A 72,089-nucleotide genomic window follows, 5' to 3' on the forward strand; every position below is an offset into this window, starting at 1 on the left:
GGTGATGACAGTCACCATGCTGTACTCTACTCTTTTTTTCCTACCCAAAATGAGAATCCAAGTTTGTGAAATCCAACTGATGATGTCGTCTGAGTGAGCTTTATGAAGCAAAATGAAGTGATCACGCAAATTCTGCCTTCTTGAACTTGGAGAGTGAGTTACACATGTTCTGTCTCCCCCTGTCCCTCCTGGCTTCCCACACTGAGGCATTATGGACAAAGCTCTGAATGGTAGAAGGATTGTCTATGGTCATACCCCATGGTAGTTTACAGGGACAAACATTGAAAAATACAACTCCAGAATAAGTGTAAGAGATGTCTTTGTGTCTACTGAGAGCAGGTAGTGAGACTCAAAGCTCGGGATATATTAATGGAGGCCTCTGGAACTGCAAGGTATTCATCTGTGTGACATCTAGTGGGTACTCCACATGTGCTAGAAGCTTGGGGGCTACAGCTCAGTAGGAGAGTATGAGCCCTTCTGAACCCTTGACCCATATTGTTTCTTTTAGTCCTCATGAGTCAACATGCTATTATCATTCCATTTTTCAGAGAGAACCCAAAGCTTAGAGAGGTTAAGCAATTTGACCAAAATTACACAGGAAATTGGAGAGTGGAGGTTCAATCCCATGCTTGTAGATATTAAAATGGCCAAACCCTCAGAGAACTATGAAGCTTTAGATGCCACAAGGTCCTTTTCAACCTGTGGAAAACTCTTGTCTGTGTAAGACTGGTCTTGTCTTACAAGCGGTTCCAAAGGGGAGACTGTTGATCTAGGGTTGATGTGGCCGGGCACAGCCCAGCCTGGGTCCACGGCCCATGGAACGGGGTCAGTCCTCGTCCAGGCGTGTGTGGTAGATTTTTGGCTTCCTTAGACTCGAGCCAAGTGGCCCCATCCTGTTAGGATAATGGAGGTTTTGCCTACTAAGTGGCGCCTGTGCTCTGTGCGTCCTCGGGAATCCAGCACCCCTGGCATGAATTGTGCACTTGGCAGCTGCCTCTATTTAGATACCAATCAGCTTTCATCTTTTGGACCGGGTCTGCTCCCTTTCTACAGATTTCTCAGCAAGCTACAGATCTTCTTTGTATCACTCAGCAGGCGGACATTTATCTAATTCTGTATTCTTCTTTGTTTAATAGCTGCCTTCTCTGCTGAATTTCTTGAAGGCAAAGATCACATTTTTTACTCTATTTATTTATTTTTTTTTCATTTGCATCCAAGTTACTTAGAAACTAGCGCAATAATGATTTCGGGACTAGGATCCAGGGATTCATCCCCTACGTATGACACCCGGTGCGCATCCCAACAAGTGTCCTTCTCAATGTCCTTTGCCCATTTAGCCCATCCCTCCACCCAGAACCCCTCCAGCAATCCTGTTTGTTCTCTATGTTTGAGTCTCATGTTTTGTCCCCCTCCCTGTTTTCATATTACTTTTGCTTCCCTTCCCTTATGTTCATCTGTTTTGTATCTTAAATTCCACACATGAGCGAAGCCATATGATACTTGTCTTTCTCTGACTGGCTGATTTCGCTTAGCACGGTACCCTCCAGTTCCATCCACGTAGTTGCAAATGGCAAGATTTCATTCTTTTTGATTGCTGAGTAATACTCCATGGTGTATACATACCACCTCTTCTTTATCCGTTCATCCATCAGTGGACCTTTGGGCTCTTTCCATGTTTTGGCTATTGTCGATAGTGCTGCTATAAACACAGGGGTGCATGTGTCCCCTGGAAACAGCACACCTGTATCCTGTGGATGAATGCCTAGTAGTGCAATTGCTGGGTCGTAGGGTAGTTCTACTTTTAAATTTTGCCAAACCTCCGTGTTGTTTTCCAAAGTGGCCGCACCGGTTTGCTTTCCCACCAACAATGCAAGAGGGTTCCCCTTTCTCCACATCCTCGCCAACATCTGTTGTTGCCTGGGTTGTTAATTTTAGCCGTTCTGACTGGTGTGAGGTGGTGTCTCATTGTGGTTTTGATTTGTATTTCCCTGATGATGAGTGAAGTTGAACATCTTTTCATGGGTCAGTTGGCCATCTGGATGGCTTCTTTGGAAAAGTGTCTACTCATGTCTTTTGCCCATTTCTTTACTGGATTATTTGTTCTTTGGGTACTGAGTTTGAGAAGTTCTTTATAGATTTTGGATACTAACCCTTTATCTGATATGTCATTTGCAAATATCTTCTCCCATTCTGTCGGTTGCCTTTGCTTTTGCTGTTTGTTTCCTTTGCCGTGCAGAAGGTTTTTATGTTGATGAGGTCCCAATAGTTCATTTTTGCTTTTGTTTCCCTTGCCTCCGGAGACATGTGGAGTAAGACGTTGCTGTGGCATAGATCAAAGAGGCTTTTGCCTGCTTTCTCCTCTAAGATTTAATGGCTTCCTGTTTTATGTTTAGGTCTTTCATCCATTTTGAGTTTATTTTTGTGTGTGGCGTAAGAAAGGTTCATTCTTCTGCATGTCGCTGTCCAGTTTTCCCAACACCATTTGCTGAAGAGGCTGTCTATTCCATCGGATATTCTTTCCTGCTTTGTCAAAGATGAGTTGGCCATACATTTGCGGGCCCATTTCTGGGTTCTCTATTCTGTTCCACTGATCGAAGTGTCTGTTTTTGTGCCAGTACCACACTGTCTTGATGATTACAAGATAATACATCTTGAAGTCACATTTTTTTTATATTACTGGCTAATCAGGGTGGTAGGCACAGATACCAGTGAATAAAAGCCAACATGGTCCTCAACTCTGATGGAATTTACAGGATAGTGGAAAACATAAATATTAATCAAATAATCACACTAGGAATATAAAATTTTAGCTGTGACAAGGGAGCTGCGGGGGTTTCTTCTAGGTCTATGGTGAACGAGATACTCTGAAAGCCTCTATCGTCACATTATAGTTAGATGGCCAGGAGTTACAGCAAACATAACTTTAAAGATTGCTAAGCCAGAAATAAAACGAAGGAACGCTGCCAAGGGCAATGCAAATTTGGAAAGCTGTGTTGCTCAAAAAAATTTTTTTCTATTTAGTTAATTGATCAAATCTTGTTGTGGGAAATTTCTTTGATTTTTCTCCACTTGTTTGAAAGGTATACTCTTAAAAATGATGTTGGGGGTTCTGATCCATTTCTGCCTTATATGTTTTGAGGTTTTTTTACTTGGTGCATTTAAATTGTAAAATCCTTCTGGTGGGCTGGCTCTTTCCTCATTATGAAATGCTCCCTCTTTATTTCTAATCATGCTTTCTGCCTTAAAGTCTACTTGGTCTGATATTAATATAGCTATGAGAGCATCTCGTGGATTAGTATTTGCATGCCATATCTTTTTATATCTTTTACTTTCAACCTTCTGTATCTGTATTTTAAAGCCTCTTATAAGCAGCACATAACTGGGTTTAAAAAAAAAACTAGTCTGGAAATATTTGTCTTTTAAAAAAAATAGATTTTCTTTTTTAGAGCAGTTTTGGGTTCACAGCAAAATTGAGCGGAAAGTACAGAGATTTTGCCGGGTACCCCCTGCTCCTGCCCGCCACAGCCTTCCCCCGATCAACATCCCCCACCACAGGGCATGTTTGTTACAAATGACGAACATACATGGACACGTCATTATCGCCCAAGTCCATGGCTTACACTAGGGTTCCCTCGCAGTGTTGTGCATTCTGTGGCTTTGGACAAATGTATAATGACATGCGTCCACTATTACAGTATCACAGGGAGCAGTTTTCCCTAAAAACCCTCTGTGCTCCCCTACTCATTCTCCACTCCCCTCAACCCCCCCCTTTACTGATTCCTGTAAAGCCGGAGGGGGTGGGGCGGGAAGCCAACAATAAAAATACATAGCCAGATGAGAAAATAATAGTAAAAATAAAAAAAAAATGATCAAGCCACAGAAAGACATGCATGAACCTTAAACGGACATTATTGAGCGAAAGAAGCCAGTCTGAAAAGACTCCACGTGTATGTTTCCAATTACGTAACATCTAGAAAAGGCAAAAAGAAAGCAGTAATAAAGGTCAGTACACAAGACAGCTGCAAAAATCAGGAAACTTACATTACAGGAAATAGCCATTCCTACGATCTAATCATCAGACTCCGTATGGTTCCATCAATTATCCCAATTAGGTCCCTTATAAGAAAACGTTCCAGTCCAGAATTATCCTTATGTTTCGTAACGTTTGCCACAGCTCTTTAGATTTCTGTGCAGCGGTTCCTCAGTCCCTCTCGACAAATTTGCATTCACTTCAAGTTTCCTCATTAGACTCAGGTTGTGCATTTTTGATAAGGTTGTGGGAATAGCGATGCTGTGCTCATTTCACCGCATCCTATCAGGCGGTACCCCATTTGAACCTGTCCGTTTACGGATTATGTTTACTTGAGTCGCTTAATGAAGGCGGCGTCTGCTGCAACTTTAGACCAGACGGAAAAGTTAGTCTTTTCCTCTCTGTGATGCCTAAGTGTCTTGAGGGGTGGTCCTCGGCAGCCATGTTTCCTTCCTTAGCAAACTCAGTTCATTCAGTGACTCATTTATATCCGTGTGGGCTCACGGTTTCCTGTTTTATTTCAAAACTTTTATTTTCTTCGTTACTCTCATTGCTTATTTTGACGGCAAAATGCTGTCCTTTTGGGGGCAGTGGGAGCCCCTGCAAGCTGACTTCTGTGTCCCTTTGACATGTCCCCATTATTCTGTGAGCACTTCCTTATCGTCCAGCATTAAGGACATGCTGTGGGCTCCTGGTATGTTTCCTGCCTCCGTCATGAAATCTGTCGTTTCTCCAAGGAGCCTTTGCTATTGGGGTTTCTGCTAGGGGATAGATAGATACAGATACATATACAGATACAGATGCAGATACGGATACAGATACAGATGGAGATCTCCAGAAACGTTTCCATTTATAGTTATTTCTCTGCCTATTTATGTACAGTGAAAAGCACGAGTTCACACCGGTACCTTCAATCCCAACCCCACACGGCATGACAGGATTTATTCTAGTTTCGCTCTTTTTCCGTCTTATTTACTTGCTTCTTTATTTATGCAAAGTACAGCTGACACCCAGTGTTGCCCATCACAGGTTCTCTCCTTTCGTACTTACGGATTCCTTTCCTGCTGTGAGCAACGGGGCTCCCATCACCCTCGACACATCGACTTGTTTGAGGACTGGCTCTGCGTGCAACTGACCATCCCCATCATCACCCCTTCCCTGCCGGGCTCTTCCCTTTGCTTCTGGCCCTCGTGTGCTGGCCTCTCCACGCTGGGAGCTCCTTGCCCTGCTTGTGTTCCGCCGTGGACGTTCTCCTTGCGCCTTCGATGGGGTTGTGTCTTGTTTTGAAGGCTGATGTTGAGAAGGGGGTTTAGGTTCAGTTTGCTCTCGTTTGTGTTGTTCGCACTCTCTTGTGCGGTGAATGGTCTTGGCGTACGTCTTCTGCCCTCCGTGGCCCCGGGTCCCCGGCCCCCCGCCTCTGGGCTCCTGGTGTGATGCTATCTCATTCTGGCTCCGAGGCTCTGGCTCAGTTGTGTCACCATGGACACCACAGCCCCAGACACACAGCCCGAGGTGTCTGCCCCCATTCATTGTGCCCAGACCCCCACAGCCCCACCACTTCCCACAAAACGAAGGCTTTTGGAGAAAAGCCACTTGCCATTTTTTCCAGTCTCCTGTGCAGTGCGGTGGGAAGCCCTTCCTTTCACACAATCCCCTGACTCTCTCTTATCTCATTAAAAAAAAATTATTTTAGAGAGTTGGTGGGGGGGAGGCTGGGGGGCAAGAGAACTTTTTTTTAAATTTAAATGTTTATTTATTTTGGGGGCAGAGAGAGGCGGGGGGAGGATCCCAAGCAGGCTCTGAGCTGTCAGCACAGAGCCCGATGCGGGGCTCAAGCCCATGAGCCATGAGATCGTGACCTGAGCCAAAATCAAGAGTGGGATACTCAACTGACTGAGCCACCCAGGCGCCCCTGTTATATCATTCCTTACGGAAACTTCTTATTCCTGTCACCCCCGCCGTAGGCTGAGCTCCCAGACACCTCCTTCTTCCTTTGGATTCCAAACTGAGCAGTTCCTGTGACCCAGTTCATGACTTTGGGGTTCTGTTGCAGAGTTGTGTTTCCCTTTGACCTGCGTGTCCTCGTCTGGCTCACCTATTTCTCTTTATCACCACGCTTTATCACCACGAGGTGTTTGGAGTAGAGCAAGCATGTTGAGGTACTTCTCCAGCACTAGTCACTGTTAGCCTGGCCCTGAGTCCTTATGTTGGTTTCTATTCATACTTGACCTTCCATTGATTTAAAAAATGTATCCCTACTCCACCCTTAAAGAATAATCATTTCTGGGAAACGAGCCAACCATTTGGACGGTGACAGCGGTCTGCGTCACAGGATTACCGTGGAGGTTCAAGTCGCCAGAGGGAGGCTAGCTTTTAAATTCTCTCCACGGCAAGCCTGCAGGGCAGAGCGAAATGTGCAGATGGGGCTTACGGGGCCTCAGCTGTGGGAAGAAAAAAATGAGTATCGAAATTGGACCTGTGTCTCCTGTTGTCTTGGAGGAGAAGTTGGGAACCATGGCTTGTCTGAGAAAGTGGCGATAATCAGACCTCGCCTTGTTCTGGCCTTCCTCATCTTCCCTTTCATTCCTCTTCGCTTCCAAATTTATTGTGTTTTGAAACCTGTGGGCTGGGGGATTGCTTTTCAGAAATATGCATTCCTCCCATGGCCGCCCCGTCTCCATGTATGAAATGTGCTTCCCTGCCCTTTCATGTTGGGTGTGGCCGTCACTTTCCCGGGCCAGTGGGCATTGCTGTGCCAAAATCTTAAAATGTACTTCTGCAGTTGGGCTTGCTTCTTGGTATGTCTCTTTCCCTATGAAGAGAACATGCCCGGGCTAGCCCACTGGTGCAGGGGGATGGGGACATGTGGAGAAGAACAACACCAGCCCAACACCCAAGCAGAGCCCAGTCCATGTGAGTAATCCCCAGCTGATCTGCACCTGTGTGAAGGGCCTCCGCAAACCCGGGAGAGCCACCCAGCCCAGACCAGCTGACATCAGTTGACTTTTGGTCGGTCTGTGTGTGTGTGTGTGTGTGTTACATAAATGCGTGCTTTTCTATGCTGCTGAGTTTTTTTGTTGTTTCTTACACAAAAAATAGCTGCAGTATTTAAGGCAGATGAAGGGTAGCACACAAGCCACCCCACTTTGGCAGAAGGATTCTTTTGAGCTGAAGGTAACCGAGAAGAAGCACACACAAGAAAAGCTCCCTGTCCTTTTCCTGTTTTCCTGGAAGCAAAGCTGTCGCTCTTCCCCTCTCTCTCAGGGAAGATAAAAGCTCATCACTGGAGACAACTTCAGACCTTGTCAACCTGGAGATGGGATCCACGTAACAAATTTCTCCCAGCAGCCTTTATCTCCATACTCGGAAGCCTAAAACTGCTTTCCTTTGTCCTGTTGTTCCTCCACAAATTTAAAGTTCTTGGTTGAAGACATTATACAAGCCAGAGTTCTAAGCTGCTGCTTTGAGTTACTTCTTTGTCTTTGGGTGTCTCCCATGAGCATGTGAGGCATACATGTCAATAGACTCCTGTTTCCTTCTCTCTTGTTAATATTTTATTACAGGGATCGCCGCCAAGAATTCAGATGGGTAGGGAGGAAATTATTTTTCCTTTCCTACACAAATGACACACTTTCCATTACCCGCCAGAACATGGCATCCCGTTTTGGGTCCCCAGTCTTTCCCTTGTCTTATCTTAGTTCTCATCAGCACTACTTTCTCTCAATATCTTTTTCTGTTTTCTATTCAGGACCCCTGCCTTGCATCTCTGTGTCTAATTAGAACTGGGGTCTTGCCTTGTCTCCTTCAATTTTCCTCCTCTGGATTAAGGCTATGCCCAACCCTAAGCCCATTGGCTGAAACCTTGTCTGTTGATATTAGATTTTGCATTAACTTGAACATCTTTTGGGATATCTTGCTTTTGGGCTCCACCCATCTGTCATCATCGAGTTTTTCTTCCTGTGCCACTACATGCCAAACCCTTTCTTTTTTTTTTTTTTTTCAACGTTTTTTTTTTTATTTATTTTTGGGACAGAGAGAGACAGAGCATGAACGGGGGAGGGGCAGAGAGAGAGGGAGACACAGAATCGGAAACAGGCTCCAGGCTCCGAGCCATCAGCCCAGAGCCTGACGCGGGGCTCGAACTCACAGACCGCGAGATCGTGACCTGGCTGAAGTCGGACGCTTTAACCGACTGCGCCACCCAGGCGCCCCCATGCCAAACCCTTTCTAAACAGCTTCCTGGACCTTTATTTTATTGGCTTTTTGCTTGCCATGCTTTTAAACACTGTGAGTTTTTTTTTTTTTTTTAAACTGAGTGTCACAGTAATGCTTGGAATGTGCAGAAAACAATCAGAGTCGTGCATGGGATTACTGCTGTTAATATTGTGATGTATTGTATCCCAGGGCCACGGTGGGTCTAGACCTTGGCCGTGCCTCTGCTTTTCTTCTCCGTTCCGTTGTGAGTATTTGGCCAAGATGCATCCCATCGTGAGTCGTATCTCCAGAATGACATAATGTGGATTTACGACAGTGGATTGGGTGAGGTGGGTGGGCAGGAGCTCTAGAGGGAAAAGAAGAGCCATCACTTCTCAGAGATGAGGCAGAGAAGCAAGAGGAATGAGACTGAGTTATGTGGCTGTCCAGACCTGTGCCAGTAACGCGGCACATCTCTTTGCTGGGGTTTGTGTGAGTGGATTCTCGTCCATTGGTCTCTCAACCCGGAAGCCAGGATGTGTGGTCTTGGACCAACCCACACCTTGCTGTTCTTGGGCCCCCTTTTCATCTGGATGCTGTCCACTCCCCTCCGTTCGCATGGTGTTTCTACAGCAGGAGACATTGCCAGCCTCCTTGGATATCAATTACCCCTGCCTCCCTGACAGCACCCTCCGGTGCCCTGCCTGGACTTGGGTTTTCTTGGTTGGCTTATCCACTACATCTTACAGACCGTCTCTTGTCTGTGAATTGCTCCTATTTGAGGCTGTATAAAAAGCACTGAGTCGGTTCTTCTAACGGTGGCCATCAGGGGTCACCTTCTTTCCAAGTCCTGTGGGCATCTCCTGTACCCCTCCGCATGTTGTCTACACAACCACCAAATCTGATTTATGCATTCACTTCCCTTCAGGGCTGTCTAACAGCCACTGGCCGGGTATTCGACGTGGCCAACACCGGGACGGAATGTGTGGCTATACGCAGGTAGTGATAAATGCCGTCCTCTCAATGGAAAATGTGAATTGGTGATGGGTCACCCAACGCTTCTTGCTTACTTTAAATTGAAACATTCTACCGAACTCACCCTAACTGCAGAATTCTTATAAATAAACAACCCTTCTTGGATTTTATGACTGTGGGCTCACCGCCTAGTGCAAACATCCCTAGTCTGCGGCATGAAGATCCAGTGAAATAGAACAGGAAAGGTAGCCGAGAGAGAGGGATAGGGAGAAGGGGGAGGGAGCGATGTGATAGAGGTCCTGTGTTGAAAGCCCTGTGGTTGATTTTGCAAAGTGCTGGACATCCAGAGGCGGGGGCGGGGGGGGGGGGGGGGGGGGCTCTGTTAAGCAGCTTGCCAACCGTGGCAGAAGCTGTTGTGAGAGGGAGGTCCCTGCCCGGCACAGCTGGTGTTGGATGCTGTCACTCACCCCTCTCTCACTGCCACTTTTGAAGAATAGTGACTTTATTTCTATTTTGAATATCAATGTGTGAAGTCAACTGTCCTCCAATCTATACCCACTGCTGGGACAGTTCCAGGGTTTTGGATTAAATACCCCAGCGCAAATCTCTTTAAACCTTTCCTAAATAAGAAATTATGCGAGGCTCTCTCCTGAAAGATTCCGGCTCCCAGGGAATTAAAACCGTCAGCTCTGTTTGCTCTGTGGAGAACAAAGTGGCTGGGGGAAGCCTTCTCCTAATTGGCTGATGTCCTTCCGTCCCGCTGAGAAGCTGCCAGCATGGCCTTACACCCTTTCTGCAGCTCTCGGTGGCTGCTGGCTTCCACACTGGGCTCAGGGGTTATTTATTTTTTTTTTTCTGTTTGCATTATTCATCTGGAGGGCTGCACCAAAATTATCACAAAATGAAAGCTTTACTCCAAGCAAAGTCAAATAGAATTATCGGACCCTTTGCTGCATTGCCTTCTGACAATCGTCCCTTGCCTGGCAGCGTTAAGTGTGTTTTTATTTGTTGGATTTCCCCTCTATTTTTGATTTGTTAGGCATTTTCTCTCACAGACCCAGTAAAGGTGAAATCATCTATGTTGGTGCCGTTACGGTTTGGGCTCGATATTAGAGATCGGATTTGCTCAGGCCTATGTCAAAGCACGAAATCACTGCAGAACGACTAGGAGACATTTAGGGAAACATCACCGCATGCGTGACACCTCACTGTGTCTCCAGGTGAGGGTAAATACGTGTTTAAAACTCTGGTAAGAACTCTCCCAGCTTCCCGCAGTCATTGCTTACAGTTTTCAAAGAGACTTGCCTTTTTACAGACCCCTGCAGAGACAGAAATTTCTGTCTTCTACCCCCAGCCCGTGGAGATGTTTTGCCCCAGGGGATTAAAATGGCCAGAGTGTCATTTTTGAAATACATCTTTGCTGACATGGGAGGGAGGGCTGCGGGTTGAGGCAGTGAGCCAAGGAGCTGTGTGAGAATAGGGGTTCGGAAGGGGGTCTGGGTCCGGGGGCCACGTCACTGAGGGGAAACGGCCTGGGCTTCCAGGTAGGGGAGGGAGCGTGAGGGGTCACGGGTCAAGGTCAGTCCTGGTTTCCCTGCCCTAAAGGAAATAGAGAATGGGGAGGTAGGTGCATCAGACATCATCGTGGTGGAACAGACACCCCACACACTGACCGGGGAGAGAAGACAAGGCAGGGAGGCTGTTTGGATGGTGTAGACAGAGACCCGGAGACCAAGAGCTGCCCTGGGGCTACATCAGAGGAGAAGTTACTGGAATCCAGGGAAGGTCTGCCTGAGGGCTTCCTGGCAGGGGCTGTGACCCTCCGTAGGGCTGTGACTCTCCATAGGGGGACACAGACAGCCCAGGCGGCCACAGCAGGAGGCCGCTGAGGAAACAATACCTTTCCCTCTCTGCTCTCTGGGGCTTTCTGCCAGGGCCTGCACTGGCCAAGCCCGGCTAGAAGCCAGAGGCTTGGGGCACAGGGCAGGGGGCCGGGGGAAGGGTCGTAGGGGGGTCTCGGTGGGCAGGAGGGGACTTCGTTGAGGTCTGCTTGGATCAGGACGGCCTCGCGGTGCCTGTCCCTGGGCTGGTCGAGGGCTCTGAAGGAGAGCCTGAGTCGGATTCACAGCTGGGAAAACATCAGCCAAAGCGCCCAGGGAGAACTTTGCACGGGGCCTGGCACAGGGGGGACGCTCAGGAGACGGTCACTGCTGCCGGGAGTGTGACCGATGGACACTGCCCAGAGAGGGGACGTCCGGGGTCAGAGCAGCCAGTGTGACACCTGCAGGGGGTGGAGGAGAGGAAGGGGGCCGAGAGGGGAGGCAGGGGAGTAGTGAGGGGAGGGCAGGGGTAAGGTTGAGGGAAGGCGTTGTTTCCCTGGGCGTGGGGCGTGACCCAGTGAATTCATGAGGACACTGAGGGCGTCACTAGAGAGTCAGCCAAAGATACAGGAAAGAGGGAGCAGGGTGCTGGTGGAGTGAGAGCTGAAAGGAGGAGGAAAGGGGAGGAGGGGGAGGGGAGAGGGGAGGAGGAATAGTAGGGGAAGAAGAGGAGGGAAGGAGGGGGAGAAAGGGAGGGGGAGGAGAGAGGGAGGAGGAGAAAGGGGGAGGAGAGGAAGGGGAAGGAGGAGAGGAGGAGGGGAGAAGGAAGGAGAGGAAGAGGGGGAGAGGGAGGGAGGAGAAGGGAGGAGAGGAGGGGGAGGGGAAGAAAGAGAGGAGGAGGGGGAGGGGGAGGGGAGGGAAGAAGGGGAAGGGAAGGAGGAAAGGAGGAAAGGAGGAGGAGGGAGGGAGGAGAGGGAGGGGAGAAAGGAGAGGAAGAGGGGGAGGAGGAGACATGGGGTGAGGGCACAGGGGAGGCTCACTGTTTTGTGACCCAAATGAAGATGGGAATAGGTGTTGCCCCAAAGGGGGAGGGGGAAGAAATTCAGGAGTTCTTATTAGACAGTCCCTTTTCCTGTCTAATACAGGGGAGAGGGGGTGATGGGAAGACGCGCCCTATTACTGTGCCCATTTTCCAGTGGGGACACTGAGGTGGGTAAGGGATTTACGGAATACCGGCAGAGGGGTGAGAGGAAACTCACGGTTCTGCTGGAGCAGAGAAGACGAGAAAGCGGTCCCTGTGCCAGCCGCCCCCTCTGCCCCCCAGCAGGTGCCACATCCCCACTGTGCCCGGGGAGGCACCGGGATCATTCCAGAAGCGCACTCTAGGCAGTCACCGGCTGGCGGGGGCTGGTGCCCTGAACTCCGGCCTGCCCCCCCCCCCGGGAGGAGGAGGTCCCCGAGGGACTGCGGGCAGCAGGTGGCTTAGGGGTGCGTGGGGCAGGCGTGGAGGGGGAGGGCGTTGGTCGCGCGCACCTCACCTTCCTCCTCTCTGGCTCGACCCGTCCCGTCCCTTCTCCTTCCCTCCTTGGATCACTGAGCGTGGTTCTCCTGTCGCCTCTCACGGGGCCGTTGAGGGCTCACTCAGACCCCTCAGTCGTCTTCAACTCCAAACACTTACCAAGACTTTTCCCCCGGGTGGGCGGTGGTGGGGGGGAGGCTGCCGTCTTCCTAAGGGGAATGCTGGAGCCCGACGTTACTTTGACACCCTCCCCGCCCCCACTTAAGGACACCTGTTTCTTCCTGTTCATTGGACGCGTGAGGATTAGACAGGTGACCTCTCGGGTCCTGGCCTTGCATCTGGGACCTGGACTCCCCCGTGTTGAACTGACAAGTCAGGCCCCCCCGGGCACGTGGGCAAAGGGTCCAGGCCAAGGCCTGTCTAGAAGGCCAGACTTCTAGCGGCGGGGGTCTGTCTCCTTTCTGGGACCTGCGTGTTGTGTACACCCCCCCGACGACAGCTGCTCAGTCTCCAGAATTCGCTCCAGCGTGGCAAAGGGGGGCACGGGCTTCCCCGTCACCTGCACATCTTCAAGCCGAGTTTACACCTCTCGCTTCTGCCATCGGTTTTCATTCTTCCCTGTGCGCCAACCTTCTCAACGGGGAGCCCGAGAGGCCCGCGGACGGCACATCAAGCTTTTTGTAACCCACGCCGTGCCACGGCTTGGGACGTGTTTCCTCAGTATGTTCCGATGATGGCAGGCGAGACGATTCTAGGCTGTACGTGGATGTGTGCTCTTTATTTTCATATTTACTTTCCATTTGAGAGAAATGATACCAGTTTGCATGCATGGCAGGAGGATGGTAAAGTGTCTTTTTCTTTATTTTTTTAATGTTTATTTATTTTTGAGAGAGAGCGAGAGACAGAGCGTGAGTGGGGAGGGGCAGAGAGAGAGGGAGACGCGGAATCCGAAGCGGGCTCCAGTCTCCGAGCTGTCAGCACAGAGCCCGACGCGGGGCTCGGACCCACGAACCGCGAGATCATGACCTGAGCTGAAGTCGGACGCTTAACCAACTGGGCCACACTGGCTTTCCTGGTCAGGGGTTTTCCTCAGTGATTCCCGAAGGACAACAGCTGTGGAAAGAACAAAAGCTCAGAGTTGGACATAGAAGGAGCGGTTCCGTTCCCTGCACCAAACACGGACGTGACCTGGACAAGCCGTGTAGCTTCTCCGGAGGTCAGCTCCCTCTCTAAAGAGTCAGGCTGACTGGGGGTCCGTGATCCCTGAGGCTCCCTGTCCCGCCTCCGTCCGACTTTACGTCCTTCCAGGCGCAACTGCTGTTCCGGGTCTGGGCAGACACAACCTGGAGGGGCGATGCGCTGGCTCCCATTTCCCTGCTCGAGGTGCCGTGCGCGGGGATGTCTTCCCGAGGAGGTGCCTTGCAGACTCTGGGGCTGGGTTGGGGCTATCGAAGACGACGAGATCGTTGGGGAGTAGAGAGCTGCAGTATTTATTTTTTGATGTCGTTGGGGTCCCCTTTGGTGCCCGAGATCTCGAACTGTCCTCCAAATTCCACTTTCCCTTTTCCCATAGTAACAGGTGCGTGGCTGGCCACGTGGCTGCCTCAGCGACCGCCACGCTCCCCCAGAGCCCCTCACGCCCAGGGGAGGCCCCTTTGCTCCGGTCCTCTCCCAAGGCATGTGAGCCGAGGCGCTGTCACACTTCTGGAAGGAGGGGCTAGGACAGCCGGAGCCTTGGGCCCGCTGGATCCTGGATGGGTCTACGCACCTTGGGCCAGGTGGGTGTGGAAAACACGCCTTTGAGGCGTGGCCGCTGGAGCAGGGGTGAGGGAAGTGCTCCCCGGCGGCCACGAGGGAGAGAGAACATAACTTTACTGTTCCCTACACCCACGGATTTGGGTGGGGGGGTCACCTTACTCCAGCAGCTGGCTCCCTCATACCTAATACCCTCTCTCAACGCCACGCAAATGTTGTGCTTTTCAGTTAGGCGCCCCTCTTCCGTGTCGTAGTTTTTAAACGTAAACATACGTTCAAGAGCTGCTTGAGATTCCCAGCGAAATCAAACAGAAAAGTGCAGAGATCTCCCACATCCACCCCTCCCCTGCCCCTCCAGAGAGGTGCTTCTGTTACAACTGACGAATCTCCGTTGGCACATCGTTACCACCCAAACTCCGCACCTTACGCCGAGGGGGGCTCACTCTTGCTGTTGAACGTTCTCGGAGTTTGGACGGGTCCACAGCGAAACGTGTCCAGGACCGTAGTATCATACGGAATAGTTTCCCTGCTGAAGTCTGCTGTGCTCTGTTCATGCCTCTCTCTCTCTCTCTCTCTCTCTGCCCCTTTTCACCGGAGATCTGTCTTTCCCGGAATGCCACGCAGGTGGAATCGTGCAGTGTGTACGTAGCCTTTTCAGACTGGCCCCTTCCAGTTATAATATGCATTTAAGTTTCTTTCTGCGGCTTGAGACCCATTTCTTTTTTTTTTGGTGCTGAATAATATTCCGTGGTCCGGATGGCCGCGGCGTATTTTATTTAGCGGCTCACCTACGGAAGGCCATCTTGCCGGCCCCCAAGTTTGGGCGATTATGAATTAAGCTGCTAGAAGCACCCGTGTGCAGGTTTTTGTGTGAACCCAAGTTTTCAGCTCCTTTGGGTCAAGACCCAGGAGCGTGACTGTCGATCGTCTGGCAAGGGGATGTTCAGTTTTGTAAAAACAAAACAAAACAAAAAAACAACAACCCGCCAAACTGCTTTCCAACGTGGCCGTGGTCGCACCGTTTCGCATTCCCACCATCGAGGAGCGAGGCTCCCTGCTGCTCCCTGTCCTCACTGGCACGGGGCGTGGCACCCTTCTCTTCGCACCTAGCAATTTCCACCTCAGTCTCTACCTCTTATCACAACCTCTTGCTGCAAGGTTATTGAAGGCAGAGTCCGTGAATGGTCCGCATTCTCATCGTCAGGAACACGCAGAGGTTGTCTGTAAACAGTGAAATGAGAGTAGGAATATGCATGTTGTCGGCCCGTCATTCAGCCTGCGTGGGGCCTGGGGGTGCGAACCCGGGAGGCTGAGACGGGAGCGTTGCGTTTCTAGTTGCGTTTCTAGTTTGAGGTCCCGGCTCTGCCGATTTCATGCAGGGCAATGCCTGCTGGAAACTTAGCCTTCCTACATTTAAAATGAAGACATCATGTTAACAGGTATCCCAGGTCCTGTCGGCCTCCGGATCTCTGTGGTTGGAGGCTCCCGCTGCCTGGAGCCCTCCACCTCCTCCCGGCCACTTAGCTGCGAGGGTAGGAGTTACTCTCCCTTCTGGGTTCGGCCTAGAGATCCCGGCCTCCACAGAACCTTCCTGCCTTTCCTCACTCCCCCTGGAAGATTGATGCCTCTTCTGAGGTCCTGTCTGAACTGCTTCCATTATCTCCCCTGTCCCTGTCTGGCCCAAAGTAGCAGCTTACTAAATATTTTTATCATGAATAATCAATGAGTGAATGAAGGAATAAATGGGTCAAGAATTTCCTTTTTTCTCTACTTAATAAAAACATCCTTCCCACACTGCGTATTTATTTTCTTAGTCTCTTGGACCTGAGCTGTATTTTCTTTATACTATTGTGGGGTAATTTGCATAGGCGCGGATAAAAATACAATATATGCAAAGCCGGGGTAAGTTTCTATTTTTCGGGCTGCATCTGTGTCTCCAACATCTAGAGGGCAAGTTTAGCCTTACCGCAGAGTTATCACAACACACCATGTGCCTCTAGGCAGTTGACGAGGAAGATAATACAAACTAATGATCATTAAAATTATCCAAAGACTATTTAGACTTATTCCTGAGTCCATGCTTCAGAGATTCGCTTAAAAGGCAGGAAATGAGAACTCAGCTGATATCTCAAATCCTTTCCTAAGAGAATTAACTCCCTAGACTCTCCATCAAGCCACTAGGCTCAGGCTTCTGCGCGCATGCAGATTTCACCGCTGTGTAGACAGGTCGAGTTACCGAGATGGAAACGGTAGGGAGGAGACACGTTTGAGCCCAAATCCACGTAACTGGGACGGTGTCGCGTTGGGAAACGCTTGTCGTCTGCTTTAAAAACCGGGGATGGCAAAGAGATGTCTCGAAAAGGTTTTCAAGTCAAAAGGAGGCTGATAAAGGAGCCCGATAAAGGTCTACGCGGGTGATGTCGACTGCGGGCCCTTTGCCTTCTTCCCGGGGGCATCGGGTAATGCCCGAAGGCACCTCATCGTGCTACTGGCATCTGCTGGGTGCGGGACAGGAATGGGGCGAAGCAGCCCACAGGGCTCGGGGCAGACCCCACCACAAAGAATTATCTGGCCCCCGATAGCAGTAATGCTCCTCTGCTGAGAAGTCTGGTCTGCTGTGGCAGAAAAACAAAACCAAAGCCTCCAGCGTCTCCTTGGCACGTCTGTTCTGGAGCACAGACTTGCCGGTGGGTGGGTTCAGGCAGTCCGCAGGTGGAGTGAGACCCCGGCAAAGAGGCAGTCAGGAGGGAGTAACCCAGTCGTGGTCTGGGGCTGATGGCCCTGCCGTGATGCTGGTCCCCGTGTTGGTGATCAACTCTGTAGTGTGCAACATCCCGAGAACTCTGGTTAGTACCGGAAGGCTTACTGTCTGTCGGACAGGTTGGATTCAGTGGGTACCACATGGAAGAATGTTGTAGGAAGAATCGTGACTTTGGAATCTGATACGATTGGATTTGCATCCCACGTTCCCGCTAGCTGTGTGACCTAGAGTCTGCCCCCGTCCCAGTCCCCCATCCCCCAAATAAATAAACATCACCTATTTCATCATCTCTAAGACTTCCCCCCCCCCCCACGTTTCAGAATTTCCGACATTGGGATGTCTCTTAAAATTGAAGGCATCTCGTAGCTTAATGGGAAGTGATTTTTTTTTTTACCTTAAACTGATATAGAAAATAATGATACTTACTTCCAGCTGTAGTGTCTTATATTCTATGAAGTGTGGCTGTGCTAATGCTCAGCCGTGGGCAGCCCCCAATCAGAAGCTTAGCCAACCCAGGCTTCCCACCCCAGAGGAGGCAGAGTGGAGACCGCCTCTGCTCACGTCTCTTTAGAAAAATTACTTCATTTCTGGGGCGCCTGGGGGGCTCAGTCGGTTGAGCGTCCGACTCTTGATTTCAGCCCAGGTCATGATCTCAAGGTTCTTGGGGTCGCACCCTGCACTGGGTGTCCGTGTGGAACCTGCATGGGATTCTCTCTCTCTCTCTCTCTGCCCCTCCCCTGCTCACTCTCTCTCTCTCTCTCTCTCAAAATAAATAAATAAACATTTAAATGAATACATAAATAATTTAAAAACGAATTACCTCGTCCCTCCCATTCATCCCGGGGAAGGAAATGGTGCCCCATTTGGGTGTCCTACTCAATTCTCCATACATTCTGGCCCCAGTCCTCTGAAGTGCGGGTGCACACGGGTGCTCGCATGTCTCTACAGCCGGACAACTTGGCACGCCACCTCCAAGGAGACAGCCAGGCTCCCGGACACCATTGCCCTCAGTCGAGCCTGGCTCAGGGCACGGGCTGTACGGAAGCTGTCCGGGCAAAAGGCTTTCCGCCCCTATCTGGTTTGCAGCCGGGCAGGACGGCCTCGGCCAACAAACGCGGCCACGGCCAGCGCTGTGCACACGCCCCCGACAGGTGTTGCCCCCGGAAGACTGTTCTCTAGTTTAGCGCCCGAGACGGTCAAGGACGGAGTGAATGCTGGTTGCTGGGAGTTGAAAATTAATATGGAAGTGATTAAATGGTGTGTTTGCCTCTAAATTTTGATTCCATTTCTGGACAGACAGAGCCACAGAAGTTAATAATAGCTACGCTCTGCTGTTAAAATAGAGCTGTTGACAATGATCGTGAACGGGACACGGGAGGACCTGCCCTCTTCTGCCGTGTGCTTCTTCTCCTGTGACCACAGTGCACCCGGTGGTGGCTCCCGCACTGGGCAGCCCACGCCTGCACAGCCAGAAATAGCTCCTCTTGAGATGAATCGCTGACTAATTTTGTCTCTGTCCCCAGCAGGGCACGGGAATGGCATGTCTAAGGTTGGCGGGATCTGATCAGCGCTGGAGACAAGGCTCACCCCTGCAAGAGAATGAACCCAGCATGGTGGGGCTGGATGGGACAGAGGAGGGAGTCGGTCTCGCCCTAAGCCCAACTCTGTCAGCCCCCGGGTGACCTCGGGTCGTTTCTTTAACGACCCCAAGTTTCCGCAACTGTACCCCGGGGGGACACCTACCTTTCTCCCCACCGCCAGCCTCGTGAGAATCGGATAAGAGAAGATGAATAAAAGTATTTAATACAGATAAAAGTATCTAAGAAAACCCAGACGTGGCCTCTCCTCCATGTGGCATGCTAGAAATTCTACTTGTCATTGGTTCTTGCTTATAAAGATCTAGATTTTTTTCCCCACGTGGCCCTTCTGTCTCTTTTGGTCCACATCACACGTTAAGTCCGCCTTCCACAAAGCAACAACAGGTCCGTGATCGAATTGTCTAGACCGGTGTTGGGAGAGTTCGGCAGATCTCGCGGCGTGGGTGCGGCATTGGTGACTTTTTCCAGAGAGCGGCCTGTGGGAGCTCCCGTGTGTTTGCAGCCCACTCTCAGTGGACATTCCTATCTACAAACAAATACCCTTGACCTCAGAAGAACTCTAAGAGGGCTGTTGCATTTTCTCTGCTGGGAGCCTCATGTGTGGAGGGCTTGGTGCGACCGGGGGAAAATCAGGGCTTAGGGTTCACGGGCCTTATTCATTAGGCAGCCTGGATCGGAGCTCAGGAGGAAGGGGTGGGGTAGGAGAGGGGGATGGAAGACAGAGGGCTGGCTGGGGGCTCAAGCTGGGGACTGACAGCAGAATTGCCCCGTGGCCCTTCCAAATGAGATAGCCCGACGCTATTTCCAAATAGGAGAATCTAATGAGAAAGTGATTTTTTTTTTCCTGCCTGCCTATAATGTCATTTCCTTAAAAATAATTTCAGGAGGTCAGCTTTCTGGATTTATAGCCTTGATAGCATTATTAAAGTCTGAGAATGATAGTTGTTGCCCTGGAGGACGTCACTATGTGCCCCTAGGCCTCAGGTTCCCCACCTACAAAATGTCAGACTCAGGCAAGCGTGTGTTCAGTGTCGCCCCGGTTCCAAAAATTGCGTAATCTTGCCACTTCTTTGCTTTTCTCTCTACCCTTTCTGTTAGCAGCGGACTCATTCTCACGGGACAACCAGGCTCTATTTGTCTTTGCTGTTTTTCACAGCATCGCCACCATAGAAATCTCACCCCCAGTGAAGGCTCTCAGTTTTAATCTTCCTTCTTCTCTTGGGATACTGGTTTCTGTTATTCTCCTATGGAAATGGTTTTAACGCACTCGTTTATTCACTCAACAAACACGCGAGCGTCTACTACGTGCAAGGCACTGGGCTCCTTGCTGTGAAGGTTACAGATACATCAGAGAGGGCTCTGTCTTAAGGAGCCTACCCCCCCAGTAGTGGAGGGAAGACAGGTGTGTTCACACAGAGCACGAAAGGGCAAGGTAGAGGTGTTTAGGAAAGGCGAGGATGATGGGTTGCACGAGTCCAGAAGGAGAGGGAGTGCAAGGTCACATTGGAGGATGTAACGAGTACGTATCACCTTTCTACTGCCTTCCGCCGGTGTCTCCAAAGCGTGTTTGTTAGACCTTTCATCCTGTGGGATAGTCCTCGAGAAAAGGGTCCCGTTGTCAAACATGGTTGACCGAGGTTGTGTTCTATTACCCCCCGGGGAGATTCATAATGATTATTAGAGTAAAAAGTATCAGTACTATTAATATTAATTAATTGATTAATTATATAAATCATGACTAACTGTCAGTTAAGCAATAATACTCATAAATGTTCATTATTAATGATTACATAACTACTAATATATAATTAATAATTGATTAGTAGTTATGTAATAATAAATAAATATAATTGATTCTTAGTTATATAATGATGGATTGATTAATAATATTTTTTTGGTTGCAAATCTTTATTTATTTATTTACTTATATTTTTATATTAAATATAACTTATTGTCAAATTGGTTTCCATACCACACCCAGTGTTCATCCCAGCAGGTGCCCTCCTCCCTGCCCATCGCCCACTTTCCCCTCTCCCCCACCCCCTGCCTACCCTTAGTATGTTCTCAGTCCTTAGGGGTCTCCTAGGGTTTGCCTCCCTCCCTCTTTGTGACTTTGTTTCCCCCCTTCCCCTCCCCCCTTGTCTTCTGTTAAGTTTCTCAGGATCCACATATGAGTGAAAACATATGGTATCTGTTCTTCTCTGCCTGACTTATTTCACTCAGCACAATACCCGCCAGTTCCATCCACGTTGCTGCAAATGGCCAGATTTCATTCTTTCCCATCGCCACGTAGTATTCCATTGTGGACAGAAACCACATCTTCTTTATCCATTCGTCAGTTGATGGGCATTGAGGCTCTTTCCATCATTTGGCTATTGTTGAGAGTGCTGCTAGAAACATTGGGGTACGAGTGCCCCTGTGCATCAGCACTCTTGTATCCCTTGGGTAAATTCCTAGCAGTGCTATTGCTGGGTCATAGGGTAGATCTAGTTTTAATTTGGGGGGGAACCTCCACGCTGTTTTCCAGAGCGGCTGCACCAGTTTGCATTCCCACCAGCAGTGCAAGATTAATAGTATTATTCGGAGCAAAGGCCCTGATAAGACTTACAATAAAGGGGCCTGCTAAGCTGTAAGCCCCACCCACATCTCCTTGTCACATGTTGGCCAAATACTTATTAATGTCTTCTAGAAACAAGGACTACGAGAAATGCTACGGGGGTGGATAAAGCCTGAGCCTCAGGGTCACCAAACCTGGGTGTACCTCCCAGCCTTCTTAAGGCTCCTCCCTGGAGATTCCGCTTCCCATCCGTCTCCCCCTTGACGGGAATGTTCGTCCTATTAAACTCTGAGCAAGTATGGTAACGAGTCCTTACTCACCAGCAGTATGCTCTGAGGCGACTTCCTTCATTTTTCTTGTGCCTCAGTTTGGTCCTCAGTAAAGCAGGCAAAATAACAGTGGCTTCGTTGCAGGGCTGTCACCAGGCGCGAGAGAGTAAATATTTGCAAAGCGCTTAGAACAATGTCTGGCAATAGTAGATGCTCCCCAAATACTCGTTAAATGAAATCAACAGGGGGTCCTGCATCCAGTGGTGAAGCAAACCTCCCACCTGGACTTTGGGTCCAACCATGTCTTCTACCTACGTTTCTGAATCTGGGGCCCCACGGGGACACGCACTGCTGCTCCAGATGGCCGCCTCTGCCACGGAGTCTCTTTCGAAACTGCCCATTTACAGCCTCCATCAGCACAGCGTTGGTGCAGGTAGGACGTCAGAGAAGGAACACGCCTGGAGCTCGTGTAGACCAATCTTCCCGATTTACAGAACCCAGAAAGGGGAGGAATTTCCCCCAGGTTCGATCGCTCATGTCTGCAGAGCCAAGGAAGTAAGAGAAGGGGCCTCCGGCTGGAGTCATTTCCAACACATGGCTCTTGGTCCTTTGACAAGAGTGTGACACGAGTCTGCCTCGGGACTCTGGCAGGATCTGAGGTCGAAGCCTCCCAGGCGGGCTCTCCGGAGCCCCTGTCCACAAAGGTGAACAGGACCCCAAGCCAGGCCAGTCAGGAGCTCCGCCTGATTAAGCCTGACCCCCCTGGCTAAGCCCGTTCATGGCGCCCGTTCGCGGGCCTGAGGGACCTCGGCGTAAGCACGGTCGAGGGAATGATCTGGAGAGGCTGGTCCAGAGCTCCAACATTTGTTCAGACAAGGCACCTCATACACGCTAATTTAGTTACAACCCTGGGAGGAAAGGGAGGAGGGAGAGGAACGGGCAGGCTAAGTGGGGGAGGGAACTTTGCCCGTCCTTCTCTTCAATGAGCTCCTTCTCTGAGCACGTGGGATGAGAAACACGACTCGTCTGCCCTCTCTGCCCATCTAATCTCTGGGGGCTGGGACTTTGAGCATCTCAGCTCTCTGGGTGTGATTCTGGTGTTTGAAGATGTGTACTTTTTGGACAACGCGGACGAAAATACCAGCTAACGGTTACAACCAGGTCCCCGCTGGGGAGACTCCAGCCTGTTCCAACCCTAAGAAAACAAGTTGCACGTGTTAGATCTGTCCCGCCGAGACGGGCCGGGCGAACGTTGACGCTATGTGGTTTTTGCCTTTTGCGGTGACTCTGAAATCGAGTGAGCTGGGAGCCCCCTGTGCTGGCGGGGATTCTGGAGTTTGACAGCCCTGGAAGCTGGTTACGGAGCAGACGGGCACCCACTTCAGGGAAGGTCCTGGCATTCCGTCTGAGAATAAGGCCCCAGCCGGCTTATCTGTCCCTCCGGCCTCCTGGGTCCTTCGTCTCCCTTCCGGGAGAGCATGCGGTCCCTGGACCCCTTTCTCATAGCTGCCGAGCCGTGTGCATGGATGACCCCAAAACCTGTGGCTCGGACTCCTACACTCTTTTGGAAGACCTCCGCCATCACGCTCCTGGTCACAACGAGTAACACCTGTCAATATTCACTGCTTGTTTGACGGGCATTTCTCCCTCAGCCCTGTGGGCCGGGCCGGGCGGGTGGGATCGGCTCATTCATCTTGGGAAGCAGCTGGAGCTTCGCTGAGCAAAGGGCAGGGAGGTCTGAGCTCGGAGCCTGACCCTCTGATCCCACATCCTGGAACCCTCCCCAGACCCTCACTGCTCCTGGGGGGAAATTCTCTCCCGGGGCTGTCAGGTAGTGGCAGAAAGCCCACGCCCGGGCTGACCTCCAGAAGGCAGCTCTCCTGCAGAAGTTACAGTAAAAACGAGTCAGGCCCAGAGACACACACAGCTCCGAGGACTCACAAGGCAGGCGGACAGCTGGCCGTCAGCGGAGACTGGAAGCCACGCCTCCTCTCGCCCTCCTTCTGGCATCACTCACTGGCGGGATTTGGCTAAGTCACCTCCCATCTCTGGACCTCAGTTTCTTCCAGGCCCCGGTGTCCACGACTCGAGGGACCCGTTTGTGAAAGAGCCCACATGGAAGGCGGCCCTTCGTCTCTGTCCTTGGCTCTTTTCCACTCTTGTCTCTCACTTCTGAGAATAAACACCCATCCACATTCCTGAGATGTATTCGATTTTCTCATTTCTTTGCCTTTTTCCCTGACTCTCTTTCCCTCGTTTCTGTCCGTAGGGCCCTTCAGTCCGATCGCAGTTATCTACTCCTGAAAATAATTACCAAGTTTATGTAACCTCCTAGTAAGCAACTCCTAATTTATGTGGGGAGTCTGCCGTAGCCCTCTTCTGGAAATTACAGGGTGCTGTGGAATCATACTGAAAACACTGCATTAGCTGAGTAAACGGATGGCCCCGAAAACGAATTGGAGTGGCTAATGCAGAAGTGTATGTTTAAATGTGAGGCCTCGGAGCAAAGAGTCCTGCTCAGTGTCAAGTGCAAAGTGAACCACTCTTTGTAGGGAGGCCCCTCGCCCCCGCCCCCCCCCGGAGCTGCCTCTATTTGGGCCTGAGGCCGAAGGGATGCTTTTCTGACCAGCCAATGCCTGATAATGAGACTCTGAGATTTTCGCTCCCCCGGAAAAGCCAAGAGGAAAGCCCAGTTTGTTCTAAACTCCCTCCGGTCCTCCCCTTCCTCGAAGCCGTGTCAGGAAACCTGGATCCCTCCTCCCGGTCCGGTCTGGCCGCATGAAAACTAACAGCACAGAGAAGGGCTGACCTCACAGCCTGCCTGTCACGCTTCCAAATATCTCAGGAAAACTGGAGGAAAGGACCCTGAAGTCTGCAGTGCGGTGTTTTCTGTGAACTGCCTGAAAGATGCACTCCTGCTCCTGGCGATGCTCACGAGGGTGAGCGCGGTGTTGACCTTGCCCTTTGCGGGCTCTCGCCTCGGCAGGGGGCAGCCTTCCTGCAGGTGCCCGGATGGAGCAAAGGGCCCGCAGACGGCCTCCTTTGCTCGGAGAGGCCTGCGACGGGCCCCGCGGGCAGGGTCAGGACGCACCGTGCAGTGGGGGCCGCCAGCGCACGAGCCACAGAGGGACAAGGACAGGGCGGTTCTCTGCCCCTGGTTCTGGGGGCGGGGGACGGGGGTGGCCGGCTCAGGCTGAGAGCAGAAGAGAGAGCACCGTCCCGTGGAAGGATCCGGAACAAGCACCGCTTACAGAAAGGAGGTTTGCAGAGTGGCTTTGTGTCCTCGTGGGGGGGGGGGGGGGGGGGGGGGGGGGGGGGGCGGTGGGGAGGTGTGCGGGGGGGGGGGGGGGGGGGGGGGGGAGGTGGAGCCGTGTCACGTCTGGGTCCACATGGGGGCAGCCTAGAAAGGGCGCATGGAGCCCGAACCCAGGGGAGCAGGTGGCCCTCCTGGGCTTGCAGAGGACTGCTTGAGATTTCCCGCAAGCCTCTCGCTGTGAAGTTCTGTAACAATTTCTCCCGTGTTTTGAGGAAAGAGGAGCCCCCCTTGCATCTGGGCTGTACCCACCTCTGCTATGGTCCTGCTAAACTCTGGCAGGGGAGGATTGCTGACCAGCGCTAAGGTCTCGGCAGGGGGGTGACCCCCACTTACGGGCGTCTTTTCCCCAAAGCCACCCTTTCCGCCTCCAGCCTGAGGATGCCTGATGGCTGCCTTTCTCGGTGGCGGCTCCCCGGGGTTGGGCCCCCGGACCACGCGTGTCCTGCGTTCCTACCCGGCCACCTTGCCTGTTTGCACAGAGCGCAGTGCGTCCTGCACTGGGTGCTGGGGGTCCAAACAGAAAAAAAAAAAAGGCATGTTCTTGCCCTCCGGGAGCTCACGGTCCTTTGAGAAGGCTGGACACCAAAGTCAATCATTACAAGAAGGCACCCTGAGTTCTGAAAGAGACTTTTGCACAAGGTGCTGTCACAGGGGAACGAGAGACGCTTCTTCTGTGTGGGGGAGAATCGGCACGTCTTCACTTCCCTGCTGCTCGAAGGAGAAGGGTCCCTGGAGCTCACGTGCATTTGGCTCCGATGGAGGGCCACGCTTCTGTCACGTCCCCAGTGACAGAATGCTCTGTTCGCAGTGGTTGCTTCCTGCCTGCTTGGGGCCGACGTGGATGAAGTGTCCCGCAGCGTGAACGAGTGACCCGTAGACAAGTCGGCAGTGACAGAGCCTCTAACTAGAGGGGCATTTCCAGCTGGCGATCCCGGGGCCCGTTTCCTCCCTCTTCGCCTCCTTCCTGTTTTCTGTAACAGATGCGAGATGGAGGCCTGGGGCGGGAGTGGCTCGTGCACGGTCCCCTACTGCAGGCAGGGACCAGGGCCGGGCCTCCTGACGCCCAGGTCCCCGCAAGCAGTGAGCCAGCCTGGAGGAAAGAAGTTCGCCGCCCCAGACGCGCTGTGACTTACCTGTGCTCGCAGAGTCCTGGGGAAATGGCCCGCCGGCTGCAGAACATCAAGTTGAGACCCTGGACACTGAAAATTGAAACTTGAGCTAAGAAGCAAGGAAATGGAGAGAAAGGAAAAAAAAAAAAAGAAGGAAAAGGATAACAGAAAGAAAAAAGATCAAAATGTGTTTCGTGTCTTAGGGGCTTCAATGACGAGTCTAGGAATGCTTATTCTTAAGAGACTGGTAAGGAATCCTTTGAGAAGGGAAAAGATGTTGGACAGATGGCACTCTCCAAGGAGAGTTGGAGAGTGGAAAAAACAGGGCTTCCGGAACTGTGATGTGGAATCCCCAGATCTTCTGTCTCGTGCGGGCTTTCTCTGCGGAATACCGGTGCGGAGGTGGCTTAATGGATCGGCACTCTTTGCCTTTCGTCTTTGCCTGCAAGATGGCAGTCGGTGTCGGGAGTGGATTAGGGGGGTCACTCAGAGCCCTTGGTCTTGTCTCTGCCCTCGTGACTTGCACGGAACAGCCTTTCACGGGATGCAGGTACTTAGATCCGAATGTACACGACGTACCCAAGAGGATGTCATCATCGCGAATGCCTCCCGTAAATGAACCATTTTCAGCCTGGAAGGGATCGTTTTATTCGATCACTTCAGATGAGGAGACCGACCGGCCCAGAGGGGAAAAGTGATTTTTCCCAAGTCATGTAGGTAAATAGACTTAGAACGGGGGGCTAGTTCTCCTAACATCACCCGTGACCTTACTTGGAAATCTGCGACTCTTTTCTCATGGAGGTTTTATTTTTCAGAGGAGCCGAGGTATTTTACAAAAGTGGACTCTGTGCCTTGGGCTTATGAGCCTTTGTGCCCACCTAAACCTTACATGAATCCTCAACACGTCTTTAAGGGGCTCGAACTCCCCTACCGCATGACCGATTCAGAAATCGAACCCCCCGATCTCCTACCGTTGCACGTTGAAAATTTTCCACCCTTCCCCATTACAATAACTCTTGTGACAATCCTTTTAGTCCATTTCTAGGATGATGCCTTTTGCATAATTAACTCAGAAGCCAGAGTATCAATTGAATCCTAAGTCTTTGGGTACGTATTAACAAATTTATCTCTGCCAAAATCAGCCCAGATTATACTTTCCTCTTTAGGGGAAGATGACACAATGACTGTGCAGGTGAGTGGAGTCACACGAAGTGAAGCAGTCCTGCTGGAAAGACATCAAGGTAATGGTTTGGCCTTAGCCCCAAGCGCCCTGAAGTCCACGGTGAGTTCCCACCGCGCCCCTAAATGAGTATACTGCAGGCTAAAATAGTATGTGTATTATAGCCAAATTAAAAAAAAAAAAAATCTGTCCTTAGCAACTGCTGATATAAAGGACGTAGACTCTTCTGGACTGCTGGGGGAAGTGTAAAACCCCGGAAAGCCATCCAGCCGTTTCAGAAGACAGGCTTCAACTCTAGAGGGTCAGCATTGCTAACGTATATTGGGGATTAACGATACTGTTAAGTTTCACCAGCTGTGTAACGATAGAGCTCACCATTCCCTCTTTGCTGTGTGTGTGTGCGTGTGTGTGTGCGCGCGTGTGTGCCCTGCATGGGGACACTTGGATTTTGGTCTTGCTTTCATTTGGCTTTTGAGTTTGATCTACTGTATTCATGGTGCCATTATTTCCTTCTTTTCAGGAACGAAGGCACTTAAGGCTTTTGGCGTTGTGATTGCAATCTTAGCCGTGCTCACTGGCTTTGATATGCCCTGTGTCTCTACGCCACTGCTGATATTTTTTTTCCCTTTTTCCCTAAACAACATGTAATTGCAGTGTAGGTTTCTCTCAGGAATGGTTTTTAAATTTCCAAGGGGTTGCTTTCCAAATATTAATTGCTAATTTTGCTGCACTATGGGGAGAGAACGAATCCTGTATAGTTTTTTACTTTGGGGAATTTATTGTAGTTTTCATTGTGCCCGAGAAGGTAAATTTTTTTTTTTTTTTTTTTTTTTTTTTTGGTAAACGTCCCACATTGATTTGAAAGGGATGAATAGGGCACAAGTTATAAAGTTTATTATTCTCTGTGTATAATACTTTAAGTTTTTCTGTTTAATTTCTTTGTTTCTTGTGTTTTTATTCTCCGTTAAAGAGCAGTCTAGTTAGGGGCGCCTGGTTGAGCGTCTGACTTCGACTCAGGTCATGATCTCACGGTTCGTGGGTTCGAGCCCCGCATTGGGCTCTGTGCTGACAGCTCAGCGCCTGGGGCCTGCTTCCGATTCTGTGTCGCCTTCTCTCTCTCTGCCCCTCCCCCGCTCACTCTCTCTCTCTCTCTCTTAAAAATAAATAAATATTAAAAAACAGAAGTATATTTGGATTTCCCTTTGTGATTTTAGCTTTGCCAACTTCTCTCCATACTTTTGAGTTTTTAAGTTCCATATGCTTTAGGCTGTGATACTTAGTATAAAGTTTCAAGATAATTGTATATTAATTCTGCAAGATATCTTTCTTCCACACAAAATAACCTGTTTTATCCGGTTAAAAGTTTTTGCCAGGAATTATAATTTGTGTGCTGTTGTGACTCCCTTGTCTTTTGCTTGCTCTCTTGGCATTATCTCATGCCCTCCATTCTTTTAGGAAGATATGCATTTTACATCTATTTGTGTGTTTATTTGAAATTCAATTTAAATGAATAGTCAACAGACACACAGGTCAAAACACTCAAGAGGCACAAAATTATACAACGAACACTCTTTCTGTCCCCCTGGATCCTCCAATATCTCCTCTAGAGATAGTCCCTCTTACTAGTTTATTTTATATTCTGTTTCTGTGCTCATGTAAGTGAGCAAGTTCACACACACACACACACACACATTTTTCAAAACCAAAATGGTAGCCCACTATCTACTCCGTTCTATACTCCCCCCCCCCCCATTTGACTATATAGTTGGAGACTATCTCTCATATTTTCATATAGTGCCTTCTTTATAAACACTGCCCAATGCTCCCCTGGGAGGCTGTATCGTGACTTAGTCATTGATCACCAGTCTGATGGACACGGAAGCTTTTTTTTTTCCTTAAAAAAATTTTTTTTAATGTTTATTTATTTTTGAGGGAAAAAGAGAAAGCTGGAACGTGAGCAGGGGAGGAGCACTACCAAGCTGGGTAACGCTGACACGGTAGGATGTAGACGTCTCCGGGGGACCCTGGTTCTGCCTGCCAGACTTCATATTCAACACTCTCTGTTTCCGAAAGTGGGAGGTCAGCTTATGTTAGAAACGTTTTCACCCCCAAAGCCCTTCAAAATCTGGTCCGTAAGAACGGTTAGATGCATTTACCTGGAAGATTGTCTTTTGGGCGAATGGTGGTGTTGAAAATAAGGCAGCAAAGTGCCCTGACCCTGAAATTAAAAATCTCAGCTGTGCTCCCCGCCGCTCTGCTGGGATGGGGGGGCCCGTGCCTGGCGGGGGGTGTGGGGAGGAGGTCGCGGCTTCCTGGTGGCCTTGGGCGAGCTACCTCATCTTCCTGTGTCTCGGTAGGTCACTTCTGCGTAAAGTCAAGGGTTGACGCAGGCGAAACGAGCCCACTCTACGCGCTGGGATTCTGTAACTTGATGTGCAGCCACCTTTCCTTCCCAAACCCCCTTTGACTGCAAAGGCCAAAATATTAGCCTTCTGCAAAATAATCAACTGTTGAAATTATCTAACAGCTATACTCCATCAGATCAGAAGAAGTTTCATCGAAGCTTTTAGTTTTTATTTTAAAACTGTATTTATTTATTTTTGAGAGAGAGAGAGAGCGCGCACAAGGGGCAGAGAGAGAGGGAAAGAGAAAATCCCAAACAGGTGAGGAGCCAGATGTGGGCCTCGAGCCCACGAAACGTGAGATCATGACCTGAGCCAAAATCAAGAGTCAGATGTTTAACTGACTGACCCACCCAGGTGCCCCCATATTTATTATTCTAAATTAGTCTACACTGACCTAAAAGTTTTGTTTCTATTAAGAATCTCAATGATCTGACGGTCACATATCAATTGGAAGGTATACAGTTTTTGGTGTATAAAGAAACATGTCTTTTTTTTTTAATGCTTATTTATTTACTTTAGGGAGAGAGAGAGAGCATGCAAGCAGGTGGAGGTGAGCAGAGAGAGAGGGAGAGAAAATCCCAAGCAGGCTCTGTGCTGTCAGTGCAGAGTTCGATAAGGGGCTTGAATTCACGAACCGTGAGATCCTGACCTGGGCCGAAATCAAGGGTCGGACGCTTAACCGACTGAGCCACCCAGGTGCCCCTCATCAAAGTTTTTTTTAAAAAATTGCTCAACCCCGTCCCAATTCATTGCAAAGTGCAACTGTAGGAGCACAAAAGAGTCATATCACCAAGAGGGCCCCTGCTCCCCCATTACACACAGGGGGCACCAGCTCGGGCTCCCTCTATTTTCTTCCTTGCCGATGGAATCTGGTTTCACCTCTAAGTTGACTTTGTAAGCCATTGTCTCGGGTCACACAGCGCTGCCTTTTTTTGGTTTAAACCTGGACACTTTTTCATGACTACTGTTATGCTACGGAATAGTGATTTATAACTGGCAGGTTGTAACAATTACCAGAATCGGAAATGAAATTAGCCACGTCTGTTCTTTTGGCCGAATTAAAGACCATTTGAGAGACTCCGTGTGGACCGGGTTTCTCCCTTGGCGCAAACTGGTGTTATGATACATGGATGTGTTCACCGCATCTTCTGTTTGCCTCTCTGGCTGTAGCAATTTACTGACTTGCTGGGGTTTGGTAGGGTGACGAGCGTGCAGGGCAGAAGGCGGGGTCCCTTGACCACGATCGTAGGAGAACATCCACACTTGCTGCGTTTCACGTTCTGGAAATGGCTGGATCAAACTCATTTCAAAATAATTGAACATGAATTCGCAAGACATAACCTACCTAATTAAAAAGAAAGAAAAAAAGCCCGCCACAGAAGGCAATTTGCACGTGAGGCATGACGATTGTGTACTTTTGATTTTTATCTTTTCATCAGGGTAGGGGTGTAGGGGAGAGAATATCCAGTCTGCCTCCCGTGCTACTAAATATGCAGGAAAAAAATCGTGGAGAGGGCCTGAACCAATCTTTGCACAGCCGTGCTGTTGTCTCCGTCGGGGTCTTTTCCTTCTGTTTGGTTGATCTTCTGCAGGGTTCACACTGCCTGTGTCCTCTCCTGCAGTGGTCTCAGACTTTGGTGCGCACAGAGCCCCCAGGAGAGCTGTTACAACCCAGACGCCTCGGTTAATCACGAGAGGAGGTCATAGACAGGAAGTCTGGACCCAGGCCCTAGAATTCCCACCTTTAACAAGTTCCCCAGAAATGCTTTTGCTGATGGTCTGTGGACACCACAGCGCTGAGTAAACATTTAATGAATAAATTCAGGAATAAGGTATCGACCTCGCGGTCTTTGCAATTTCTATAGCCTTCTCTGTTTGCTGTTCGTTCTTTGGAGGTACTTTCTTTTGGGGCTGTTGTTCTCTTGAAAGAGGCAGGAACTTCCTGGTTGGAAGTGAATTTGAAGGAGCCAGGAGACATTCTCCAAAAGTGGAACAGGAAGCCCAGTGTATTTTCATATTTTCCGAGCCCCTGGAAGCCATGAATTCGGTGCTGCATGACTGTAGGGGAACCATGACGAGGAAGAGTCCCTGTCCGACAGACTCACTGTGTTGGAGAGCTTAGACTAGGCCACACGTGTGACATGTAAGTCTACCTCTCTCCAGGGGTCAGCAAACCCTCAGCCAGAGGCTGCTGTCATTCTCCTGGGAACTTTCCACTTCCTCACTCTCATTATCTCTGGGAAGCTTGGACTTTGTCCTTCAAAGTTACCCAGCGTCCTGGGGAAGTTCCAGAAGACAAAACGTCTGCATTCTGTTCCGGGTTTGCTGCGAGCTACCCCTATGACCTCTGGCTAGCCCATTCCCCCTTTTTGGGGCTTGGTTTTCTTATTTGTGTAGTGATGCCCCTCTGGTTCTAATAGCCATGATCGCGACTCACAATCAAGACTCTGCGGGTAGGCAAGGGTTCTGGGCCGGGTGGGCTGTGATTGCAAACAAACCAAAAATAAGTAAAGCGAAGCAAACCAGGAAGCAAGTGGCCAGGAGCAGGGCAGGCAGAGGGGAGGACTGGTCAACCTGCGGAACCACCCCCCCACCCCGCCCCTACTTACTGTGGCAAGGAGGGCCTGGATGATGGCCTGGATGCTGGTCAGCTGCTGTGGCCTGGTCCGTCGGAAGGCCTATTGTTTCTTGAGTAGCTTGACTCAACTCAAATGATTAACTGTCTTCCCTATGCTCGTATCATATGGGGAGATCCTTGATCTCCTCAGATCAATAGATAATATGAAAACGATCCCATTATTCATCAAACTTTCACCCACTAGTTTTAGCCTACGTTGATGGCTTTTGATGGAACCCACTATTAGGTAAGATTTGCCAAAGGATGCTTTTCTAGAATATAACTCTTAAGAGTTTAGTCTTTTGGATGAACTTACAACAATTTTATTAAATATTTACTAAGAAAAACACAAAACACAAAAAACCCTTATTGGGTGTATGAGTCAGCTTAGGCCACCATAACAGAATACCACGGACTGGCTGGCTTAAACACGGGTATTTATTTTCTCATGGTTGTGGGAGCTGGGAGTCCAAGATCAGGTCCAAAATGGTTGGTTTGGTGAGGACCCTCTTTCTGGCTTGCAGACAGGGGAGAGAGAGAGAGAGAGAGAGAGAGAGAGAGAGAGAGAGAATCTCTCTTCCTTGTTAAGGCTTCAACATAATGAATTTTTGGAGGAAACAATTTAGAGCATAGCATTGGGGTTATAACTGGAATTTTATTCCCTGTATCAACTGATCTAGGGAAGTTAATATCTTTGCAATATGGAAACTTCACAACCAGGGGTCTGGGATATGTCTTAATTTTTCAAGTGTTACTGTATGTTATTAAATAAAAATCTGAGGTTTTCTTCACTTGTGCACTGCATACGTATTGTTCTGTTTATTTCTAAGCATTTATATTTTTTCTTGCTTTTCCAAGGGGAATCTATGTTTCACTGTGTTTTCTAACTAAAATTTTCTGGAGTAGAAAAAGCTTTGTTGGATGTATTATTTATTTCATATTTGCCTACATGTTTCCAGTTGGTTATCCTGAATTTCCTAGAAAATTATTATTTCTTTAAATTTTCAAATAATGATAATTTGGTCAGCTTCCTTCCAGTATTTATACGTGTCTTTTTCATTTTTTTCTCATGTTATGTAGTAATTAGAGCTTTCGGATCGATATTGAATAGCCGTGGTGATCGTGACAATTTAGATGTGGTCCCAGGGCTGATGATAAATTCTGAATCTCACTATCGGTGAGCATAACAGGGAGGAGGCACAGAACTCATGGAGAGACAGACCTGGGAGCCAAACTACCTGTGTTCCAGTCCCAGCACATTTACCGATTAGCTGGGTGAACTCGGGCAAGTCACTTAACCTCTCTGTTCTTGGTTCCAGCACCTGTAAGTTGGGGATGATAATGGTAGGCTCTTCATGGAACTGTCAGAAAATCAAATGCATTTGTCTATGTACTTGAATAGAGACTGGCAGGTCATAGATTCTATCTAAGCACTTGGCACTATGCGTAAATAAGATGTCTGCTAGCTTGAAATAGTTTTAAAAAATCATTTTAACACAATATCACATTTTTCCTAGTTGACTAAGAGCTTTTTCAAGAGTGGATGCTTGATATTATCAAATGCCCTTTTTTCCCCTCCCTTTGATGCGATGATAAACTGTAGAAATAGATTTCTTAATATTGAACTATTTTTGAATGTGATGGGATCATTCTACTTTGACAAGGTGTGCAAGTCTGCTCAAAAATTCAGTTTATGGGGCGCCTGGGTGGCTCAGTTGTTTGCGCGTCTGACTCTTGATTTCGGCTCAGGTCATGATCTCCTAGTTCGTGGGTTTGAGCCCTGCGTCAGGGTCTGTGCTGACAGTGTGGAGCCTCCTTGAGATTCTCTCTCTCTTTCTTTCTCTGCCCCTTTCCTGCTCTCTCTTTCTTAAAAATAAATACTTTAGTATTTATTTAGATTTAAAACATTTTATTATGGGAATTTTCAAAAACGAACAAAAGTAGAAGGGCACGATGAACTCTGAGGTCTAACTTCAACAATTATCAATAGTTTGCCAGATCTTGGCATATCTTGTGTGTTCTTTTTAAATATACTTCTGGATTTTATTTGTTAATATTTTACTTAAAAATTTACATCCGGGGCACCTAGTGGCTCAATCAGTGAAATGTCTGACTCTTGATTTCAGCTCAGGTTGTGATCTCACGGAGTGTGGGAATCAAGCCACGTGCTGGGCTCTGTACTAAGCATGGAGCCTGCTTGGGATTCTCTCTCTCTCTCTCTCTCTCTCTCTCTGCCCCTCCTCTGCTCCCTCTCTCTTTATCTCTCAAAATAAATAAGCGAACATTAAAAAATACTTTACAAATTTTACACTCGTATTCTTAAGTGACATTGACCTAGCTTCCATGTCTGTGTGATGTAGTGGATAAAGTTATTTGGTTTTTTTGAAACAAAATTATATCTGCATCGCAGAACAAAAATTATGTTTTTGTATTGTCCATCTAAATTTTCTCTCAAATTTCCTTTTACCCTTGCCCTTCTGGGACTCAGTCCATTCATGGCTACGGCTTTAAAAGCCTGCAGCCTCAGGAAAGGGATAATACAGTAAAAGACAGAAAATGAAAGCGGCCCTGTTAGGCTGGAGGGTCCAAGCAAGAGTTTTGAAAGCATACGTAAAGAGCCAAGCTTCCAAAATAAATAGACTCTGAACTGGGGGTGGGGGAGGAGGGGGAGAAAATGGTAAAGTTAGTTTCAGTAAGTGTTGAGAAGAAAACATGTCCTTTGTCTTCTGCCCCGGGACCCCAGGGAGGCAGGGAGGGGAGACTGAGAACCCAGGTAATGAGGGGTGCTGGCCGGAGAGAGACCCCAGCTCTAGTCGCCAGGGAGGGCGCATAACAGTAGGAGCCCAGCCCAGGTGCTGGTGGTACATAAGGGGCTTCTTGCAATTAGAAAAAGGGTCATTTCAGAGTGGGGACCATGACTTCTTTAATACCAAGGCTATTTTTAAAAGTATTTTTAAATTCCCAAGTGTTTGGATTTCTCTGGATACGCCTTTGTTCTCAACTTCTTTGTACAAAGGGGTATTTCAAAAATTGCCACCAAAAACTGCCATGTGTAATTATTGTTTTTTGCAGTCGTTGAGTCTGTGCTCTGACACGAAATCGATTTTTGTGAATACGCTAGAAATATTTGCGAAGAACGTGTAATCTGTGTGGGAATGCCAGAGTTTAAACATTTGCGGCTATTGGAGAAGCTCATTGGTTTTATCACCAGAATGTTCTCTATCATCACCTAAGTCTGATCAACTTGACCTTCAAATATGAGAGATTTGGATTAAACTCCTGCACCGTGGTCGTCATTCTGTAGGCTTATTCCTCTATTTCTAATAGGTTGGCTTTATCTATTTTCATGATAATTAGAGCATCAAATGTTTTCATCGTTATACATTCATTGTGGTTTCCATCGATCATTGTGAAATGTTCTTTGTTTAGGATTTTTCTTAGTTTGATCTAATATTGCTTTCCTTTTTAAATTTTCCCTGGTATCTATTCACTAATCCTTTTACTTTTACCCAATGTATGTTATTTTAGATAAGATTGTCTTTTCCAAACAGCAGTGTTGAACTTTATTATTTGACTCAATATTAGAGACGTTGACTTCAAAAAAAAATATATTTTTTTTACATTTATTTATTTTTGAGAGAGAGAGAGAGAAAGAGTGCGCACACAAGCAGGGGAGGGGCAGAGAGAGAAGGAGACACAGAATCCGAAGCGGGCTCCAGGCTCTGAGCTGTCAGCACGCAGCCGAAGGCGGGGCTTGAACTCACAAACCAGGAGATCATGACCTGCGCCCAAGTTGGACACTCCACCGACTGAGCCACCCAGGCACCCCGAGACGTTGACTTTTTAATTGCACTCAGTGTGTTCCTCTTTACTTTGGTCATAGACGTGCTTGATTTTAGTTATTTTGCATTTTTTAATTTTTGTTTCCTTCATTTCTTTATTATGCTTTTTCCTACCTCTTGCACTGGCATTTTGTTCAAATGTTATTAATCTTTTTTCTTTCTAGATTTCAGAAAATATACAATCGTTTTTACTCTACTCTAGTTGCTTTAAGATAAAAATATATTGAACTGATATCTTTCTATCAAAAACAAGAAAAACAATGGGGCGCCTGGGTGGCTCAGTCGGTTGAGCGTCCGACTTCGGCTCAGGTCACAATCTCGCAGTCCGTGAGTTCGAGCCCCGCGTCGGGCTCTGGGCTGACGGCTCAGAGCCTGGAGCCTGCTTCCGATTCTGTGTCTTCCTCTCTCTGCCCCTCCCCCGTTCATGCTCTGTCTCTCTCTGTCTCAAAAATAAATAAACATTAAAAAAAAAAAAAAAACAAGAAAAACAAGAATCTCTCCACTGGGGAGACATTTATCATTCCTTCGCTTCATCTTTGCCCTTTATGTAACTACTTTATTTTGATAATATGTTTTGTGTGTGCGTATGTGAGAGAGAATACTTAGGACTTTAGACAAATTAGTAAGTTAAATAATAAAGTAAATTAAATAATATAAATCAAATCAATATTGATATTTAAATGATGAACCTTCTTCTGAAGATGTTTTTTGACATTTGCACTAAATTTGATGGTCACATTAACAATTATTTAGATGTCACCACAAGTGTTCCTAACACCGTTGGTGGTGAACGATATTGTCTCCATTTTGGTATTCTTTATTTTGGTACTTTTTTTTTTGCCAGTTGGCCTACTGACTCAAGAATTAGTTTTTCTTCAAGAAGTTACATGGATGTTACTTGCATATTTTAGGTTTATCCCCTCGTTTTACATTTTATAACATCAAAAGAACATTTGGGCCAATATTTTGCTATAACAAGTTTAGAAAAGTAGGCAGTTAAATGCTTGTTTTCAAATCAACTTTGTTGAACTTGAAGCATGTCCATATCTCTTGGGTTCTGGGGCCTCTGTGTTGTTTTTATTTTTAAGTTTATTTTGAGAGAGTAGAGGAGGGGGGAGAGAGAGAGGGAGAGAGAGAATCTCAGTAGGCTCTGACAGAGCCTGATGTGGGGCTTGAGCTCACGGGCCATGAGATCATGACTTGAGCTGAAACCAAGAGTCAGACACTTAACCGACAGAGCCGCCCAGGCGCCCCTGGAGCCTCTGTTTTTAACACACCAATCTGAAGTATGGAATTCTGACGTAGTTAATAGACTAAATAGCAAAGATGATGTTTTTTTTTAATTTTTATATTTTATTTTATATTTTAGAGAGAGAGAGAGAGAGAGCAAGTGGAAGCAGGGGAGGGGGCAGAGAGACAGAGACAGAATCCGAAGCAGGCTCTAGGCTCCAAGCTGTCACCACAGAGCCCGATGTGGGGCTTGAACTTACAAGCAGTGAGATCAGTACCTGAGCCGAAGTCAGACGCTTAACTAACTGAGCCACTCAGGCGCCCCTCAAAGGTGATATTTTTAAAGAGTAATTCTAGGAAGTATCTACAGTTTTATGGCACTATGTCAGGTCCCAAACACATAATGCTTTGCTGTTCCCTGAGTAAGTAATGGTGATAAACATCCATGCACAGTACCCTTCATGACTATTGGACAACTCCTAACCTTGAATTACTCATTAATTGGTGTCCCTATTTAAGTCCCGTGCACATGTGACAAGGGAAGGGCATTGCTATTAATTGGGCACTTGATTCTTCAGGTACTGTGCTTAGTCCTTCAAATACCTTGTCCTAGTTTGTTCTAATCAGACTTCTAAGAGCTAGGTTACATCACCACAATCTTCCATTTGGGAAAACCTGAGAGTGGGTTCCTGTTGTATGGTGTAATCCCAAACTGGTTAAGTGGCATTCATGCCTAAGTTTGCCAGAATCTGGTACTTGTCTGTGCACCGTGCTGTACTACCTTGGAAACGATATGTGGCTGACCCGGTACAGTTCACATGTCCTGTGCAAGGGTGAGGATGTTTGAGTTTTTCTGGTGATTGAACCCGTTGTGATAGGATGTCAGCTTTCTTTTATCGTTGCTTCCCTTCCAGGCTATTTTCAAATCTAACTAATCGATCTTCACCAAAGGGTCGCTTCCAATGATCAACTGATTGAGAAGTCACAGCCTTTACCAACAAAACCCTGGGAGGCAAAAGTTCCTTTTTCTAGACTCTACCTTTTGCTTCAGCCATAGCGTCACCTACAGAATCAATTAATCAACAAACAGAATTAAAATAATACTAAACTTCTTAAACATAATGTTTATATAATCTCACGTATCCCGAAGAGCTTTTGACGATGGTCTCGCCGTTCTATTTATGCAGAACACTACACTTTGTGAAGCTCATCCATTTTCATGTCCTCAATTAAAGTAACCTTTGCTGAGAACCTACCAGGTGCTGGGTATGGTGATAGGTCTTGGGGAATCAAAGGTCAAGAAGATAAAGTCACAGTTCTTGAAAACTCATTGTCTAGTAGCAAGGTGTTATACAAAGAGATGTATCATCATATAATGTAGGAATTGCTATCGCGAAGATGTAAATAAAGTGAGTGGTGACTATAAGTCAATGACAGAGAGCAGTGAGGTGAGGTAGATAGACTTTTGAGTTTAACATGCCACGATCCAAAAATTCTATCCACAGTTGAATTTGTGAGTACAGACAAAAGAAAGATGTCAGATTTGCGAGCTCTTAAAAAAATATACTGCCCCCATATTCTTCCTCAAAATTTTTACTTAAAGACATGTACCAGGCAATTGTGAAATAAATCAAAACAAAGAACTCAAGCATGGAGAAGTCATGTCGTAAAGGGAACAGAATATCATGCTGCAGTAAGTATACTGAAAGAAAACTGAAATAGAAGCCCTTGTCAAGTTTTGAAACTTTTTTCTACATTGACGCATGGGGAAAAATCAGTGAAAAATATGGCCTAGGAAACTATAATCAAGCACAAAAATAAAAAAAATATAGACAGCAGAAGGAAGGCCACCTATATCCACTATAAAGCAAAATGTAATTGGGTTCGATACATTAAAGACAAGATAAATCAATGAAGAGTGCAATTCAATTATATGCTGTTTCTGAGAGACACATCTAAACCAAAGTACTTCAAATCGAAAAATAAAAAAGTGAGGGACTCATCTTACATTAAAAAATGAATCAATGTATGTGAGGTAAAAGTAGCATTCCACTGCTATATGAAAAGTGTGGTGTGACCATCGCTAAGTAGAGTTGACTTCAGAAATGCAAGGACGGTTCAATTGTAGGAAATACAGCCATAAAATTAATGTGTTAGTAGACTAGAGGAGAAAAACTATGATCATTATAATACCCTGAAGCGCCACTGATAAAATTAGGTAACAATTCAAACACAAATATTTTGCATTGACTAGAAGTTGAAAGGTCTCATGCTTAACATGGAAACACAAGGAGAGACTTCCATAAAAGTGAGGAAAAGTAAGGGGCGGAAACATAGATTGGAGAGCTGTACAGACACAAGCCTACGTCTCAATTCCAGCACTTCCTACCCGGGTGGATCTCCATTCCTTCAAGTCTCATGTTCTCGTTCCGTCTGGAAAATGATTGTACGGTAACAATAGTCATGATGGTGAGATACTGCCTATCCCAACAGGAGCTTGCTGTGTGAGAAATGGAGCGAGTGTCTTGTAACCAATCAGTCTCTACAACAACCCTGCGGTGTGGATGTCCTGGTGTCCCCATTGTGCTGATTGAGAAACTGAGGCTAGGAGGCCAACTATCTTCTCCTCCTACCTCTTAATGTTATGTTGAAGGATTGATAAAATAAGGTATGTGTTTTAGCCAGTCCCGGCTGCTACAACAAAAACACCATAGACTGGGGCTCCTGGGTGGCTCAGTCGGTTAAGCGTAACACTTCGGCTCAGGTCATGATCTCGTGGTTCGTGGGTTCAAGCCCCGCGTTGGGCTCTGTGCTGACAGCTCGGAGCCTGGAGCCTCCACGTTCTGGAGGTTGGAAAGTCCAAGTGAAGGTGCCAGCACACCAGGTGTCTGGTAAGAGTCTATTTCCTGGTTCATAGCCAGCCTTCTTCTCACTGGGACCTCACAGAGGAAGGGGTGAGGGAGCTCCCTGGGTGTCTCTCTTATCAGACCACTAATCCTCGTTAACTCGGGCTCTACCCTCATGGCCTAGTCAGTCACCTCCCACAAGTCCCACCTCCCAATTCCATCACCTGGGAATTAGGATTTCAACATAGGATTTTTGGGGAACGCAAACATTCAGTCCAGAACAGCATGCAAACTGCTTTGCAGAGTGTAGCGCATACTAATCATGGTAACACTTCTTAAATGCCAGCAAAAAATACCACTATCGACACTGTTTTTCTTTTTTTTTTAACGTTTATTTATTTTTGAGACAGAGAGAGACACAGCATGAACGGGGGAGGGGCAGAGAGAGAGGGAGACACAGAATCAGAAGCAGGCTCCAGGCTCTGAGCCATCAGCCCAGAGCCCGACGCGGGGCTCGAACTCGCGGACCGCGAGATCGTGACCTGAGCCAAAGTCGGACGCTTAACCGACTGAGCCACCCAGGCGCCCCACGACACTGTTTTCCAGTATTACTATGGATATATTTGCTGGGGAAGTACAAATGGAAGAAGGGACAGATATTGAAGATGGAGAGGCAAAATTATTATTTGTAGATGATGCTTTCTATCTCTGGGAAGACCCAAGTAAATAACTTGAAAAAGTATCCAAAATAAAAGAGTTAGTAAGAGGGCTGATTTTAAAATAAAAATGCTGTTGATACCTTTCCTGTCTGCTGGAAATAACTAGTTTAAATATATAAAGGAGAAATTCTCATTTGAAATGGCAAGAGTAAAAAAAAATATACTGAAGAGTAAATTAAATAAGAAATAAGCTGCATTTATTTAAAGAAAAGTGCGAACCTTTAATGAAGGACATAAAAGAATTCTTCTTTAATTGGAGGGAATATTTGCTAAACACTTGGGAAGGCTATACACTGTAAATATGCCCATAATCCCCAGATAAATCTATAAATTTGTGTTACCTATGGAAATCTCAAAGGGAAATTCTGGGAATATGGTTTCATGATTACAAAGTTCATCTGACAAAATAAACCAGTAAGAAGACAAAAAATATTGTGAAAAGGGATTAATGATGGAGAGCTTTCTCTACAAGTATGAAGATGTATTTTATTTTATGTTTTAAAGGTTATTTTGAGAGAGAGCGAAAAGGGGAGAAGGGGAGGGCAAGAGAATAAGGGAGAGAGAGAATCCCAAGCAGGCTCTGTGCTGTCAGTGCAAAGCTCAATGAAGAGCTTGAACTCACGAACTGTGAGATCCTGACTTGAGCCAAAATCAAGAGTTAGGCGCTTAATGGACTGAGCCACCCTGGCTCAGCATGTATTTTAAAGTGTATTAGAACATGTATTTTAAAGTGATGGCAATTTGGGAGGTGGGTGAAGTAGGTGATGGGGATTGAGGAGTGAGCTGGTTGTGATGAGCACTGGGTGATGTATGTGGGTGATAATCACCAAGTTCTTCACCTGAAATGATTCCACTCTATGTTAACTAACTGGAATTTAAATAAAAACTTGGAAAGGAAAACAAATGACAATAATTTGACAATGCGGTTCTTTCAAAAGAGTGTGTGAACAAAGAGATGAGGAAGAGTTTAAAAAATCCAGAAATCGATTCCATTGGTCTATGTGTCTATTTTTGTGCCAATGCCATGCAGTCTTAATGATGACAGCTTTGTAGTAGAGGCTAAAGTCTGGGATTGTGATGCCTCCTGCTTTGGTCTTCTTCTTCAGAATTACTTTGGCTATTCGGGGTCTTTGGTGGTTCCATACAAATTTTAGGATTGCTTGTTCTAGCTTCGAGAAGAATGCTGGTGCAATTTTGATTGGGATTGCATTGAGCACGGAATGTTTTTCCATTTCTTTATATCTTCTTCAATTACTTTCATAAGCTTTCTATAGTTTTCAGCATACAGATCTTTTGTATCTTTGGTTAGATTTATTCCCAGGTATTTTACGCTTCTTGGTGCAATTGTGAATGGGATCAGTTTCTTTATTTGTCTTTCTGTTGCTTCATTATTAGTGTATAAGAATGCAACTGTTTTCTGTACATTGATTTTGTATTCTGTGACTTTGCTGAATTCATATATCAGTTCTAGAAGACTTTTGGTGGAGTCTATCGGGTTTTCCATGTATAATATCATGTCATCTGCAAAAAGTGAAAGCTTGACTTCATCTTTGCCAATTAAGTGGCTAAAATGAACAAATCAGGAGACTCTAGATGCTGGCGAGGATGTGGAGAAACGGGAACCCTCTTGTACTGTTGGTGGGAAAGTAGACTGGTGCAGCCGCTGTGGAGAACAGTATGGAGGTTCCCCCCCCCCAAATTAAAAATAGACCTACCCTATGACCCAGCAATAGCACTGCTAGGAATTTACCCAAGGGATACAGGACTGCTGATGCGTAAGGGGCACTCGTACCCCAATGTTTCTAGCAGCACTTTCAACAATAGCCAAATGATGGGAAGAGCCTAAATGTCCATCAACTGACGAATGGATAAAGAAGATGTGGTTTATATACACAATGGAATACTATGTGGCAATGAGAAAGAATGAAATATGGCCCTTTGTAGCAACGTGGATGGAACTGGAGAGTGTGATGCTAAGTGAAATAAGTCAAACAGAGAAGGACAGATACCATATGTTTTCACTCTTATGTGGATCCTGAGAAACTTAACAGAAACCCATGGGGGAGGGGAAGGAAAAAAAAGGGTTAGAGAGGGAGGGAGCCAAACCATAAGAGACTGTTAAAAACTGAGAACAATCTGAGGGTCGGTGGGGGGTGGGAGGGAGGATGGGTGGGTGATGGGCATTGAGGAGGGCACCTTTTGGGATGAGCACTGGGAGTTGTATGAAAACTGATTTGACAATTAATTTCATCTTAAAAAAATTATTATCAGTTGCCTGTAAAGTCGGAGATTTAATACAAAATAAGTTAAAAATCTGTGCCAGCTATATTGTAACAAAAGAAATAAAGTCAAAGTAGAACATTAAAAAATATATAAATAAATAAAATAAAAAAATCCAGAAATCGATCCAAATATATCTGAAAGACTTTACTGTATGATACAGGTGATAACTTCAAATCTTGGTGGAAAACGGGACCGTCGGGTAAAGAGTGCAAAAACAGAAGACTCACCAAACGGAAATAAGTGGGAGTAAATTGTGTTAGCATTCTCCGGAGAAACAGTACAGCTGTCAGCATGGTGATTTTGTAGTGTACAGAGATTTGGGATATTCAAATAAACGTTTTTTCTTTTTATGTTTTATTTATTTTTGAGACAGAGAGAGAGACAGAGCATGAACAGGGGAGGGGCAGAGAGAGAGGGAGACACAATCTGAAACAGGCTCCAGGCTCCGAGCCGTCAGCACAGAGCCCGACGCGGGGCTCGAACTCACGAACCGTGAGATCACGACCTGAGCCGAAGTCGGCCGCCCAACGGACTGAGCCACCCAGGCGCCCCTATAAAAGTTTTATATAGTCAGTTTCTCAGGTATGTTTTGGCCCATAGCAAAAACCACCCTAAATAACGGCATGAAATAAACACCATTTAAGGAGCCCATGGATTCTGGGTGCTCAGGATTTGCACAGCTCTGTGTCAACAGTGGAGGCACCTGCCACCTTCTCCGTGGCTGCGACACAACCGTCGAAGCTCACACATCCCAGCGAGCCGGGAAACCAGCCCACTTCCTCTTGGCGATGCTTTCACGGGAGGGGAGGACAGAGTGCTCAGTTATGGACCAGGGACAGGTGCACGTCAGTGGTCACAGCGTGGAGGGCAGTTGGGCAGAGACCTCGGGGTTTGAATACGTGGGTCAGGGGGCTCCCTGTGACACCCCTCTGCCACCAGACGGTTCTGCCGGCTTTTGGAGGCGAAGAACAGAGCTGGGGAAGGTACAGCAACGATTGGGAAGACGGTCAGGACGGCTGTTGGTCTCACCAAGCAGGTCTCCGCCACCAAGAGTGGTGACATGAACCGGATGGGAGCTGGTTCTTCATGGTCAGATGCTCAGGCCCTCGGCTGCCCCTTAGGTGACACGCAGGGGACACAGAGGCTCCATAGGAAAGCAGCTTCCCCCAGAGGACGCATTTCCATAGACTCCTCTGCCTGCTCAGACTCCTTCTGGGTGAAGTCTGGGGTACGGGGGGGGATGAGTTTGGGGGACACCCTCCACGGAAAGCCTGATCTGCTCGATGCCACTCGTGATGGACACTGGCTGGTTCCCAGAACGCAGTGGCTGCGGCTGACTCTTTCCGGACTGCTCTGCGTTGGTCTGGCTGTCCAGACGCGAGGTTGGCGAGCCGCCCTGTGGCCACTCGGGACAGGCCGAGTTCCTTCTCATGCCGACGGGGCAGATGAGACAAATCTTCAGATGACTCTAGCGGGGCCCGTTCCTCCCGCATCACCGGGAACTGGAAGCCGGGCTGTCACTGCGCACAGGTGCCCGCTCTTCCTACGGGCAAGGCGGTTTTGGTCTGGCTTTACCGCTGAGCTCAGCCAGCAGGAGACAGCACAGCCCCCCAAGAGTATCTGTGCAACCCCCCTGTCTGTGTCTTCGGTGCTCCTGTCACCGAAGCCCGTTCACCTTCTGAGCTGCGGAGTTTGGGACAAGAACAACACAAAACCGAATGACGAGTGCGCTGCCTGGGCACTGTCTGTGCGGCACACCGCTCCCCGATCTGTCACTCAGAGGACACAGATCAAGGAACAGAGAAGTCGTCGCCTCTTAGCCTCGCTCCCTTCCGCGGAGGCTCCCTCCTGCACCCGATCAAGACAGGCAGGCAGGCGCCAGGTGGAAATCTAACTGGGGCCAAGTGGCAGCGTCCTGACACCGTATCTATCTTCTGACCTGTTCCAGAAGTTTCTTTAACAACCGTGAATCCTCCCACGGGGTCATTAGGACAGCCTGAGAAGAGGCCATGTGTCCTACACCTTACAGGGACACAGGGACCTGGGCTTCCTTGATCTGGTCGCCTCGGGTTGGTGACCTGACGGCTTTGCGCCTCTGTTTCCTAATCCAGAAAATGGGTTGCAGATGGCATTTTCCAGAGCCCTCCTTTCCCCTGAGGTCCCGCAGCTGCTGGGGGAGGCTGAGGGCATGAGCTCCACTGAATGTCCCCCCATCCCATTTCCTTGACCCCCCCATCTCCCTTACCCCTGCTCACTTCATCAGATCAGCCCGATTTTTCCCAGTTTTACATATTGAAATGCCGCCATGACTTGACATCCATCCACAGCCTTCCCCACCCTTTGGGATCTAGTTTTGAAATGGGGTTGGGTCCCTTCACTTTGCCACCCAGTGGGAACCCAAACTTTCCTCCCTATTTCTGTTCAGTCCAAGAGAGGCCGATGTTACCGTCAACCGTGATACAAAAAAGCCCCCCGGGCTTCTACAACAACAATTTCCCATCTACGAGACATCCCTGAGCTCAATAGACTTTTCTGGAGGATTATTGCAGGGAGGGGGTGCGTCCTGCCACACAAAATCCTCTGCCATCATGCGGCTCCCTGCCCCTGACCCCGGCCCCACAGAATTCCAAGTTCTCTCCCTTCTGTTGTGTAGAACGGTCTTGTCTGCCTCTCAAGCTTGGAGCCAGGCCTTGGAGAGTCTCACCCTCTACTCCGGGCATCAACGAAAGCTTCCCAAGAACCACCGCTCCCTCCCTGAGGAAGAGCCTGCCGTCATTATTGAGGTTGTCACATTTTCACTTTTTTCTTGCATTTAATTTGTCGAAAGGGTTTCGTGGCTAAGCAGAGTTTGAAAACCACTGCACATCACTGTGTTTGTACCGAGCCTGCTATGAACTTAGATACTATATCATCAGTACTCCTGCCAGATACATCGGTGCTTTCATCCAATTAAAGTATTTGCCAGCGTTGATATTTTTTAAAATGTAAAATATTTCAACCATGCAAAACTATGAGCCGGTGTTTTTTGAACTGCAGGTAACCTGTTTTTTTTTTTTCGAGAGAGAACAAACAGAATGAAAGAGAGTGGAAAATATAAGGGCGTTATCAACTTAATAAACATAAACATTTCTTCATAAACATTTGGTTTCAGATCTCTGCGTGTGCATGTACGTGTGTGTATGTGGGTGTGGGTGTGTCACAAGGGAAGATAATCTTTTTCTCACTGTGGGTCACGGTCACAAAGTTTGAGCATCACCGGATAGACAGGGCTGTGACGAACACCAGCCTACTCCCGGCTCAGTTCCGTATCACTCAGCTCTAGGACGCACACTGTGTCACTGTAGGGTTTTTTGCTGACGGTCTGTTTGTTGTTAAAACATTACAGTTGGAATTGGAGCTGAGTCCTCCCCTCCCCCCGACGTTCCCCTCCTTGATTCCGCCCTTTTCCTTCTGCCCCGTGGACACTTCATAATGGAGCCGATCTTGTCCATGCGTGTTTTTATGCTCTTACTACATATTAAAAATATGGAATTGTTTCGTGCATTTTATGCCAGTACTCACAGCGGTTTTTAAAAAATATATCATTCTGAATCTTTTTCTTTTCTCTCAACACGGTAATTTGCAGATATCCCTTGCTGATATGCGTGGTTCCAGTTCAGTTACGTTCATGGTTGTATAAATAGACTGAAGGTTATTTTCTCATTTTATGCTTAAGGGACATTTCATTTACTATTATGAAAAATATTGCAGTGAACATTCTTGTGTATCTACTTGTCCACATGTGACAAAAAACGGTTATGAAACGATTTTATAAGCCAGAGAAGGTGATTTGAGTATAAAGCCAAGCCATAGTCATATAGACAGTGTCAACGTCTCCAAATCAATAAAGTTGAGTCCTTTCCTCATACCTTAAAAAAAATCAATTATAGGGGCGCCTGGGTGGCTCGGTCGGTTAAGCGTCCGACTTCGGCTCAGGTCATGATCTCACAGTCTGGGAGTTCGAGCCCCGCGTCAGGCTCTGTGCTGACAGCTCAGAGCCTGGAGCCTATTTCAGATTCTGTGTCTTCCTCTCTCTCTGCCCCTCCCCTGTTCATGCTCTGTCTCTCTCTGTCTCAAAAATAGATAAACGTTAAAAAAAAAATTAAAAAAAATCAATTATAGGGTGAATTAGAGAACTGAGTGTGTAAAAATAAATGCAGAAAAATAATTTTGATATTGGAGTGGAAAGGATTTCTTAAATAAGCTAAAGGAAAGTAAAAACAATAAAGGAAAAGATTGAAACTTTCTACCATACTAACACTTCATATTTCTCTTTATTAGAAGGTACTAGGGGATGCCCGGGGGGCTCAGTCAGTTGAGCATCTGACTTTGGCTCAGGTCATGATCTCACGTTCATGAGTTTGAGTCCCGCATCGGGCTCTGTGCTGACCCGTTCAGAGCCTGGAGGCTGCTTCGGATTCCGTGTCTCCCTCTCTCTCTCTGCCCCTCCCCAGTTTGTGCTGTCTCTCTCTCTCTCAAAAAATAAATTAATTAAAAAAAAAGGTACTAATATAAAAGTTAAAATACAATCCACAACTTTGGAGAAGGTATTTGTAATGTACAGAAGCTAAACTACAAAGAATGGTAATATTTTTTTAAGAAACCATGATACCCAAAAAAACGTCCTTGTCTGCCTAGCCAAAAGGCCCACGTTTAAGGATCGTTTTCTTGCTTATCTCTTATTTCCTGGATGACTAAGTCTGCTTTTACACATTGGCTGATGTCGTCTTTTTGCAAAAAGGTCTGGCCCTGCCTACATTTCCCTCCTGAAATTTAGCTAATCTTTCAGGCCGAGATTAACCCGTGGCTCTTGCAGAGTTACATACGTGACTTTGAAGACTTGCCTTCAAAGCAGTTTATTTAATTTTTTTCTTTTGAAATATACCAGTCAGCTTTTTAATGAACTCACACTTGTGTCAAAGGTTGAACGTACAGTTGGAGAACAATGTAACCTTATAGCTTGTCATGGGCTAAATTGTATCCTCCAAAAACTCATATCTACTCTGAACCTCCAAATGTGATCTTACGTACAAACAGGGTCTCTACAGATATTATTAGTTAAAGATTGAGATGAGGTCATACTGGGTGACAGTGGGCTCTGAATCTCAGGACTCGTGTCCTTACAGGAAGAGAAGGCACATGGCACACAGAGCGGGCCGTGTGAAGGTGGAGGGAGAGTGGAGAGTGATGTAGTTGCATTAGCCAAAGATACTAGTGATTTCCAGGAGCCAGCAGAAGTTAGGAGGGATCAAGGATGGGTTCTTCCTTAGAGACACTGAAGAGAACATGGTTCGCTGATACTTTGATATTAGAATTCTAGACCCCAGAATAGGAGGGAACAAATTTCCATTGTGCTGATCCATTCAATTTGTGGTAATTTGTAATTACATAAGGAATATGTTACAAACTAATACAAAGCCAGCATGTAAGTTTATATACTGGTCTGGCCAATACGCTGCAAAGTTTCTGCCATAGAGTGACCTGAAGCACATTTTTATTTCGTGTATTACCTTGACCTGTGCCAATATGCCTTGACTGAAACCAAGCCAGCCATGTTGGCTATGGCGATCGTGCCAGGGACCGGTGTGTAGCTAAGGGCAACAGGTAAGCACGAGGAGGGTCAACCTTTGAGGTGACTGGACACCAGCTTTGTCCAATAGAGGCACTCTGTATGAGAGAACAGCAGTCTGATGCAATCTGACCTTATATCTTTGGAAAGCCTAGATATAAGCGAAACCCAAAAAGGTTGGTCAGTTAAACTTTGGTCGTTATCCTAATAGTGCTGCTTTGCTTTGTCAGGTCTTTGTGATATCGGAGTATGTCTCAAGCCCAGACACACTGGAGCAGAGAATGTCTGTGCAGCGATGAGGTGGCTCCCCGTGTGAGTCCACATCTTCATGGACCCACATCATAATACTTCATCATTGGTTCTGGTTCAAGATGGCAGCATAGGAAGATTCTGTAGTCACCTCCTCCATGGAACAGCAAATTGCACCTAATGGTAGAACATTTCCTCCTGAAGAAGAACTGAGGGGGGACTGACGGCTACTGGACAACCAAAGACAGAGAGAATGGCAAGAGAACAGTAAAAGAGGCAGAGACATGAAGGGAACTCCCACCTTGGACCCTACCAATGAAAGCGAGCATGGTACTGAGGGACTAGGGAGAGGTCCTTCTGTCCTTGGACACAGAAAAAACCTACGGCTAGCATATAGAAGAGACACTAGAACTTTGCCAAGCAGTAGAGGAGGCACGGAATGCTCTCCAAGTTAGACTGGAGACTGAAAGGGTTTACGTTCTCATCTCACCTCGGAAACCTGGGCTGGAGCAGGGTCCGGACACCATAATGCGTGGGCCTAGTCACCTCAGTGAGCTCACGGCTCCAGCGGGCCCGGGGTCCTGAAGCCCACATCCACCCTGGTTGCGCTGGGGCACAGAAAAAATGTTGTGGTCTGAAAGGGCCACGGAACTTCTGGAACATTGTCTTCCCCTCCACCTTAAAAGCCCAGACCCAAGCAGGGTCTGGCTCATGGTGATCTTGCGACCTCAGTGAGCCTAGGGTTCACAAGCCCAGACCTGCCGCCCTATGGTGCTGGCACACAGACAATAAGCTGAGGTTTTGTTTTTTTTTGATGTTTACTGATTTATCGTGTTTTATTTACTTTAAAAGATTTGCCCTTGTTTTTATTTTTTTCTTTTTAGGTTTCATCTTTTGTTTCTTGTTCTCTCTCTTTTCCGTTTCTTCTTCTCATCCTTCTTTCCTTCTCTTTTTCCTTCCTTATTCTCTTTTTCCTTTTCTCTTCTTTTTTCTTTTATTATCATTTTCTTTTATTATTTCTGTAAAAAGCTGTGGTTTAAAAGAGAAACTGGCATATACAGCCACAGGACCTGTCAGCCAGCAACAGTCACCAAGCACAGAGAGTCTACATGGGGGACACCATATGCAAGACCATTCTTTCAGCTTTGGGTGAAGTAGCCATGTCACCTAATCCACAGAAACAAACACAGAAAGTCAAGCAAAATGGGGAGATAGAGGAATACGGTCCACAAGAGAGAAGAAACAACATCAGAAAAAGGACTAAATGACACAGGGAAAAGCAGTACGCCTGATAAAGAATTCAAAGTAGTGATCGTCAAGGTGTTCAGCTGGCGGGAGAAAGACTGGAAGAACTTGGTGAGACCTTCAATAAAGAGACAGAACATATTAAAAACAATCAATCAGAGCTGCAGAACACAGTAACTGAAATATAAAACACCCCAGAGGGAATCAACGGTGGATTAGAAGAGGCAGAAGAATGTATTAGTGATCTGGAAGACGGCATAATGGAAAGCACACGAGCTGAACAGCAAAAGGAGAAAAGAATTTTTTTAAAAGTGAGGATGGATTAAGAAATCTCTTGGACAACACCAAGCAAAGAAACATTAGCATTACAGGGGTCCCAGAAGAAGAGAAAGAAAGGTGTAGAAAGCTTACTTGAAGAAATAATAACTGAAAACTTCCCTAACCAAGGGAGGGAAATAGACATCTAAGTCCAACAAGCACAGAGAGTTCCAAACAAGAGGAACCAAAAGAGGTCCACATCATGGCACATTATAATTAAAATGTCAAGGGTTAAAGATAACGAGAGAATCCTAAAAGCAGCAAAGGAAAACAAAAGTTACGTACAAGGGAAAACTGATAAGGCTATCGGCTGGCTGATTTTTCAGCAGAAACCTTGCAGGCCAGAGGGAGTGACATGATATGTTCAAAGAGCTGAAAGGAAAAAAACAAAAAGCAAAAAACCTACAACCAAGAATACTTTACCAGGCAACGTTATCATTCAGATTTGAAGGAGAGATAGTTTCCCAAACCAAAGATAAAAGAGTTTATCACCCCTAAACCAACCGTATAAGAAATGTTAAAATCCTAAAAGTTCACACAGGCAGTAATTTCTCTGACATCAGCCATAGAAACATTTTTCTAGATACATCTCCTCTGGCATGGGAAACAAAAGCAAAAATAAATGGGACAAGATCAAAATAAAAAATTCCTGCATCCACAAAACGAAAAGACAACCTACTGAATGGAAGAAGATATTTGCAAATGACAAATCCAATAAGGGGTCAATATCCAAAATATATAAAGAACTCACACAGGCCAAAACAGAAAAAACAAGTTATCCAATTAAAATGTGCAAAGGACCCGAATAGACATTTCTCCAAAGAAGACATCCAGATGGCCAACAGACACATGAAAAGATGCTCAACATCACTCATCATCAGGGACATGCAAATCAAAACCACACTGAGATATCACCTCACACCTGTCAGAATGATAAAACAAAAACCACAAGAAACAACAAGTGTTGTCAGGATGTGGAGCGACAGGAACCCTTGTGCACTGTTGGTGGGAATGCGCACTGATGCAGCCACTGTGGAAAACAGCGTGGAGGTTCCTCAAAGAGTTAAAAATAGAGCTACCGTATGATCCAGCTATTGTGCTACTGGGTATTTACCCAAAGAATACAAAAGCACTAATATGAAGGGATACACGCACCCCTAGGTTTAAAGCAGCATTATTTACAATAGCCGAGACATGGAAGCAATCCAAGTGTCCATCGATCGATGAGTGCATAAAGACAAAGTGGCATACGTGAAATATTACTCAGCCACGAAAAAGAACAAGTTCTTGCCATGTGTGACAGCACGGACAGCTGTAGGGGGCATTACACCTAGTGAAATCAGTCCGATTGAGAAAGACAGATACCATATGATTCCACTCATAAATGGAATCTAAAAAAAAAAAAAGAATCAGGGCACCTGGGTGGCTCAGTCGGTTGGGCGTCTGACTTCGGTTCAGGTCATGATCTCGCGGTCCGTGAGTTTGAGCCCCGCGTCAGGCTCTGTGCTGACAGCTCGGGGCCTGGAGCCTGTTTTAGATTCTGTGTCTCCCTCTCTCTCTGACCTTCCCCCATTCGTGCTCTGTCTCTCTCTGTTTCAAAAATGAATAAATGTTAAAAAAATTAAAAAAAATAAAAATTAAAAAATAAAAAAAAAAGAATAAACAAAAAACACAATCAGAGCCATAAATACAGAGAACAAACTGACGACTCCCAGAGGACAGGGCGGTGGGAAGGTTGGGCAAAGTGGGCGAAGGGGCGAGGAAGACACAGGCCTCCAGTTACGGGATGGATAAGTCACGGGAATAAAAAGCAGAGCATCAGGAATACTGTCATTGTAATAACGATGTTAACGGGACAGATAGAGCTACACCTGTGGCAAACACGCCATAATGTGTGAACTTGTCAAGTCACCAAGCTGTACACCTGCAAGTGATACAACATTGCGTGTCCACTGCACTCAAATAGAATAATAATAATGCTCTATAATTGGTAGACGCGTTTTCTCAACTGTCTTTCGGTTTCCAAGAAATATCAAAAATGACTTTACAGCAGTATCTGAACAGTTTATCGTTAAAGGCCACGTTACGGTACATTCACCTCCTCTGAGCAGCATCGTATGGTTCTCTGAGGCAATGTTAGCCTCTCCCTCCAGTTTCTCTGCCGCAGGACAAAGCGTATTGTATAGATCATTTGTGTTCACATGTCTGTCGCCCCAAAAGACTGAGTCCCTGCAGGGCACTGTGAGACACTCCTCTGTCTCTGGGCTCTGTGCTCTGTGTATTTATATCACGTCGACTCTATTGGATTGGAAAAAGCAACTATCTTGCTCCCCCCGTAATGAATGGGAAGCTTGAGGAAAGAGATTTTGTTTGGTTTGTTTTTATAACTCCTGCACGCAGCATAGTATCTACCGACACATCATAGGTGATCATTTTACTCATGTGTGGCATTTAAGAAACAAGGTAAATGAACAAAAGAAAAGAAAAAAAGAGAGACAAACCCCAAAAGGACTCTTATAGAGGATGCACTGATGGTCACCAGAGGGGAGGATGGTGGGGGATGGGGGAAATAGATGAAGGGGAAGGGATCACGAGTACACTTCTCATGATGAGCACTGAGAAATGTGCAGAGTTGGGAATCACTATACTGCACACCTGAAACTGAGATAACATTGTGTGTTGATGACACTGGATTAAAAAGAAAAGTTCTAGCAGAGCTGAGCGGCAATATGAGACTTCGCCGATAGGTGTCGCTGTGCTTTCAAAAGTCACCATTAGGGTAAGTACCGAGTTCCCACATTTAATCTTCCCCCAAACTGCATCCTGTAGGCGAGGAAACAGAAGCCGAGGGAAGTCATGTTGCCTGATCATGCTCCCTCAGCCACCAGTTTGGGAAGCAGTATTCAAAGTGAGGTTTATCTCCTTCCCGAGTGGGCTAAGTCAGCTGTTCTCTGGCCTGAAAATTCTTAATTTCCAGACATCAAGTGACAGGAGCACGTGTAAATCACCAGCATAATCTACTAAATCAGTTATCTAGATGAAAAAAAAATTTAATGTTTTGCTTGTTTTTGAGAGACAGATCACAAGAGAGAGGAGACACAGAATCCGAAGCGGGCTCCAGGCTCCGAGCTATCGGCACAGAGCCCGACGCGGGGCTTGAACCCACGAGGTGATGACCTGAGCCAAAGTCGGATGCTTAACCAACAGAGCCGCCCAGGTGCCTCGTTAGTTACCCAAATTTTAGATTCCTTTCTTAGTTTTGCCAGATAAGTGATTGGTTCACAAGTAGGGTCATTTTGCCCCCAGGTTATATGTCACGATATCTGGAAAATGTTTTTGGTTGTCATTCCTGGAGAGTGGGGTGCCATTTGGCATCCAGCCAGTAGAGGCCAGGGAGCCTGCTAAACACCGTACATCGCCCAGGACAGCCCGCACGGCAAAGAATTATCCAGGCCACGTGGTCAGTATTCCTGAGGCTGAGAAACCCTGCTTTGCAAGGATAGCTTTACTGCGTTGGTAACCGTATTTTCCTTTTCCAGTTCAGAGGATGGGTATAACGGTCTCTGTGTTACCGACGAAGACAGAGCACAGAGGTGGTGATTTGTTTACGACAGAACCGAGTCTGGGATGGAGCCTCATTGGAAGGCTGACACCTTCTTCTCCGCTTTGCCACCTCGGGTCTCAGAGTGCGGCTTTTCTGGGAGAAAGATCTTTGTTGATGAGTCCCAAATCCCAATTACAGGATTTCGGGAGGAGAGTGGGTTGTCAGTGATTCAGGGAAGAGCGGTCCGTGGCGAGGACGCCTCCTTTTTTTCCGGATATGAGCAGAAGCTCTACGCTTACTAAACCGCAGAGTTAAGGCCGAGAGAGGCTGCAGGGACCATTCAGCCCCCACACAACAGGACGAGCCGGGGCTTCGACAAGTGGAGACGTGTGCTCAGAGTTACCCACTGATGGGTCCTGGTGGAGCGAGGTCTCCCGCCGTTAGCTCGGGGCTCTCTATCCTACGCTGTCGTTCTAAACTGATGGCCGAGAGAGATTTTGCCATTTCGGGCAAATCTCAGGTTCTCCTTCTGTGAGCCACGGCAATGGAGAATACTCGGGCTCAAAATTGCCAGGACCTAGGTGTCAAGGATTTTAGGCACTCCGTCAGGGTGGGATGGTGTCTGGACCTGCGACCCACTTAAAAATGGAAGCCAGTGTTTCCGCAGAAATCTGGAGGCTTCCTCTCGGCATTACAAGCCGACAGACTGGGGAGGTCCTGATCCCAGCAGAGTGCTGCACGGGGGCCTTAATGGAGGTGAACTCCACCGCAGCTGAAGTGTGAGTACAGCTTGTGATCCCAGCGACATCCCGTCTTACGGGGAAGCTGAGAGGCAGCAGATCCCACGAGGGCTCTGGATTTGGCCGAGATTCATGATCCAAATGGAAGCGCCAGCAGGGTGGACAGATGAGAGCCCAGCTGCCCGTGGGAAGCATGTCGTGGAGACAGACGCCGCAGGGCGACAGGCACGGGCTCCTTCAAAATCGGGCAGCGTGGCCAGCGGTCAATTCTCAAAAACCCAATCAGTCACAAGTCCACCCGTCGGATAACCAACGCATCCGACGTAGCACGTGCATCGACCGTAGGCGTGCCCTTTAAGAGCGCTCTCACGTGACTGTTTTAATGGCTCTGGTAGAAATGTCCCTTTGGGGGTAGTGGTTCCATGATAAGATTTTCGCATTGTGAACTGATCTAAAGTCGCTCCCCTGTCCCTCCCACCCTGAGAAACTAGCAAACGAATTCTCAAGTTCTAAAAGTCTGGCCAAAGAGAAGTCACTAGAAGGTGAACATTTCCCATATAAATTTTTCTGTCACTCAGACTTCTGTATTGTCAATGCGATAGGATTTTCTTTGTTACTCCCGATTGCTCTCCGGTAGGTTTGACTGCAGTTTTCTTTTCCTTTTTAAAGTGTTTTAATGTTGTATTTATTTTTGAGACAGAGACACACACACAGAGAGAGAGGACAAGTGGGAGAGGGGCAGAGAGAGGGAGACCCAGAATCGGAAGCAGGCTCCAGGCTCCGAGCCGTCAGCACAGAGCCCGACGCGGGGCTCGAACCCGCGCACCGTGAGACCGTGACCTGAGCCTGAATGCATTTTTCTATTTCTATAAAGCTTCACAGTATAAGTATCATTTTGCCAACCCCTCAAATCAGCCTTGTATGTATTCCTAGCAGTTAAATCTTTAAGGATGAGCTAAATGAAAAAAAAAAAAAGTGTTAAAGAAATCAGGATGAACTGCAAACATGTTGCTAAATATTTGCATTTTCATTTCTAATAAGGAAAGACTTGGATGTGTTGACTTGTTAATAGTTTGCAGGGAAATTAGACAATACTCAGATCGGGGTGGGGGAAAGAATGCAAATTCTTAGGGAAAAGACTGTCACAGGCTGTATGTTTGTACCTCAAATTCCGCATCTATTCACAAGTGTGACAAGAGAAAGAAGGATTAAAAAACATCCTAAAAACGCTGAAAGATTTGTACAAACAACAAGAAGGAGACATTAACCAGGATTTCAGATCGCCTCTAAGAGTATCGACTAGAAAGTTCTCACACAAAATGCTGCAGGTGGGGTTTCTGCTCGTGAACTATTGACTGGTTAGAAAATTGTATTTCGTTATCGGGAATAAAGAACGAGCACTCTCACAGCTGTTCTTGGTCATTGTTGACATGGTCAAGAGCATCACTGAGAAACCGGGGAATGTGGTCAGCGTACCCCAGGTGACGAGTGAGTGATGCGCATGTGGGCACAGTAGCTCCTGGCGGGCTGGTTCCAAGCTTAGTGCGTGCAGGGACCCTGCAGTTGTGGGGACAGACAGAAGCTGTGTGTCCAGGGGCCTCCGATTACTCTGCATCGAGGGAGAGCAATGTCATCTGCTGTGAGATGGCAGTCAGCTGGCCTGGGGTTCCTGGTGGTCGGGAAAGATCCAGAAGGATGGCTGTGAGGCATGAGTCCAGCAGCCCCCCGGGGATCTGTGGTGACGCGGTTCAGGGGGTACCAGCACCCAGTGCAGATCTGTGAGTGCCCAACTGTGCCAGCCCTGTCCCCCGGGCCACTTGGTCACCTCCTTGCCCTCGCTGTCCAGAAGGCATCCGGGGCTCGTGGCAGATGTGTGTAGGGTCGCGTCCCCCATCGCTCCTGCCTCCCTGCTGAGCGTGACTGCTTTTCACCGGGCTGACCATGTCTGGTAGTGCCTGTCCGTCTGTCCTCGCTGGATCGCTCGCTGTGCAAATCGGGCCGGTGTTCCCCGCTCACCGCTGCCCTCCTGGTGCCCAGAGCAGTGCCGGGCACTGAGGGCGTGAGCGAGAAATGTGTATGGAGTGAGTGAGCGGGTGGATGAGCCAGGGACGCGGAAGGACCTCCGCGATAAGGCCCTGGTGTCTCTGTCACCTGCTCCTGTTGTCTTCTCCTGGGTCCTGTCCTCCAGCCAATCCCTCTTCCCTGGAAGAACTCTCTTTCTAACCTGCCTTGTAGTTTTAAAAATGTACCGCTCCCCCTGCCTTGCCCACGCTGCGGACGCCTGCTCACCACTTGGCTCATCCCTGGAGACGTCTCCGTGTCCCCAGGAGCAGCTGACCGTGCGGCTGCCCCATTACTTGGGAGGTGTCTCCACAGTGCTTGTGTGGATCGCCCTGGAGCGTAAGTATCCGTGCACACAGCTCTGTCCGCACCAGGCTACGTGCTGTCTGACGTCAGGTTGTTCCCTGATCACCTTGATGTCCCCAGCACCCGTCACCGGGCCCAACACAGCCTTGCCGACTGTGGCTCTGTGACTGGAGACTGGTTGCGTTTGTGAGTTGAGACCCCCGAGACGCAGCTGTGCAGGACACGACCCACCCGTACCGGGCCAGGCCCAGGCACGACAGATGGCTCAGGGGACGGAAGCGCGTGGTCCCTGGGGCACCGGGAGAACATGGAGTCCTTGACCCTGGTTGCTCATCCTCCCCAGAGAGAGCGAGGGAGGGCGCGGAGGGAGGCAGTGCCCTGAGCCCCACGCTGCACAGTCCCCGATTCTCGGCCAGGTGAGGGCAGGAAAGCGAACCGGACCGAAGACGGACAACAAGCATGTCAGACTCGCCCCTCTTCGTACAACCTGCCCGTTGAGGGAACTGGCCGTGAAAGCGTCCGGTTAACCCTCCGATGGACGGCAGCAGAGGGAGGCTAAAGGCAAATGAAAAAAAGAAAAGGTTTCTGTCACAGCTTCAGTAACTTAGTAAATGACTATATTTCTAAATACAGAACTGGAAAAACATCATCCCGTGCGCTCCCTCGGCTTTTGTCGCCTCTCGTTTTGAAAATTCAGATTCCGTGACTTTCTGGATCTACAGCCTCTATAATTCTCTTCTTGGACACCATCATCCGAAAGCAGATGCAGCTAGGGGAAACGCATGGAAATAATTACAGAAAAATGTCTCCAAGAGGCACTGGCCAAACAATAAATGACAAGATGCCTTTGGGTATAAATCTAGAAAGGGCACGTGTGAATTATAAATGACACCACCGTTTCTTCTCTCTCTCTCTCTCTCTTTTTTCCGAATACAGTTTGGGCTGCTTGATGCTTTGGGACTTTAGGTGGCCATCTCTGTAATTTTCATCAGATTGAACACACTTTGAAATAGAACCACCATTGTTAGCACAGCTTGGGAGCCGCTCTCTATTTTTTCCCACTCGAATACCAGCCTCACCAGAGAGAGTTTCCATTTTAGATATGTTCACTCCCTGAGCAAAAACCCCATGGAAAATGATTCTTGGGAGGACATGCAAATGTGCCAGTGACCTACATACGGAGCCTATAAGCCCATCAGATCGCTTCTGCCACTTGAAACTTGGGGGAAAATGGAAAAATGGAATCGCATTTTGCACGGTGTGCTCCAAGAAGCACTAAGATTTTTCCAGGGCTGGTTTCTAAAAGATTGTTCTTTGTCTTTGTGACTTTGCCAAACAACACATTTAGACTGGATGTGCTTATCTGTAGACTAATGAAGGTGTGAAGTTATCGTTTCTGGCGTTTTAGGTTAGCACCAGGAGCCGCTCACAACCTATGGCGTTGGGAGCTTTCAAATCACCGAGGTGGTGGGATTTCATAGCTGGTGTAGACAATGCGTGTGCACAATTTGCCCTGGCTACTTTCCTTAGGCCGGGCAGACGGCTCAGTCGCCCTGAATGTTTCCAGAGCTTCTTCCGGATTGATAAAGCTGATTCGTCTGTGGGAATTGGGGGATGTGGCATTTGCTTTCAGGAGGTCTGGGTTGGGTTGAGACACAGTGGAGTGGGGCTCATTTCTCTCTGGCGACGTTGGGGGCTTGCCGTTTTTGGCTGGTTTGCCCCTGTGCACTTGGACACCGCCCCACAAAAAGATAGGACAATTGGATACGGCCCCCGAACTGCATTTCTTGGGAAATACAGCGTGAGTGGGTTTGATGTTTGCCACGAGAGCCAAGGAGACCCAAAAGATGTGGACGAGCCCAAGGCACATGGAGGCCGACGGAAAGTCCCAACAATGGAGGTTTTGTGCCATGAAGGGAACCGAGGCTTTGAGGAGTAATTGGAGATATGTTTCGGGAACCGGAAGAGCAAGGGTGAACAAGGAGTGATTACAGGACTCAGGACACTTTCAGGCTCAAGTGCTAAAAACTACTTCCAACTGGCTTGGAAATTAAAAAAAAATTAAAAAACAATCGGCTAGTCGTGGTGGGTCAACTGGGAAATCTACGGGAGGTATAGGGCAGATGAACGAAAACAAAGAGAGGGGACACAGAGTAATTTTCTACCCTCCGTGTGTCTGCTTTGAGCGGGCCCTCATTGTCACCTATCTTTCTCTATGGGGCCGAGAAAATGCCCCTCGACAGCCTTGCGTCTACAATCCTGAGAATTCTAGATCCGCAGGTCAAGAGAACAAAAGTCGCCAGTGGTCTCCCATTTGCGAAGGTCTTGGATTGGCTCTCTCCGGGCCACGTTGTCAAGGGGGTAGAGTGCGTGATACGTCCACTCTTGGTCGCACGCCTCCTCTGCGGGCCGGGGGGGGGACAGGCTGGAGCACTTGGCCAGCAGCTCCTCCGGGATTCTTGGAAGGTGGGGAGGAAATTCCCCACGTGGAAAGTGTTCCGTGATCAGCGTCTGGGAACGGGAGCCCGCCGGACAAATAGTAAAGCTGTCATTCCAAACCACCCATTTTGTCCCTTCCTTGCCTTGCGGCTGAGGCCGCTGATCTACTCCACCATGGCGGCAGGGGGGTGGGTAATTGTACAGGCGGATGCGGAAGTCATGGCGGCCACTTCACCGAAGAGGAAGCAGACCCAGAGCGTGACGTTGCTGAGGCTATGAAGTCGGTAAGTCACAGGGCTAGAACTAGAACCCCCAAGAATTTGAAAGCAGTAGGCAATAGACGAGGCTGTCGGAGGTTCTCCTAGTGAGGCCTCCCAGCACGGTATTCATGGTGGCCGGGTCTGATTCCTCTTCCTCCATGTTTCTTATAGGTTGGGAGTGGCAGGAATTTTGTGACGATCGTGGCCCTGATTGGTCTGAACTGGCTCTAGTCCGACCAGAAGCAATGCCTGGATGTAGGTACATGGGGGCCCCCAGAGGAGAGTGCTGGCTTGGTGAATTCCCCGGCACCGAGAGCTCACGCAGAGGACACCAGAACCCGGGCTGGAAAGACCCCATCTGTGGGTGCTGGGCCAGCGTCTCGCTGGCTCAGGGACTGGGAAGGGCCACGCGTCCACACTGAAGACAGACGGGACCAGATGATGAGGTACCAAGAGTCCAGCAGCATCGAGATAGGACCAGCGGGAAAAGGGGAAGGACATGGGGTCACAGAGTCTCACTTATCCTGCCTGCGCTTTTCTTGGAATTGGTGCCACGCAGAAGCTGGCACCCTGGGTCCTTCCCGCTTGGATCCTAAGTGACTTGCTCGTGGGCCCCTAGGAAGACGGTGACCGGGATCTTCACGCCTCGAGGGCCAGGCTAGAGCGGCCACACTGGCTTCCCAGGCCCCACAGAAACCCCCCCCCCCTTCCCCAAGGCTGTGTGCCAAAGACCGAAATTGCCAGTTAATAGATTCAGCTATTTCAAACTCCCGTGACTGCTGTGGGCACGGACCCTGTTCTCCCATTTCCTCTTGGAAGCTTTGTACTTCTGGAACCTCACTTCTCTGCCTCCTTCCCACATTGTTTTCCGGCAACCACATTGCATTGTCCTTAATTAACCCGGAGGCGTGACTGCTGAGTCCACAGATTAGAGAAGCCGTGGTTTCTGAAATGAAATTTCACTTTTTTCCCCCTTCTAGGAAAGGTTGGGGCAGCCGAGAACATATAGGTCGTGTTTCCAATTATAAAACGTCAGTGATGCCGTTTTTTTTCTCCCGCGCTCCCAAAAATAGAAACGGGGAAGGCCGACTGAGCCCACTGTGTGAAGTCAGCTGTCCCCAGCATGGCCACCGCACCCGCCGGTTGCTCACCACCCACTGGTGTGGCTCGCGCGACGGAGGCGATGGGGCCGGGCCGAGGAGTTTCCCCAGCTGCGTCGCTAGGTGGCGCTATCAATAAGGAAGGACCAAAGGCGCTCCTTGCCGGCTCACCTGCCGAAAGCCAAGAATTAAGCACTTAACGGGCACTGCGGCTCACCTGCCGAAAGCCAAGAATTAAGCACTTAACGGGCACTGCGACCATTGGGGTCTTGGCCCGGGACACAGAGCGCGATTCGGCACGTTGTTCCAAACCGTTGCATTCCTGCAGAGTCAATGCTGGGGGGCGGGAAGGTGACGGTGGGTGTTCTATCCTGGGGGGGCGGGGGGACAGAGCAATGTTTTATTTGTAGGAGTTTAAGGAGCTCAACATGATATGGCTTTGGCTTCTATGGGAACAGAGGAGGGTGTAGGGTTAAGAGCGAAGAAGGCTGCGGGTTAAGAACAGAGGAGGGTGTGGGGCTGGGAACAGCGGGGGGGGGGGGTCGGATATAAGGTCGGGAAGGGAGAGAGGGGCTTGACGGAGAGGGGGAGGGGATTTCTTGCTAAGGAATGTAGCAAGAGAGACCCAGAGATGATGGAAGCCTCGGGTGAGGGACAGGATCTGTAGGTTACGGGGCTGATGTGACAGTCACAGGGGAGAGCCCGGCATGGGCCCAGGTGACACCCTGACACGGGGGATAGAACGTGGCCTGTGGGAGGCGTCTGGCAGGACCCTCTCGTGGATGGGGGCCCCGCGAGCTGCCCGCTCCCTAACCACACCTGCGGGGTTCCCCGAACCCCGAGATTCACCTACCGCCCAAGATCGACGTTCGACCTCACTGAAAGAGTGGCTGCCAGTTTCTGCTGGAGAGGAAGCGTCCGTGGATTGTGGGCCAGGGGAATGGCGGGAAGCCCTGTCCGTCGTGCTTACCTCCGCTGCCTGCCCGGCTCTCACTGCAGCCCGTGCAGCCCGTGCCCCCCCCCCCGGCTCTGCGGCGTCTTTCAGCCACCGAGGAACAGGGACAAGGGGCTCACCCTCCCGGGAGCAGCCCCCAGCTCCTGTGTGACCGCCTCCCCAGACCCCCTCCCAAAGGGGGGTAACGCCGAGGCCTGTGTGGTTTCCCAGTTCTCCCGCAGGGTTAGGCTTTAGACGCCCTCTGTGGTCGGCGGCCTCCCTGCATAAGCCTCTGTCGCTTCCTTCCCTTCCTTGGCTCCCTTCCCGACCGCCCCACCGGTGTCGGCCGGGATCCTCCCTCACTCTGCTTGCACACTAACCTTTTTTTTTTTTTGTCTCAGGAGAGCCCAAAGTGACATATCGTTGCATGAGCCCCTGTTCTGCCTTCTGGAGAATGCAGCCCGCTGGCTAAGCCGGGCCAGCCGATTTTGCCAGAAGCAGCATCATCGGCACCGTCTGGTAACTCACCAGAAATGCAGATCCTCGGGCCAACAGCAGACCAAGCGGTCAGAGACTCTGAGGACGGTGCTGGCGATCCACGGTTCAGCGGATCCTCCCGGGGCTCTGATTCGGGCTCAGCTGGTCTGACAATGACCTCTCTAGAGAATCCCGGTGTTCAGGGTCTCTGAATGCTCCTTGTCTCTTTGGCCGCCCTCCTCTGGAGGTGTCTTGGCTGTCCGACGTCACCGACGACGGGTCGCAGGTCCCAGGTCGGATCAACCCGCTGGTCGATCTGTCCGCAGCTACTGGAGGCCGCCCCGACAGGGAGGATGCTGTGACAGTGGGACACACAGCATCCGTGTGGCTTCTGTAAGACGTCGTAGGGAGGAGCCGGGCGAAGGTGGTGGGGCCGTGGAGGAGGGCGCCACCTGGTTTCTCAGGTGCGTACCAGTGGCTCACCCCGCCTCTGGCTCTGGAGCGGGTGCTGATGCGCCACCGGCTGCGAAGAGGAGCCGTGAACACCCCCAGGCCCTCGCAAGATCACGCCACAATCTCCGGGAGTCCGTGCCAACTTGTATCGATTTTGGTACCTTGGTCCGATTCTTTGCTGGCTTTTTCTGCTGAGTGACCTTGGTGCTTTCCTCGACAGACGTGAGGTCCTTCGAGATGCCACCTCCCTGGTTTATGATGGCTTCTGTCGCCTCCAGTATGAATGATCTACCCGTTCGGTCCTACCTCCCTTCCACTCCCTCCTCCCTTATATCCTAGGTATTTAGGCAACATCCACTCTCCAGGACGTGAGCCAATGCCATCAGCGCTGTGGAACTGATCTTGGGGCCTATGACAGATGGTGCTGGGCTTGGCAGGCAGCATATATTTTTTTTTTTTTTCAGGAAACAGTCAAGGTCCCGTTTTGTTCTTCAGTCCCGAGGCAGGGGAGGGGAAGAGAGTGAGGTGGGTAGCCAAATGGCTTTCTCATTCTGGAGGGAGTCTTGCCACCGTGCTCTCTCCGCCAGATTCTCACTTTCAGCCCAGCTGCTCCTGCCCACTCTTTGTCCCTCTCCTCCTGCAGCCCAAGGACCGTGCAGAGCCAGCTAGACAGGGTGGGACACCGGGCGTGAGGGAAGAGGTGGAGACCAAGAATGAGAGGTGACAAGCAAACCATGGGTCTCTTCAATTAAATGATGGGACTTGGCCCGTGTCCAGGGGCCAAGGTTCTGCCGCAGCAGAGGCGGGAGGCACCGTTACCCCCTGGCTCCGTCTGGAAAGTGCCGGAAGACCGGTGCCAAGGAACCCGGGTACGGGAAACCGATGGCTCTGCCATCTCCCCCACTAATGAGTCCCTGGATGGTTGACGGGAAGGACTCGTACCTGTACTCGGCAACCACCAAGCGTCACCCCCATGCCTGTGGTTCCACTGAGCCCACGTACCTTCCGAGACACTCGTGTGCCGCGTCCTCAGAGGCCTCCGTTCACTCGCCTTCGGGAACCGTCCTTCATCAGCACCTGCTCTTGAAACATGAGCTCTAGAACGGAGCTGGATTCTGATGCCGAGGGGGCAGGAGATATGGTCTAGTGGCCAGGTCATAGCTCTAGTGGCCAGGTCACAATCTCGGCTCCGGTCTGTTAGTTTAAGCTCACGTGAGTTTCCTTAGTTTTAGCCTTCTCAATTGCAAGGAAAAATTGTGGTCAGAATATAAAGAAGATGTGAGAGATAGAGATAGAGATAGAGATAGAGATCTGTATCTATCTATCTATCTATCTGATGGAATATTACTCAGTCATCAAAAACAATGGAATCTTGCCATTTGCAACAATGTGGATGGAACTAGAATGTATTACGCTAAGAGAACTAAGTCAGTCAGAGAAACAAACACCATCTGATTTCACTTCTGTGTGGGATTTAAGAAACAAAACAGATGAACGTAAGGGAAGGGGAAAAAGAGAGGGAAGCAGACTGCAAGAAACTCGTAGCGATAGAGAAGGAGAGGGTTCAAGGAGAGAGGTGGGTGGGGGATGGGCGTTGAGGCGGGCACCTGTTGGGAGGCACACCGGGCGCTGTATGTAAGCGGTGAACCACTGAATTCTCCTCCTGAAGCCGATATTACACGATACGTTAACTAGAACTCAAATACAAGCTTGAAAAAAACACAACTCTCTGCCACGTCCCCTTGGAAATCGTTCTGACTGAGGCACGGAGGCCCCCTCCCCCCTTGCTTTCACTGCTTTTTTTACTTCCAATTGCAAATGTGTTTTTCCACGTCTGAACTTCCCCTTGCCACTAGACCCTGGGAATCAGGCTGTACCCCCAGTGCCCAGGACAGTGCTTGGCAGGTAGGAAAACCTCCTTTCTATATGCATAGGATTCTTTCTGGACGCTCTATTTTATTCCACTAATGTATGTTCCGTTTTTAATGGCAGTCCTGTTCTGTTTGGGTTATTATAGCTTTGAAGTACACCTGGAAATCTGCAATTGTGATACCTCCAGTTTTGTTCTTTTTTCTGAAGATTGTCTGGCTATTGGGGGTCTTTTGTGGTTCCATACCAACTTTAGGATTGTTTCTTCTATTTCTGTAAAAAATGCCACTGGGATTTTGATAGGTGTTGCGTGAAATCCGTCAATCGTTTTGGGTAGTGCGAACACTTTAACAATAATTAATTCTTCTAGCACACGAGCGTGGCATCTCACGTGTTTTCTTTCACTCCTGTCACCCGTGTCTTACAGTTTTCAGCACAGAGGTCTTTCGCCTCCTTGGTTAAATTTCGTCCTAAGTAGCCCATCCTCTTTTTGTTGCAACTGTAAACGATGTTGTTTCTATAATTTCTATGTCTGACAACTTGTCGTTAATGTGTAGAAATGCAAGTGATGTTTATACTGATTGTGTGGCCTGTAACGTTAGTTGATCTGTTTATTAGTTCTAACCGTTGTGTTCCTCTGCTTTTAATGCCTAGGAAGACACGTTCTTACTCCTTTCCGGCTACATGAGCTTCATTGACTACTCACTCCTGCTTTGACCTTTCAGGTTTTACACACTCTTTCGGGTGATTGTTCTCCAGGACAATCAACCTTCCCGTCTTCACTCACCATAGATTCCACAGATATCTACTATAAGGATGGGATCTTGTTTGGGGCGCCTGGGTGGCTCAGTTGGTTGAGCGTCTGACTTCGGCTCAGGTCATGATCTCGAGGTTCATGAGTTCAAGCCCTGCGTCAGGCTCTGTGCTGACGGCTCAGAGCCTGGAGCCTGCTTCGGATTCTGTGTCTCCCCCTCTCTCTGCCCCTTCCCTACTTGTGCTCTGTCTCTCTCTCTCTCAAAAAAAAAAAAAAATGTAAAAAAAAAAATGTAAAAAGAAAGGATCTTCTTTGACTTACTTGTGCCTTGATGGCTGCTCGGTGTGCTTTCTTCCATTCCCAGCCGCCAAGCTTTGCCCCACAATGGGGCCTCCAGTCCCTCCTCGCCCACCCTTAGTCTGGGTCTCAGGTTCCTTCTGGCGGCACAAAACCCTGCCAGTGTGTTCTGTGGCCAAAGCATTGCATCGGGATAGTTGCCTGCTTGTCAAGGATACGTGGGAGTGTGGCAGAAAAGCCTCTAAGACCCCTTCAGGTCCCAAATTCCAGGATTCTGTCGTTCATGCCTTATGTTTCAGTTAAATGCAAGTTCCCCGCGCCAAAATAGAAATTGACCTTTAACACCAGGGCCTCTGTGACTCTTTATATAACGATGCGATAGATTTGCAGCCAAAATGATGCCCTTGCTTTGCTAATAAAGCAGCCGGTTGGAGTTCAGAAAGAGGAAATCTCAGTCATATTATTAGACCTGGACAAGTATCCTTTCTGACAACTGCACTGTCCCATCAAGGCCTCTGTCGTTTCTGAGGGTTTTTTGGGGGGTTTTGTTTGTTTTAAACTAACGTCTTCCCCTCGCGTCACCTCTGAGTAAATCAGCCAAAACATTGAAGGGCTGGGGAGGCTGGGTGGGGGGTCCTGAAAACGATAATAAGGAAAGTGGCATAAAATTATTCTTATAAATAAGAAATCGGTAATTATTAGAACGCAGACATTTATGCTAAATGGGTGGCAAAGTACTGTAATATGTTATAAAGTGTCTGCTTTAATATCTATATCCTGGTGGTTGCTAGGTTACACGGGTACTTTTAATAACAGTAAAGGGAGCTAGAAATACTCGTGGATTCTTTCCCCATTGAAATTATTACTGGCAAGAAAAGGGACATATTGCTGGCTAGTGCAGTGGGATATTATAAGCTCTCTGTTGCTCATTAAAATGCATATGAGTTGTTCATATTATTACTGGTTCGGTTTAGAGTTTTCCTTCAAAACAGTGAAACCTTGGGATAACGCTACTTGCATTGAGGGATCTGGGTGGTGGATGCCTCTGCATCCCGGAAACGTAACTCTGTCCAATTCCATTCAACAGTACTCCATTCCATTTGGTCCAAAAGACCTTTACTGAGCACCTAGTACGTGCTGAGCACTGTGTTTGGACAGTCGGGGCGTGCAGGCGAATGAAAGCGTGTACGTTTCCTTTTCGTTCCTTGCGTATCAGCTGCAGAGCTTGGATTTGCCCGCGGCCCTTAGTGGAGGGGAAGCCCGCTCTGGGTTTGCTCTAAGGAAAGCTGCATGAAGCAGTTAATTTAAATAAAATGCCGCGATGCCTCTAATTGGGTCTGGATAAATCTCCTGGGAGCACAAACTGATTAATTTTAACTCGGAAAATAGGAAAAGGAAAAAGCTCTAAACACTTCAAAGCAGGGGTGATAGTTGAGCTGGGATTTGAGAGAAAACATGGGATTTTGAGACGGGAAAGGCCGGAGGAGCTTTTGCTGCAAAGAGGAGGGTCAACTTCGTGGGAAACGTGGACACGCGTTCTGGGTCGCGAACACCACCGAGCCCGCGCTCAGGGCTGGACAGTCACCGAAGCGCTGTGCCTGAATCATGCCAATGCGCATAACAACCGTCCGAGGTAGACCCTGTGACCCGTCCGTTTTAGGAATGTGGGAATACTGACCAGAGACGGTCAGTAACTGCATAAGGCGGCACAGCCACTAGAGGTCAGGAAGCCGGGCTTCTGACACAGGCAAACCGAATTTGGAGCCTGAACCCTCATCCATATTCTACTCCTCCCCGGTGTGTGTAGCCCCGGGGGGCCAACACCTCGGCGAGATGGGGGTCGGGGGGGACAGAGGGTGCTGGGCGGGTTAGACGAAGTCCCGTAGGGTAGGTTAGATTGTGCTGGGCTTTCAAGGACATGTTTAAAGTGTTTGTACCTTTTCCTTAATATGATGGGCAGCTGATGAAGGCTTCCAACAGGGATAGGTCCAGATTTTAGGAAGATAATTCCACCGGGCGTACGGGGACCGGATGGGCCTGGACGTTACAACTGGACATTACAGCAAATTCGTTAAGAGACTATTGCAAAGGTCCAGATGAGAAAATTAGCCGAATAAATACATTTCCAGCACCTAAGACACGATCCGTAGAAACTCAGGTCCTTCCCCAATTTTTTTATTTTATTTTATTTTATTTTATTTTATTTTATTTTATTATTTTATTTTATTAATTTAACTTAATTTTATTTTAGTTTATTTTATTAAAAAATGTTTGTTTATTTATTTTGAGACAGAGAGAGAGAGCTCTCATATAAGCGGACGAGGGGCAGAGAGAGAGGGAGAGAGAGAGAGAATCCTAAGCAGGTTCTGCACCATCGCATCAGTGTTCTGCATCAGTGCAGAGCCCGATGTGGGGCTCAAACTCACAAACTATGAGATCATGACCTGAGCCGAGACCGAAAGGTAGACGGCTAACCGACTGAGCCTGCCAGGCACCCCCCTCTCCCCCCCCGAAATAAAATACTAACCACTGATGTTTCATGAGCATGAGCCTTGCTAATCCCATGGTTTAGCTCTGGCCACCATCCAAAACCTGAGCCTTCCCGCTTCCTCCCTTGACTCTTCCCTGCAGAACCTTCCAGTCCTATCTGCTGTACCCTCTGGCACTCCCGTCTCTGTGAGGACGTTTTCTACTAAAATTACAGCTTCCTCAGCAGATGTTCTCTCCCTCTTAGCCCTCAGCGGCGACCGGAGCCACCCTAAGAATATTACTTGCTCAGGGGCGCCTGGGTGGCTCAGTCGGTTAAGCGTCCGACTTCGGCTCAGGTCGCGATCTCACGGTCCGCGAGTTCGAGCCCCGAGTCGGGCTCTGGGCTGATGGCTCAGAGCCTGGAGCCTGCTTCCGATTCTGTGTCTCCCTCTCTCTCTGCCCCTCCCCTGTTCATGCTCTGTCTCTCTGTGTCTCAAAAATAAATAAACTTAAAAAAAAAAAATTAAAAAAAAAAAAAAAGAATATTACTTGCTCAGCCGTGGTTCCCCATCTGGAGCATCTGTTCTTCTGTCCACGCCCTGAGTAGCAGACCCATGTCCACCCTCCCTTCCAGCTCAGTGACACGCATACCAGCCCCGTCTCCACTCCAGGGCCCCCACCCTCCGGCCTTCTAACCTGTCACCTCTCCCTGCCTCCTGTCATCGTCTCTGTGGCCCGCCATCGTGTGAACATCTCTGTTACAGGGAAACCACCAGCCAGGGGCAGCCGGTGCCTCTGGGTGACCCTAGAGGGACCACCCAGCACATACAGCCGGTGTCTCATCCCGTTCACCTGCTTGCACATGTGGTTCACACCCTGTCTTCATTTTCGTATTTTCCACTTTCCCACTTATTTCGGGGTCTCCCGAAATGCGTCCTCTGCTCCCACCACGAGCCAGAGCAATCACGACCGAGGCCATCGTCGTCATCATTGCTGTTAAAGCCACCGGCAACTCCCAACCCTCTCGGAGGCACGTGGCACGTATATGGGTTGCCCCCTAACTTAACAGTTCTGTCTTTCTTTGGCCGTGACACCACCAAGGGGTGGCGGAGAGAGGGGGACTCTGGTGTAACTTTCCCACTAAAGTTCAGAGGGAAGCGTGCGTACGTAACTGCCGTGCTTGCTCGCGGGACACAGACCTGCTGCGATTTATTCTAAAACTTTCCCTTCAGCCTGTGAAGTCTACCTGCTACCCTACATGCTTCGGAGGAGGAGAAATTGAGATCCAATTTCCCTCTGTCCTTCCTTCCTCCCCTCCTTCCTTCTTTCCCTCCTTCCTTCTTCCCTTCCTCCATCCCTTCCTTCCTTCCTCCTTTCCTTCCTCCCTTCCTTCCTTCCTTCCTCCTTTCCATCCCTTCCTTCCCCCCTCCCTCCCTCCCTTCTTGACTTCCTTCCTTCCTTCCTCCCTTCCTTCCTTCCTTCCTTCCCTCCTTTCTTCCTTTCCTCCTTCCTTCCTTCCCTCCTCCCCTCCCTCCCTTCCTCCCTCCTATTCTTCCTTTCATTTCTTCATTTCATTATTTCTTTCCTTTCAGGAATTGTTCAGATATTTATCTTTCCCTCATTTAGCCCTCACCTTGAATGAAATCCATGAGCTTTGTTTGTGTTGGCGTTGGGGGTCGAGGCTGCTTGCTTCGGGGTAATTAACCATTGATCTTAGAGTCACACGCAGTTTCTAAGTGTTGGACACAACCAGAATATTCCTCAACCCATGAGCAAAAAGCCTTGGTTCTTTGCAAGGGAGCCGAGCCTGTCGTGGGGGTGGAGGGAGTCCCGGTGACTGGTTAGGTGGCCTCTCTGGACCCAAGCCGTGGCTCTGCAGCCCGCACACTTCGTGGATTTCTTCCGACCTTTACACTGCCTCGGTTTCCGAGGTGGACCTGGGGGGCATTCTTGTACCAAAATCCCTCCTCGTCTCTCAAATCCTTTCTGTTACATCCAAATTCCCATTTCTCACGATAACTTCTCCGCAGCAACCCTCCACTGTCATCAGTCTGAGGTTTCTGCCTGCCAGACGGTGACTCGCCAAACGGGGCGCCTCCCCTCAGGCCACCAGACTGCCCGCAGGCGGAACCCCCCTCGGTCAGCGAGAGCACCTGTCGTCTGTGACCAGCCTTGCCCAGCTAGCCTGCTCAGACGTCGGCGAGTGCAGATCAAACTCCCATTGCGCCGAGTGAGCTCAGGTGAATAGTTTCTCACATCACGCTTACTGGTTTTTTGGGTTCATCGGCAGGAGACTCTAAAGAAGGAAGAATGGGAAACAGATAATAGCACAAAAAGTGAATAGAGCCATTTTCAACCCCACCTTCTGAACATAACGGCCGTGGCACCTGGTGGCTTGTCACCGAGTCTGTTTTCTGTGCCTGCGTGGCGAGCCCCATGTCCAGCAGCATGGCAAACCCCAAAGATCCTTGTAGACCAAATGTTGTGACTGGATGCTTTTTTCCAAAGGTTACGTTTCTAGAAGTGGAGCCGGGGGACCAAACGATACAATTTTCTCAAGCCTTCATATGCGTTGCCCAAAAGCCAGCTTGGAAATGACCATTTCCCACATCTTTCCCAGCACTGAGTAATACAGTTTTGTTTGTTTTTTAAATATTTACTTATTTTGGGGGCGCCTGGGCGGCTCAGTCAGGGAAGCGTCCAACGTCGGCCGGGTCGTGATCTCACGGTTCACAAGTTCGAGCCCAACGTCGGGCTCTGTGCTGTGTCGGGCTCAGATTCTGTGTCTCCCTCTCTCTCTGCCCCTCCCCTGCTCACGCTCTGTCTCTCTGTCTCAAAAAATGAATAAACACTACAAATTTTTTTTTAATATTTACTTATTTTTTGAGAGAGAGAGAGAGAGAGAGAGACAAAGCATGAGCGGGGGAGGGGCAGAGAGAGAGGGAGCCACAGAATCCGAAGCAGGCTCCAGGCTCGGAGCTGTCGGCACAGAGCCCAGTGCAGGGCTTGAACCCGTGAACCACGAGATCATGACCTGAGCCGAAGCTGGACGCTTAACCGATGGAACCTCCCCAGTAATACAGTTTATTAATAAATTCTAATTTGATGGCTTAAAATGGTTTATTGTTATTTCACTTTGCATGTATTTGCATACTGGCAAAATGAGACCCTTAAAGATACTTTGGGCTATTTTGTTTTATTACTTTAGGAGTTGTCAATGTGTATCCCTTGCCAATCTTTTAGCCATAACTTAGTTCCCCATTCCTGTGTGTCACTTAGCCCCTCCTCAAATGTCACCCCTTAGGAAAGCCCTTGGCCAACTCCTCCACTCAACCTTGTGCCTCCCGTGAACCCTCTTGACTGGCTTTCATGACACTTATCAGCTGTCTCCCCACAGGGCAGGGCTCCGTGTGCTCTGTCCCCCCTGAGTGTCCAGTGCGCCCCAAAGTGTCCACCATAGTGGGCCTTCAACACAGTCAGTCATATGAGGGAGTGAGACTGTGCACCTGCCTGTGTGCACTGTCCTCAACTGTCCCCATTCTTTCCATGCTCTTCTGGCAAAGAGAAGGTCGTTTTTCCCACTCTCTTTGGCGTGAACAGCAACCTTCAGCCTCCTAGACTCATGACTTCTAGAAGGCACCGTTACAACCTCTCAGTGGTATTTATGTGTAACTGTTTCACTTCTAACATTTTTTTAATGTTTCTTTATTTTTAAATTTTTTTTTTCAACATTTTTTATTTATTTTTGGGACAGAGAGAGACAGAGCATGAACGGGGGAGGGGCAGAGAGAGAGGGAGACACAGAATCGGAAACAGGCTCCAGGCTCCGAGCCATCAGCCCAGAGCCTGACGCGGGGCTCGAACTCACGGACCTCGAGATCGTGACCTGGCTGAAGTCGGACGCTTAACCGACTGCGCCACCCAGGCGCCCCAATGTTTCT

This window comes from Panthera uncia (genome assembly GCF_023721935.1).
Source record: "Panthera uncia isolate 11264 chromosome B3 unlocalized genomic scaffold, Puncia_PCG_1.0 HiC_scaffold_2, whole genome shotgun sequence".
Classification (NCBI taxonomy): Eukaryota; Metazoa; Chordata; class Mammalia; order Carnivora; family Felidae; genus Panthera; species Panthera uncia.